Genomic DNA, 72,089 nt, shown 5'->3' on the forward strand with positions numbered 1-72,089 from the left:
TTTAATTTGCCTCATATATTGAATATTTATACCCCTTCTCTAGAAACCCTTCTCCCTAAACTTTCCTATTTTAATTTTCCTAATCCCTTCCCTAATAAAACTTTACTAAAATAAACTTTACTTAAATTAAACACCGACTTAATTAAATTAATTAATTAAATAAACTTTCCTTTTATAAATATTTTCAAACTTATTTAAAACAAATAATTAAAATACTTTAAATAAAAAAATTCAATTAATTAAATACTTGTCAAAATACTTAATTTAATTAAAATATGTATAAAAATACGAGGTATTACACCCTAGGGGATATATCTTAGGGTCATATAATTTCGTTTGGAAGTTGTGAACGGGTAAATTGACCGTTTTAAGGCAAATTGGATGGTTTTACCCACCTAATTGGACTTCCGGAGGGGTATTAGGGACCATGGTATACACTCGGAAATTCTTAATTTTGGGCGAAAAAAAGTCAAAAAAATCAAAAATTGAAGGCTATTATCCACGCTTTTGAGGAATTTCGGAGGTTATGGGGCCCGGTGGCGAAAAGTCTTGAGGCTCTACGGTATACATCTCAGTATCATATAATTCCGTTTGGAACCATATATGACCAATATATGTTGTCATAAATGTACGTGGTAGGCTCGCGTTCACGAAATCCATGCAAGTTGTGAACTGGTAAATTGACCATTTTAAGGAAAATTGGATGGTTCCACCCACCTAATTGGACACTCGGAGGGTATTTGGGAACATTCTAAAGATCTGGGAAATTTTTATTTCTGGTCAAAAAAGGGTCCAAAAATTCCAAAATTAAAGGCTATTATCCACGCTTTTTGAGGAATTTCGGAGGTCACGCGGCCCGGTGGCGAAAAGTCTTGAGTCCCTAAGGGATATATCTTAGGGTCATATAATGCCATTTGAAACCATATATGACCATTAAATGTTGTCGTAAATGTCCATGGTAGGTTTGAGTTCACGAAATCGGTGCAAGTTGTGAATTAGTAAATTGACCGATTTAAGTCAAATTGGATGATTTTTCCCACCTAATTGGACTTTTGGAGGGTATTTGGGACCATGCTAAACATCTCGGTAATTTTAATGTTCGGGCAGAAAAAGGTTAGAAAATTCCAAAATAAAAGGCAAAATCCACGCTTTTTGAGGAATTTCGAAGGTCACGGGGCCTGGTGGCGAAAAGTCTTGAATCCCTAGGGGATACATTTCGGGGTGATATAATGTCGTTTGGAACTATATATGACCATTATATGTTTTCATAAATGTCAGTGGTAGGCTTGAGTTCACGAAATCGGTAATAATTGTGAACGGGTAAATTGACCGTTTTAAGGCAAATTGGATGATTCCACTCACCTAATTGTACTCCCAAAGGATATTAATGACCATGGTAAACTTCTCGGCAAATTTTATTTTCGGGCGAAAAAAGGTGAAAAAATTCCAAAATTGAACGCTATTATCCTTGTTTTTTGAGGAATTTCAGAGGTTACAAGGCCCTGTGGAAAAAATTCTTGAGTCCCTATGGGATACATCTTAGGGTCATATAATGCCGTTTGGAACCATACATGACCAATATATGTTGTCATAAATGTCTGTGGTAGGCTTGAGTTCACGAAATCGGTGCAAGTTGTGAACAGGTAAATTAATCGTTTTAAGGCAAATTAGATGGTTTAACCCACCTAATTGGACTCCCGGGGGTATTAGGGATCATGGTAAACATCTCGACAATTTTTTTTTCAGGGGAAAAAAAGGTCTAAAAATTCCAATATCGGAGGTCACGAGGTCACGAGGCCTAGTGGAGAAAATTCTTGAGGCTCTAGGGGATACATCCCAGGGTCATTTAATGTCGTTTGGAACCATAGATGACCATTAAATGTTGTCGTAAATGTCCGTGGTAGGTTTGAGTTCACGAAACCGGGGCAAGTTGTGAACGGTTAAATTGACCGTTTTAAGGCAAATTGGATTGTACCACCCACCTCATTGTACTCCCGGAGGGTATTAGGGACTATGGTAAACTTCTCAGCAATTTTTATTTTCAAGCGAAAAAAAGTCAAAAAAAATCAAAAATTGAAGGTTAGTATCCACGCTATTTGAGGAATTTCGGAGGTTACAAGGCCTAGTGGCGAAAAAACTTGAGGCCCTAAGGGATACATCTCATGGTCATATAATTCTGTTTCGAACCATATATGACCAATATATGTTGTCATAAATGTATGTAGTTTTTATTATTATTATTATTGCTTCCTTGTTGGTTATTATTATTGTTTTTATTATGCTTAATATAATTGTTTTATATAATTGCTTATAGCTTTTAACCATGCTTAATTTTATTGCTTTGTTTAGTTTAAATTTAATTATGTGCGAGTAGTTTAATTCTAGGGTTTTTGGGGATCCATAAATAATATGAAAGGATGATTTATTATTGTTGATTGTCAATGCTTGATTGATTTCCTATTGATTGATTTAATGCTATGCAATTATATTTAGCCAGGTTTAATTGTATCAAGCCTATAAATGTCCAACATTGCCCCTAAAACATGTTCAAATTCTTGTAAATGAACCTTTTTTTGGCAATTACATGAAGAATTTTTTTTGTTGAACCAGAGGGGCAAGCCCCAAAAATGAAACAAGAGAAGTACGTACAAACTAAAAGAGAAAAGCACAATAGGTGATAGGATTACAGAAAGCAAAGAACAAAAAATAAACCCCGCCACCACACCCTAAACCCTGACATACTATACGATGTCACTTTGGAACAATAGCATGAGGAATAAGAAAGAAAAAAAGAAAAAACAAAAGGTTGTTAAATGTTCCATTAGCTTGCAGTTAATCACAAGTCACAACAAATGCCGCCAAATATTCATGCAACATTACCTAGAGATTTAAGGGAGGGGGATACTACACTTCACCAGTATATCTTTTTTTGACACAATAAGATTTTGGAAAGCAAACGAATACATACTTGGCAACTTTATAAACTTGATTGCTTGCTGAGCACGCTCACAACAATGGAATGATGAGAAACTACACAGCATTCCGGTGTAATTCATCTTAATCAGTTCCACACTTCTTGACTTTGAAGAAGATAATAGCTAAATAATAGCGAGAGGAACAGAGTAAGGATGCAAGATACAATAAAAGAATTGCTGCCACAGAACCAATTGCATATCAAATCCACATAACCAAAGTTGAATTGTAGCTAAAGTTCCCAAGGCAAAGATTCCCAGCAGAAATCTGACTTGACCAAAGCACCCCCAACCAAAAACATTGTCATAAGCATGTCAGGACAATAAGCCTGTTTAAGTTTGACTGATAGGCAAATCAAATACAAACAATTACATCTCTTGCCATGACATTAACCCATGCCTGTGCTAGTCCCTGTTACAGGTCGCAACATTTGATGACTCAAAGACTGGCCACTCCCTTGAGCACCAAACATGACACTTGACGGCATCCCTGAGGAAGAAGGTTGTATGGCTGAAAGCGGCAAGCGGGGCCCAAAAGAGAACATTTGCTGACGTGGTACAAAAGACATCTGTGGATGGTTCATTTGGCTATTGGCATAGCCAGAAACCCCAGGCTGTGACGGTGATGCTACTGGTGGTTTACTGTTGATATTATTATTAACTTGACCAGACAAATTTATTGGTGAAGGAACTCCACTGGTTCCAAATCTAGTAGTACAAGCACGAGCCCTTTCACCAGCCAGCCTTTGCCTCGTTTTCTCAACTTGTTCACATTCCTTCATTAATAAGGTCTCCACTTCGGCAAATTGCTTCAGCTTCAATTCCAATCTCTTCAACTGCTTCACCACAAAATGTTGCTTATATTTTCACAGGAATTGTAAAAGGAAACTAACAACATAAGATACTCACACTCCACAAGATTAAATCCCTAATTTATTAGCTGATAATTAAAAGTGTATTTGCAAGGCTAATCTGGCCTTCGCCTTTCACAATATGAAAATAATGTTCACCAACCAGAGTAAATCAACATATTATTTGAATACACAACAAAAAGCCTTGTTACATGCTACTTCAAATTTAATAACTTTCCAATTGACCAGGTTCCAAAGAAAGACTTTTGGAAAAAGGGTCATATAGAAGAATAAATTTAATTGACCAAGTTCCAAGGAAAGACTTTTGGAAAAAGGGTCATATAGAAGAATAAAATTTAGGCTCTAACACATCAAAGCAAGAGAACTAACAAGCTTGTTTTGGACAATTACATAGTCTTCTTTATGCCATCAAAATACTAAATTAAGCCATAATCACCAAATCCAGCTATCAGACTGTCTTATTTTGTTCATGAAATTAACATTGGCAAATTAGAATTGGAAACAAAAAGTTCAAGGACACTAATACCTGATGATTTATAATATTAGCAGACAGCCTCTGTATCTCCCGCTCTTCATGGTCTGCAAACAATTTTGCTTTCATTGTTGCAGCAGCAAGACCAGCTTTTGCAGCACATTTGACTTTCTCGGCAGATAATGAAGATGCTTCTGAATTTAATTTGTCTAGATCCCAAGAACTTTGTTTGGTCAAATTCAAATAGAATATCAAGAAAAAGAGTCCCTACTTACTAAACCGATATCAATAAAAACATTCATTCAACCAAAGGTTTTAGAAGAGTAGAAGAAAAGAAGATAAAGCAACACCTTACCTTTCAGCTGACTGAATTCTCTCTGCACAGGACCTTCATCTGAATCCATCCTTCAATATTATATAATGAACAAAAAAATTATTAAAAAATATAATACAATATAAATAAAAGGTAAGCCAACCCCCCAAATCGAAAAAAAAAAAATACTAACTCTGTATATTATTAGTTGCAACTTTGGGGTATTATTTGTGAGATATAAAATATTCCAAAGTTGCAACCAATAATACACAGAGGTAGTAGAAAATATATAAAAAGGTATTAAACTTTGGTAAGGGACAAAACAATAGAAACCATAAAAATATACAATCTCTGTGACAGCCAGTAATTCAGCAACCGTAATTGCTAAATGATTGGAAATTTAGGGTTTTTTTGTAATTGATTGAGGGTCTTTGCTCAAATTACATACTTCGTATTAAGATCATCTATAGCATTAATTTGATGAAATTTTATTTTTTTCTTTCAATCAATATCACGTCTGCCTTTCCACACGCATCCGAATGAAAGACGGCCCAGGCACATCGCCTAGCGCCTCGTCGAAGAAGAGGGAAAGCGTGCGCCTTAGCTCGCCTTCTAGACAGTGCCATACCTTTCATTTTTTAAGTGATTATATCTCTGCACCTTGACTCACCTTGCACCTAGGCACACTTTTTAAATCTAAGCGTCAGATTCGAATTTCTACCTTCAACCTTCAATGAGAGCTTATGGACAGTCAATGACATCAAAAGTCACCGTGATGATTTAGCACCCACCCCACAATTTACAATTTTAGGATGCAATGAACCCACACCTACCACCAGTTACCTTTATGTAAGGCAGGAGAAAGAAACAGAAACAACAGGCGCAACAGAACAGCAGCAGCATACAACCACTATGAGCACAAGCAACATAGGCAACAACGGTTCTTTAAAGGGGAGGCATCTTTGGATTATTAGCTATTGTACTGTAGGTAATTTAGCAAGAAGACAAAGGATAGTAAAGGTAGCAATTAAGGCACTAGGCCACTTATGTATTACAATTGAGTAGTATAAATAGAACTAGCCTAAGAGAGAGAAGGCAGGAAGAAGATTATTGTAGAGAACCCTTGGAGAGTAATGACCTAAAGCCATTGACGTTGTACCCGAGCTTTACACTTTATCAATCAAAAATTAACCTTCCGACCATTCATTGTTATTGAACCACTTAGTTCGTTGCATAGGAGCAGAACAGAAAAATGAAACTAAGACACTTGAAGTATTCAAATGGAATCACCTTAGTAAATTTTAAACAATTTGCAGTCATCATTGTAGCTCTTTTCTAGGTTCAAACTTCAATGATAGCTAATGCCTATTGGACAGTCAATAACATCATTAAAATTCACCATGATGATTATGTACCCACCCCACACTTTGCAGTTTTATGAGCAGAACAGAAAATGGAGCTTAAAACACATTAAGTATTAAATCGATCAACAGACATTTCTTGCAATACATAGAGAAAATTCAACTTTCAAAAAACTTTTGGGGGGTATTTATTTTAAGGTCTACATGAAAGGGTAAGAGAATCAAGTAGGTTGATTCCCTTATGTCTTTTTTTTAGGCAAATCTATCATTCCGTTCCCCCCCCCCCCTTTTAAAAAAGGTTTCACTTACCCTTCACACAAGACCCACAAAACTACCCCCTTAATAGCCCCCCAACTACCCACTACCCACCCTAACACCCACCAACCACCACGAATTTAGTAAGAAGGAAGAGAAGCTGCCAGTGCCAAGAAAGAAAGAGGGAACACGGTGGTGATCAGTGAGAGAAAGAAGAGAGGATGATATTATAGTGCTAGCCTAAACAACAAAAGATATCAAAGAATTTTTCTATCTTTCTTCTTCATCCCTTTCTTGTGCCATTTCCTTTCCCCTTTGCGAATCGAACTCCCCGTAAATGCCTAAATCATGTGCCCCTATATCCTAAAGCAACAAACACACACACTCTTCCAATTCATCCTTTCCTTTTCCCAGACTAACAAGAATCTTCAACATGTTCTTACACGTAATAGATCCTTTTTTATGGAAACACTTGTATCTTGTTCAAGTAAACTTGCCCTTTCACAATTCCAATCATCAAAACATATGAATTTTCACCATTCACAACAATCACAAGGGTAAAAGAAAGTTGTTCTATGATATGACATAAGACATAACAAGAAAACTTGCATAATTTCTTCATTCATTTAAAAATTCATTAAGCCTCGTCATACCCATAGTTTTCTTTTCTTTTTTTTCTTCTTTTTTTTTTGGAAAGGGGATCATACCCTTAGTTTTAGAAAGCACGAGAGTTAAAACTCAATTAGGACCATTATTCATCCAAAGGTCGAATAATTATGAATTTTATTGGGGGATAACCAATAAAGAAATATTCCTTTTAAAAAAACATGGGGTATGAGAGGGGGGGAGAAGTGGAATCGATCAATCATCAATAATATATACTAAAAGACACAACAGCAATGACACATGTCATTTTCTAATGCGTCCTTATTTTTTTTATTTCCACATAAAATATAAATTGTATACATAAAAAAAAATTTAAATAAAAAAAAATATTGATATGCCTTACATATATATACAACCAACAAAAAACTAAGGATTCGTTTGGCATCGCTGTGGTTTTCTGTTTTTTGGTTTTTTATTTTTTAAAAGTATATCATATATGTCACATGATGAATCAAAAATTATTTAGACTTGTTAAAATCATGATAATTTTGAAAACTGCCAACTGAAAAGTGGAAACACCTTTTTCTTGTTTCTTGTTTTGGATTTTTGGTTTTCAAAAAAAAAAGAAACCTGAAAACAAAAAATTATGTCAAACAAGCCCAAAAGTGTGAAACAAATTTCTTATTAATATAAAGAAATTTTTAAGGAAAAAATGGAAATTAAAAATCCAACCTTTGCCCGTTCTTCACTTAAAAATCCAACCTTCATTTAATCTTACAAAAATCCAACCTTTATACCCCACCTTCTCCACCAGATCCATTTTAACCTTTGTTTAATCTTACAAAAATCCAACCTTTATACCCCCCTTCTCCACCAAATCCATTTTATTGGACCTGATAAACAAGTTAAATTTTTTTTTTACCTCATACTTTCCCTTCTCACTCCTCTTTCTCTCTCATCTCTCCTCAAAAGCTGAAACCACACTCCTATTTCAACATGCACCGCCGCCACCTCTGCCACCACCGCTTACCCTACCCAACCCATACCCAATACCTAAACCACCAACCCCACCTAGGCTCGAAATTCACAAAACAAAGATTATTATGGTTGAATCAGGCAACTAAATCGAAGATTGAATCGAAAAACCCTCAAAATGAAGATGATGAAGTGCAACTTGCGATTGACGGCAAACGAAGATGACGATTTGAGTTCGCTTGCACTGCAATTTCAGGTGCCGCGATTTTGGGGACTGAGCATGTTGCCGCTGCAATTGTGCCAATTATTGTTGGTGGTGGGTGATAGGCTAGACGGGCTAGGCGAATTGAGGTTTCGTTTTTTGTGGTTGTTGTGAGGCAGCAGTGTTCGCAGGAAGTTGGTGGAGGTGATGCGTGTGGGTTTTGCGGGGGGGAAGAGATGGGTTTGCTGGGTTCCGATGCGCGGTGGCCGGTGGGGATGGGGTGGTTAGGGAAGGAGGGTGGGGCTGGTTTCTGATTTTTTTTTTTATTTTAAATTTTTTTACTTGTTTTTTTTTAATTATTAAAACTATATGGCATATAATTTACAAAAACCGGTCATTAAAAGGTAATGGATCTTTAGATGAAGTTGGGGTATAAAGGTTGGATTTTTTAGAGAGGACAGCGCAAAGGTTGGATATTTAATTTCCATTTTTTCCAATTTATAATGTGTCCTTCCACTTTTTTTTATTTTTATTTCCTCATAAAATGTAAATTGTATACATAAATAAATAAAAATTGATATGCCTTACATATGTTTAGTAAATCATAATATCTCTATTCTTCTTTGGTTGCATATGTACTTTGAAATTTGAATACAAGCTTACTTTTGCTAAATATTGAAGAGACTTATGAAATTATGGGAAACACTTCATCTTAAAGTATGAAAACATAAGTGAGAATAAACAGACAAATATGAAGACACACCCACCTATTACCATGCAATGATCCATCATCCTCTGCAAGGGCTGCCAAAGAAGCATGAGCACAAGCAGCAGCAACTCTAGGACCTACAGCAGAAGCCAAAAAAGCAACCTGGAAAATGTACACTACCGATCAGAAGTTCAGAACCTATGAAGCCAAAGAAACAAAATCACTAGTATGTTTACTCCAAACAAATTAAAACATTAAATAACGAAAAAAAAATTAGGGTATAGGAAAAAATAAAAAAGAAGAATAAAGAGGAATATGATGTCTGTCATTGTCAATATTTCAAGATGGTAAACCAACTTCTAAATTAAGGGGGGGGGGGGGGGGAATAACAAAGAAAAATCAAAGTTTTTAAAAAATCAAACTAGACCTGTTAAAAAGAACAGGGCCCCAACTAAGGCCCCTACCCCACAGGCCACCACCATCTTGTAAAAGGGTAAAGCTTTTAACGGGGCGGCCTTATCAGGGTTGAAAAGCTCCAAAGGGAAAAATAAAATTGATGACACATGTGTCAATTTCACACATTGTGGCCTTGTATGGGTTGGTAATGGATCGGAGCAGGCTCTTAAAGGGTCACTCCTTATTTATGTTTCATAACCCTTGAACCTATCCTCGGTTACTTTTCACCCACCAAAAATCAAAATATCAATTCAAAATAATTATAAAAAATTTAAAAAAAAAATTAAAAAAAAAAAAAAGGGAAAGAGAGAGAAACTTTAAACTTACATAGCTACACAATTACTCTGTCAGTTTCATCAATACATCATTTTTTTTTTAAATCTTTAAATGAATAGGTTTTACATGTGAAGTTTCAACTCACCGTAGCTCATATCAATTAACTATTCCTAAAACAGATCACGCTGATTTAATTTAAATGGGTTTTACTTGATATTTTATAGGTGCAAATATAACAATAATAATGAAAGGGAGCTACTTATTCAATGAGGCCAAAAGTAAGCACTTTTCATATTTCTAGAATTCTAGTAAATGGAAAAGGTAGCCAAGAAAATTTAAATGACAAAAACGACTGTTTTTGTCGTTTAAATTATTAGTCATTCACCCAGTCCCAAGTTCAAATTGTGCTTATTTTGATCTTTAATTTTGTCGTTTAAATTTTGTAGGTGCACACATACAAACGATATGTGATATATGGAGATATGTTGTTGACAAGGGTTAATGTTTTTTGGTACATATACGGATTTAACTAATTTCATCTAATTGCTCTCTCTTTGTTTATGACCCCATAACTCCCACTTTAAATGCCTTTGAAATTTTCAGATTTCGAATTTCTTAACTCCAAATATAATACATGAAACACTAAAACCGACGGAATATATTATGTGTTATTAATTTATTATACGTGAACTTTAGCCAATTTTGTTTCTGAAACCGTGCATCACACGGGTGGTAACCTAGTTTGGAATAAGAGTTGGAAAATTCTGAAAAATACTAGAGGAAGAGAGAAAAAAAGTAACAAGAGTATGTAGGAGAGAGAAAACATAACCAAAAAAAACCCTCGTCGTCGCCTCTTCAGCCATTGATGTGTTTCTAGCAGAGCTTCTCTCTCCTATTTGTGTGAGCGCTGAGCAACAAGTTTATCATGACTCAATGTTAAAAGTTCTAATTAAGGCCTATTTAAGTGTTGACAAGTTTTTTTTTATAACAATTTAAGAACCCTATTTAAGTTCAAACCAGGCCAGGGCAGATGACCCTAGACCCGCCCAGATCTATTTAAATGTTTATCAAGGCCCGCCCTGACCTGCCCCATTAAGATCTGACCGCGCCCCTGACATGCCCCATTAAATAGGTCTATTTCAAACCATTTAGTATTTTCGGGGGGGAGGGGGCCTTTTTCCCTAAAGCATATACATGCAAATCAATCTGTAAGAATGAAATATGCGCACAGAATAAAGTATGAAAAAGCCATTTGTATTTTGATTGTTATGCAAGTAAAACGAACAGTATGCACATACCAGGGCCATGACAGGATTTGCAGAATTTACGAATGGAAACCTATTTTCAGAAGAATCATGCTCCTGCGGTCCTGAATCAATGACATATGGGTGTGTATTAACATTAAGTTTGATGAAACAAAACAAAGGCAGACATTGCAAGAGAGCAATGATTACATGAGGAAATACACAAGGAGTATAAAAACCTGAAGAAACGCCATTTTCATTCAGACATGGTCTATCATGATTGTCCATAACCGACCCATTAGTTTGACCAGAGGAACATGGAACTTCAACTTTTTCTAGTAAGCCATCCTCTACGGGCAAACGAAGAAAGTGAAGAATGCATTGTGCCTTTGACTTAGTTCCAACATGCTCAGCTATTTCATTCCAGCTATCATTAAAAATTTCAAGTGCCTCGAGAAGTAGAAGTGTTTCCTGATCAGTCCAAGTATCTCCATCTTGATCACCATATTCTTTTGAAGGATCTATCTTAATGAAATCCATGCTTGAATGACCAATAATAAGCCTCCCTTCATGGTAGCAATCAGAACACAGCATTGTATCACCCTGTTGACGAAAGATTATTAGGTGAAGAAAATTGCATGAAACTAAGACAAACAACAAGGCCATGCCACCTCCAAAAAAAGGGCACAGGTATAAAAGGTCTTGGATTCATCAAGTGGAAATCAAAAAAGATAATATATCAGGCATATCTTTAAGTCAAACATGCCAATAAATAGAAACAGGCTCATCATGTTTTTTCCTCTTCTTTAACCCATTACCCACATAGAACCAGTAATTAGAAATGTAAAAGATACATGTACAAGGCCATCACTTGCTATGCAGGAAGCTTCTTTCAACTTAGTGACCTGCTAAGGACAAGGCTTATAGTGATAAATTATTACTCCTTTCCCTTTACATGGCATTTGGTAATACAAAACTCACCTTTGTTATCTTAAAACTTGAACCACAGATTATATAGGCCTCTTCCTTGACACAATTCACATTACAGTAGAGTTCAGCAATGAATCACAATCTATAGCCCAATTATCATGCTCCTAAGTCTTCTAGGACAAGTACCAAAAAGTATGTTGCAGTCATCAGTTTAGAAAGAGGACAGGTTACAAGCACTAAAGCTTGGATAACTCCATCTAGTCCATTTTTTCTCAATATGTCCCCGGCAGATCCAGGGTATAGCCAAAACAGATTGGGGCTTCAAAAAATATGTCTATGTTTTAGGGTCAGTTAAACCATTTACTAAGCTGAGCATGGTGCATAGCCCTATAGAAATAGTCTAAATTATGGGGTTTTTTTTTATTCACAGCAAAAGAGTCGATTTACAGAAAGTCAAGGGAGCATGACCCTAAAAAACAAAACTAGCAAGCAACCCAATGGCATGCACATGTATATGCACCACTTTGGTAATTTAAGATGTGAAGATGATGGGATTGGATAAATAAGCGAACTCTATCTTGAACATGGAATAGTTTGTGGAGTAAAATAAAGAGGTGAGAATTGAAACAGCTCATGTTAGCTTGGTTGGTGACACCAAGTCATGAGTAACCCGTGAGATCGAGATGGGTCAAACACTTAACCAAAGAAACTAAAACAAGTATCATTAACATCAATATGACTTCAAATACACAAAAAATGTCTTTTTTTTTTCTCCTTTAATGCAAGCCCTTCCTCCATCAATAAAATGTATTCAAGTATCCCTCCCACTTGGACTCTTAATCCACCATGGTCAGTGCTTGGATGTAGATGCTTATACTGATTTTTTTATTTTTTTTAATTAAGAACTTTATTTATCAAACAACTATACAAATATTTATTTCGTTGAAATTTGATGTCCAATGACCAATCTGGATCTTGTGAAAAAAAATTCCAGTAGCAAGGAAAATCTAAGTCTAAATGATCCAAGAAAAAAAGAGAGTGAGAGATAGAGAAAGAAAAACAAAGTTGGAGAAATAGTGACAATTCTAGGTAAAGTTTTGTTGATTGATTGTTTTGTGTTATGGATGTCCTTGAGTCTACCTTCCAGCCCCATCCCCCCCACCCCCCGGCAGGTAAAAAAATTGTTTGAAATTCGAATTCCCTACTTTGGGTAATCAAGAAACAACTAACCAACTCTAACCTTTTACCCACCACTAAAAACACCCCTCAGTGCCGCCACTGCTGCGTTTGATAACCACCATTCTACCAATATCACTTAGCCCCTAAAATTATTAAAAATCACATATCAGAACCATAATTTTTATCCCATGATCAATAGCCCCCTTCATCATCCAATGTAAAAACCATGGTCATCTTTCCTCCTGTCACATGAAGTCTGTGACTCTAGCATGAAGTCTTAAGTGTAAATGTAATAGTAAAGAGGAATGAATTAAAGGGAAGATGGCAAGGATAGCCGAGGACTGAGGCTTCTAGGGAATCATTGAAGTTGGTGTAAGTGAGATGAGGAGGAGACAGTACTAGGGGGGGGGGGGGGGGGGGCATTATTACACTAACCAAACAACAATAATTCCTATTTACTTAGAAATAGGATGCTCGGACTTGGGTACGGGTGTTGGACTCAAGTATGGGTCCAAGTGTCAAAAAATTATAAAATTAAGAATTTGTGGACACATTTTAAAAGAGTCCAAATTCAAATTTTGGACTCAAGGACATGGCAATAAAAAAATCAAAGTAAGAAAAGTTAACGTAGAAATAAAAAGTATTTTATTAGGAAAAAAATAAAAAGTATTTCATATTAACTATTCAGATGTAAAAAAAGATTTAAAAGAAAAAGAGAATAAAAATAAATAAAAAAATAAAAGAGAAAACATCAAGTAAAGGAGTCACGTGAGGTCCTCCACCTACCCCACCCACATAAATACTGAGTATATTCCCTACCAACCCCACCCCTTGTTTTTTTTAAAAAAAAAAAAAAAAAGAAAAGAAATTGCAGTTAAACATGTCAAAGAAGTTGAAGAACCAGCCTCCCATCGCCGAGAATGAAAACCGGTAATCTCTTAGTGTCGGCCTACTCGCCTTTCACTTACGAAAAAAAGCCCAAGGTTTAGACTCCTTATTTGTGATTCCTTTCTTCTAGTTTAGCTCTAGTCCATTTTTATACCAAGCGTCCGACTCAGATTCCGTGTCCGCAGCCAGGTCGCGTCATGTCGACACCGATACGGGGGGTGGTTGCCCGAGTCCAAGCTTCGCAGAATTAGAGTACCCAACATACAACATGTTTAATGGAAGGGTTTTTATCTGTTTCCATTTCTTGATTACATTCTTAAGGTAAAACCAGACATCCCCTTAAATCAGAGCATTAAACCTCTGGAATGTATCGTATCTTTTTATCATACATATCTCACATTCCTTCTCACTATTATCTTTCTAAAGTTGATTTGACATAAAATTTAGAATAAATTGTTCTAAATTCTGCTACAAATGTCAGCAAACAGACCAAAAAACATCAGATGACTCAAATTCAAGTGTAGCTCTTTTAATTACTATATTAAATGATTTAAAAAAGTCCATCCCTCATTATATTTTGACCAATTAACATAATAGGGCTATGATATAGATACTTTTTCAAAAGGAGTTCCTCCATTTCGATAACAGAAAATAAGAGTACGTATTGTACCTTTCATTTAACAAAAGGAGTAGCATAAAATGGCAAAGCTAAAGTGCATACGAATAAGATTGAAAGACTGTGCCTCATTATAGCATAAATGGTAACCAAGATTGCCAAAAATCAGAAATTAAATAAAATAAATTAAAATTAAAAAAAGAATGCAAGGTAACTATGATAGCCAAAGAAAATGAAAAAAATGCAATTTACCTCCTTAATTGACTGATAATATGCCGTTAACAGGGGCTGAGAGCAAAAATTACAGTTACTTTCTGATAACATCTCCCGTACTCTACTGTCCAAGTCAGCAATATCAGGGGAAGTTGAGGGTAATGACGAGGGCAAATCACAAGACTTCAACCTACATTTTGGAAGGTCAAACTTGATTAAACTATCAATGGACTTCAACATAACTGAAGGCACATGAACTTCGCCATTTGAATCCTCTCTCAAATACGACTCAAAACTCCAAGACTCCTGAGGAGGCGAAGGAGCACAATAGTTAATGATCCCCCAATGATCAAGGAAACGGAAGATTCGACTGAGATCTTCGTGATCAACACCAACAACCAATTCTTGGCAATCCCCAATTGATAACCTCTTCTCCAAGTTTTCCATGTATTTGGCAACAATTAGATTACGACAATCCAGATATTTATCAGCATTGTGTTCAGCAGACTTGCCAGAAAAAAAATGAGGCACCACTTGCCGTTCCAACCTGTGCACTGTTGTTGGTTGAAACCACTCTGTTGATGAAGAAGAAGACAAAGGTCAAGAACAAATGAGGTTGAATGGTAATAAACAATTAAATCAACTTCATAGAAAACCAAGCAATAACTTGGGTTAGCTAGAATAATATTGTTATAAAAAGTCCCAATTATCCAGTTAACTAGAATAATTAATTAGATGGGGATTGAGCTAACAAATAGTGATGAGTATCTATCAGCATATTACAACCTAATATTGATCAAAGAGGCAACGACCAAAACAAAAATAGTGTAATCACATCTGAACATAGATCATAGAGGCAACCCAAACAAAAGTAATGATTCTTCGTTGGAGAGAAGAAAGGCAATAGAGATACCTGCGTGAAAGGGGAGAACATGAAGCCTGTCCCAAAACATCTTAACCACACCCCTACCTTCCCTAATGGGAGGTGGGGTAATAACAACTGAACTCTCTTGGTCCCCTGAACCTGAACCCAAACCCAAACCCAACAGAGCAGGGTTATCTGCTGGCACAGCAGACAATGCCTGAAGCTGCCCGTACGATATATTCTCCAAAATGGCACCTCCACCCTGCCCCTGCCCCTGCCCCTTGATTTCTCTTTCTCTCTCAGCAGCAGCAATTTCTAGCACAAGCGAATGGGGCCTGTTCACATCATACTTCATGGCAGCAGGGAAGTCCGAGATTCGGATGCCACTTCCAGAGATCACTTCAGGTCCGGATATTGCCCTAATTCTGGGATTTTGGGCATTCTTAGGGTTAGGGTGGAGGTCCTCGTCTTCATCTACCTCTGCCGCAACCTCGTTCTCTTCTTCTTCATCTTCTTCTTCCTCATCACCACTACGGTGCCGTTTCATGGTCTTTGGCCCCCTTGCTTTACGCCTTTTGTGCCGAGCGTCTGCACAAATTAGTGGAAACAATAATATAAAAAATAGAGCGTTATCAGACAAAAGAGAAACGAAATGGAGTGAATTTACTTTACCTGATGGAGAAGTTGGCATTGTACCAGCAAATTAGGAGGAAGAAATAACTGTGGGGTCTGTGATGCGTATAGTTATTAGTGGAGTGACAAAAGGAGAAAAGGAGCGAGGGAAAAGGGCAGATATTCAAAATCCAGCAGCACCAATGCAACCAAATTTGACTCTATAATCATATTAGGCTCGAAATCACATAGAATTCTTCTCGCTTGACAATATCAACTTCAGTAATTATGGCCAATAGTTCAATAATCCATGCTAAAAGAACCCTAAATTGACTTTACTGACAACCAAATCAACAATATGTCTGAAACTAAACCCTAGGTTTGCCAAATTCATATTTGATGATTACAGACGAAAAAAAATTGTTTACCTCAGAATCTGGTTCAATGGAGGAGAGAAAGCTCAAAAGCCGCCTTAATGGAGGACTCAAAGTACGCTTCAATGGAGGAGAGAGAAGGGGTACAGCGTAAAAATGAAAAGCTCCAAAGAGAAAAATAAAATTGATGACACGTATGTCAATCGTACACATCAACAGTAAAATTCAGGCTATTCCGTTTTTTTTAGTGCGGTGTGCATAAACTATGTCGAACTGTAATTTAGACTTGAATCGGACCCGATCTGGTGATTGAGTCCGATCCACTCTTTAATCAAAGAAAATTTAATATTTTGGGTTTCTGGTCGATCAATGTAAGCCCAGATTATAATCTTGTTTCAGTGAAGTTTTGTACTCCGTAATTTGTTAAGCACTTATGGGGGGTATTTAAGGGGTGGTTAGGGATGTTTATAAAGAAAATTAGGGTTTGTGGGGGTGTTTGTCGTAGTGTGTCCTTTGGTTTATAGGTGGGTTTTTTTAGTGGTGTTGGGTGATTAGTGGGTTTTTTCAGGTGGGTCTTGGATGATTTTTGGTGGACAATGGGTTTTGTGGTGGTTTTGGTGGCGATTAGAAGTGGTGTTGTCGGGTGGGCGGTGATGAATTTCTAGGGTGTTACATTATAGTAGCTAAAAATTTGAAAACCTAAGCTGTAACATGTTACAATAGGTTATTAATTTAATACCTGAAATCGGAACCTCTTGTACATGTTATGGTTCAAGTTCCGGGACCTCTGGTTCCTAACAAAGTTTTGATTTCGGTCAAAGGTACTCTGATTGTTTGCTCATCCCTTATATTTATATCAATTAGGAATTGTATGGGTTCAAGTGGTAATAGTAGAAGATGTTATCATGGTTTAATGTGGAAATAGTCTTTTTTTTGACAAAATTCACTTTCCAAAGTCTCTTAGTGTACAAGTAAATTTAAAGGTCCCTGATAAACTATTTTTGTTATGACTGTTTTGCTAAATCAGCCTTTAAGCATCCACAATGGTTGTGCATAAGGACCTACTGACATTTTCTAAATAATTGTTAGCTACATGCTAGCTATTGTGGAGCTACAACCTCTTGTAGCTAAGTCAAACTACATACCCAATGCTATTATATTAATTTGTTTAATATAATTTATGTATTTGTTAGTATATTTATTTATTTTATGTCATCACGTGGGACATAATAAAATTACAAAAAAAAATAATGATGTAGCAACTTTTAGCTACATGTACATGTAGTTAGCCATTGTGGATGCTCATATAGTCCTTAAACTATTCTCTTTAATCAATAAATTTGGCAAGTCCATATACAATTGTATTAAATAATAATTAAATTTTACCACATACTTTTAAATGATCCCTAAATTACTGATGACTATACAAGGTCTGTAAATTATTGATCGAAAATAGTTTTCTTTTGTGGCCTAGGGACCTATTTCCTCTCACTTAATAGTTAAGAGACTAAAATGATATACGTAGTAAATACTACCTCCGATTCAATTTAGTCGCAACAAAATACAAGTTTTCGGAAACTAAGGCAAAAGATTGAAAACATGATTATGGAAAAATAAGGGTATATGTTTAACTATTAATCCATAAAAAAAAAAGAAGCAAATTCAACCTTAATTTAATTAAATAACCCACTAACACCACCAAGCATCACCCAAACCACACCACCCAGTACCAAACCCACACCGTCAACGCACCACCACCACCCTATGCACCCAGCAAACTGCCGACGCACCACCACCACCCCACACACTCAACAACCCGCCATTTCACCACCAGCAACCCACGAACCCAGCCACCCCACGAACCCATCAACCCGTCGACCCACCACCACCCCACGCACCCATCAACCCACAACCTCGAAACTCAGAACCACACGTTCGAGTTAATAACCATGAACCCAGCACCGCTGATCTGCAACCACAAACCCAGCACAGCCTATCTGCAACCACGAACCCAGCACTGCTGATCCATCAACCCACCAAACCAACGAAACCTACCCAGGAAACCCGACCCACGAATCAAACCCACGACGCCGCCGATCTGCAACCCCCGCCACTCTTTACACCACGAAGCTACCATGAAAATGAGGTTGGAGGAGGAGAGAGAAATTAAAGGAGACGAGGTATTGAGGGTTTAATTAATTAAGCTTGGAGTTTAATATAATAAAATCAGATTTGTAATTTAATAAGGTTATTTTTTTTTAAAAAGTAAGGGTATATTGCTTAATTACTACCCAAAAACATATTAAAGAGGAAAGAAACAAATTTGTTGCGAGTAAAGTAGTGAACCACCTAAAAAAGGAAATTGTTGCGAGTAAATTGAACCGGAGGTATTACGTTGGTTTCTTAACTTATTAGGGCCCGTTCTCTTCACCTTAATTTTGTTGAACTGAAATTTTTTTTATTGGACTGAAATTATTTTTGCTGAACTTAAATTATTTTTACTGAACTGAAATTATTTAATAAAACTGAATTTTGCTGACCTGAACTTAATTTTACTGGTTTAAAAAAGAAAACCTTATTTTTACTGAAATGAATTAATTTTTGCTGAACTAAACTTATTTTTACTGAAATGAAATTATTTTTACTTAATTTTTTTTTTTTAATAAGGTGAAGAGAACCTGACCTACGGAGTATAATTTTCTACGAAGCACAACGGAATGGGGGAGTAACCCACTATAGAGTATATGAGTATTCCGTAACTGTTCATAAAAAAATACGAGTACTTTTTTAGGCAGTGACTTCTACATTTTCTTTGTTTCCCAATTCCCAGGATTTACTGACTCAACCAGCAACCGAACTGCCGACCTACGTCTCCGGCTTGACCGCAACCATTGCCTGTCACAACCACGTATCCACCACCACAAGTCCACGAGTCGGTGGGAGCTCTCTGAGAGGCAACAATCTCCTTGCTCATCATCATTTGAAAAAGGTTAGGGTTTCTATTAATTAAAAAGGTCTTGTTCCTAAATTTTGTTTCCTGAAATTTTTATTGCATTTGCTTAATTGGTTGTTGATGCTAGTAATGTAGACAACTTTAGATAAAATTGTAATTTAGTTTCGGATTTTTTTGTAAATCAGTGAGCTGTTAAGTTTATATCTTATCGTTGAAGTTAGAATAAATGTGATTATCAGATCATGTGAATTGTAATTGGAATCAAAATTGAAAAGAGGATGGATTATATAATATAATTAAACTTATCTGGAGAGATTTGTTTTTGGATGTAAGCATAGATGCTATTGTAGATTGTACCAAAGTATGAAAGTTGAAATCAATTGTAATAATTTTTGTAAGTACTTTTAGGCCGTGATTTGAATATTTACGTGTTTTTGAATGAAACTGTATGATATGATTTTTTTTTTTTTTTGCTTTGCTTTCTTGTTTTGGCTGTTAATTGGCACAATGGCACGTGGTCAGCGGTGGTCTTCCATTCCTAAAATTTCAAATCTGTCAGTGGCTTCAATACAGATTGCCGTCATTGTATCCACTCCCTTATCAATTTTATCAATTAATTCCTTCTAAATTATTTTTATGTTGCCTTTATCTCGCAGGAGGCTGAATGGCACACTCTCACAGTCAAGTCAGTTTAGGACTCACTCAACCTACCAGTGTTGAACCTATTAAGGTTTATTTCTCATCATTATCAGCAAAATTTTGAAGCTTATTTGCATTTTGTGCTTTGCCTGCATTTTTAAAGTTTGTTCCTATCCACTTTCTTTTGTTTGTTTTATTTTTTTTTATATTACTTCTTTATCACTAATCGTGCTCTACTTTACTGGTTGGATCTCTTGTTTAGCAGACTTGAATATTAATTTGTTTAGCAGACTTGAATATTAATTAGTGTTTCCTTTTGAATATAAGTGTCACCTGTAGATTCTAAACTCTAACTGTTGAAATTTGATTGAAGGTATCATTTACGGTGAAAGATGTAGACGTGACAGAGTGGAAAGGAGACTTGCTTGCTGTGGGTGTTACAGAGAAAGACTTGAGCAAGGATGACAATATGAAATTTGAAAATTCTATCTTAAAGGGGTTAGATTCCCAATTAGGTGGTTTGTTAGCTGAAGCCTCTGTTGAGGAGGATTTTACAGGCAAGGCTGGCCAATCTGCTATTTTTAGGCTTCCCGGATTAGGATCCAAGAGGATAGGATTGATTGGACTTGGTTCTGAGCCTCCTTCTCTGGCAGCATACCGTGGTCTAGGTGAAGCTCTTGCCACAACTGCAAAGGCTGCTCAAGCTCGTGCTACTGCTGTGTTCCTTGCTTCTTCTGAGGGGCTTTCAGCAGAGTCAAAACTTAACACTGTTTCCGCCATCGTATCTGGTAAATGCCTCAACTTCATTCCTTGTTTGATGCTTGTCGTTTGCACTTTTCCAGTCCATGATACTTCATATTTATGTGGTGAAATGTCTGTGACAGGTACTATCCTTGGAGTGCATGAAGATAACAGGTTTAAATCAGAGTCGAAGAGACCACTTCTTCAATTTGTGGATATTGTTGGCCTTGGAACTGGGCTTGATTTAGAGAAAAAGCTTAAATTCGTTGAAGATACTTGTTCTGGAATTATATTTGGAAGAGAGCTGGTTAATGCACCTGCTAATGTACTTACTCCTGGTTAGTATGGCTCTTATATTTTGTTAGGTTCCAGTTGAGCTTTCTTTCTTTCCGTGTTCACCTGCCTAAGAGGTTGGTACAAGTTTATTGAATTTCCAAGGGCAAATGATACATTTTTTATCTAAATATTTTTTGAGTTGAGATGGATTCAGAGTAGGGGATAAGAAGAATAAACTACTAAGCTGTATTACTCCAGGACTAAATACAAGAGTTGTTGATATATTCCTCAGGAGTGCTTGCTGAAGAGGCTTCCAAGATTGCTTCAATGTACAGTGATGTTCTATCAGCAAAGATCCTTAATGTAGAGCAGTGCAAAGAACTGAAAATGGGATCTTACCTTGCTGTTGGTGCAGCTTCAGCAAATCCGCCACATTTCATTCATATGTGCTACAAACCTAGCGGACCAGTTAAAGCCAAATTAGGGCTTGTCGGGAAAGGACTGACATTTGACAGGTGAGTTTGTGGGGATGAATTGATATGATTAAATTTTGCTTCACCCTTTGGAACTGAGTTGTGTCTGATTGTGAAGTCAACTTTAGTTATCTATGGTTTTATCACGGGAGGGGATGATGAGATGCTACTTTAATAAGTTGATTTTATATCCTGTATTCAGCTCTAGATGTTTCTTATTATGAGTTCATGACATTAACCTTGGGAGGTGATGGTACCACCTATAGTATGTTAATTTCCTTCATTGCTCATGCCTTTACCCCTATTACATTTCTTTACCTATTAATCCACAATTTTGGGCTGTTCCAGTGTGTAGGTGCTTTTGATACTTTTCTTCTTCAGGATGATTAATGTTGTATTTCACTATTTCTTATGTTTTGATGTTGTTTGTTTACTAAGGTTATCTCTTTTTTTGATTGATTGTCAATAGTTGTCTCTATTTGTATATTCTTGTTGAAGTGCATTTGGATGCTGATATTAGCATGCTCTTAAGTGCTTCCCTTTGATTTTTTAGTGGGGGCTACAACATCAAAACTGGACCCGGTTGTTCAATTGAGCTAATGAAGTTTGATATGGGTGGCTCAGCAGCTGTTTTAGGTGCTGCAAAAGCGATTGGTCAAATCAAACCTCCTGGAGTTGAGGCAAGTCACAAAACTTATTCTCACATTATCACATATAAAGGAATAAGAAGAAAAAATAAGAAAAAAAAATGCTATTTAAATTTGTGTATCTAGTCGTCTAGAACCAGTTTAACTTATAGACAGATGTGAAATTACACTCTCTATTTGGGATACAGTTTATGTATGAAATATTGAAGATCTTGGGCATGTGCAGGTTCATTTTATTGTTGCCGCCTGTGAAAATATGATTAGTGGGACTGGTATGCGGCCTGGAGACATAGTCACTGCTTCTAATGGAAAGAGAATAGAGGTAATTTTGGAATGTAACAAGATTTTCTTTGTCTCAAAATATTAGTTTGGCCTATGTGACTATTGTTTTTTTTGCTATATCTGCTCTTTAGTGAAGATTATATGCCTTTAAAGCTCATCAATGGGATTTTAGGATAGTTTTTCAAACTAAGGATTTTAGAACAGCATTGACTTCTTGTCTAGACCTCTCAATTATGAGGTTTTAAGAATGGGAGTGTCAAATGTGTACATCCTTTTTCTAACTAAGCAGAGAGGGTGTTTGTGGATCTCCTACATTGAATGAATACTCCCTTCATACATATTATCTATCCACATCTGCAACTTTTTAATTTTTTTTAACTGTATATTGCCTGTCACTTGTATTACCAATGCTTTATTTTGTTATTGTTTAAAAATATTTATGCAATATTGTTTGTATATTTTGGAATTTGGATAATTAGGTAATAACTTCCTAATCAGAGGGAGTGAGGGACTCTTAACAATTGTTGGAACTGGAGGGAGTTTTTGTAAATTGAGAAGACAATTGAAACAAATTATTTTTTAAAAATTGTTGAATTGAAGGCTGACAGGATAAAGAAGACTGGGTTCATCTTGGATTTTCTAGTGAATCATTAAGTCGTCTCTTGGTTCTTATTTTCTTGTTTTGGTCTCTTCCATCTTGATGCATCCAGTGTGGAGAAGATTGTTGTCTTCCTCACAAACACCTCTAAAGTAAAAAAGACAGGGTGTCTTGGCAATTAGCTTGTATGATGCACTTCTGCGTTGGTGATATGCACTAAGAAGAGTTCATATGATTATCTAATGTCCTTATAAACAATTAGGTTGTATTGATATGTCACATTGATGTTTTTATTTATTTATTTAAATTTATTATTTATCTAACTTCAGCTTGTCAATCCTGAGATGCAGGTTAACAATACGGATGCAGAAGGTAGGCTTACTCTTGCAGATGCTTTGGTGTATGCTTGCAATCAAGGTGTAGAGAAGGTATAGTTAGGTGTTGAATATTTATGTATCATGAACATGATTAGTAAATGGATAAACAAGTGCACACACACACATATGTGAATGGAGAGTTGAAGTGGCTTGCTCCTGTATCTCTCACAGACTCAAATGTTACCATCACCATCCAGAATGGTTTTGTTTGTGATTTACTCCTGTTAACTTCCTGTATTGAGTAATCCTATAAGCTCCTTGCTCACTTGGCCCATCACGAATAAAAGACTTTGTATCACAACAAATAAAAAGACAATGAAACATATGAAAATAAATCTTTAGTAACCTCTTAATTTAAAAGAAAAAGTGCATGATTGATTATTCATGCAAACTTAATAAACTCTACTAATGGTAACTTGCCACTTCATAATATATGAAAACATCCAAACAAGACTCATTATTTTTTTTAAACGAGAATAAAAATTACAAGCTACAAAGCAAGTTCGAAGAACTACACAAAGAAACCCTATGAACATGCTGCATAAATCCCTTATTCCATTGAACTTGAGAATTGAACAAGAGAGCATAAAGAAATAAAGCTTTGGCTTATAAAAAAAAGAGCTGAATGTTAGGCAATAGAGGAAGGAAATTTAGACGACTTAGACATCACAACAAAGTCACCTTTACAAGTGACAAGGTACCCTTAACTGTGGAAGAGACTATTACCATACCAAATCCCCACTAGACACTTATGGAAGCCCCCATATTGGAGAGCAAGGTTAAGATAAAGGTAACAACACACACACACCAAGTTAAGACTAGCCCTAAAAACTAAAATAGATCATAGGAAAGGTCCATCGTCTATCCCCAAAACTATGTGAACTCAAATTCCAAAACACTACAAGAGGAGGCTAACACACCCTCCTAGCTCCCCTAAAAACTTTAAAAACCTAAAAAAAAGGAACAATCCCAATTAACACAACATTTGTAGCATCAAAGATCATCATCGAACTTTCGACTAAATGCCCCAAAAAATGCAAGGATACCACAACACATACCAGAACACAAACTTAACTCCGAAACTTACATATGAAAAAGTTCAAAAGTCAGACCATGAGTGAAAAAAGGGCAGAAAATAAAAAAGAACCCTTAACCGAGTCTTTACCTTTACCGATTGATTCGAAATCACAAGGTGGCGACGAAGTTAGCTTCGGAATGAAAGCCCAAAACCTTAGTTGACAAGTCATAAGGTAACAAATCCCATCCCAAACAAGAAATCCTTACCAAAACTTCACCATTTTTACCCTTTTTCAAACCACTTACTTTAAATAAAATATAGGAGAAACATTCACATGTTACTGCCATATGTTAAAACGTTAAGGCTTTATCAAAGTATCGCACTGGAAAAACCAAACTTAAGTCTTTAGAATAACAAAGTTTAGAAAACCAATAAGTCAAACCTTACAAACTGAAACCATAAAAGCCCATATTTAAAACTAAACTAATAATCAAAATCCAAATCATAAATGAAATAGTATAACATAAATAAGTTTAACACCAAAACGAATTCTCTCAATCACATCCCTTGATAAATAACGAATTCTCTCAATCACATCCCTTCACAAAACATTTGTCAAGGGATGTGATTGAGAGAATTCGTTTTGGTGTTAAACATTTGTCAAATCTTTAAACTTCAGATCATTAAGTCATTAAGCTAACCTGTACCCAATGATACAAGTGTAATAATTAGATCATCATAAGGTCATTAAAAGGCGAAGGCCATGACCAAAAGAAAACACACACAAAAGGACGCAATCAGCAAAGACGAGTACATACAAGCTACAACGCACCAACTGATCATGCTCAACTAATTAAAGTAAATAAACATACATCACGAATTCATTAATCAAGACTCCTCACTTAAATAGTTCAATCAACTCAACATACTTACTAATCAATTCCAATCACTTGACTTTTTATTTTTAATTTAATTTAATTTAGTCTAAGCAATAGACAAGGTTGTCCAATCCACCGAATCATTTTTGATCACATATAGCGCGATGCCGTACTCATATAGTTAGTCTAGGATCCCATCTACCGTTATTATAAAATAAAAATGTAAATACCAAAAGAAAAGAGGACATATTGATCAAACAAGCCTCGTAAAGCCATGGGCCACCACTGTGTACCCCAAGCCATAATTGTCAATACTTTAGAATTTCACCCTTTTCGGAGTTTATTGCTCATCCATGTTTAACTTTATATGATTAAAAGTTTAATTAATAGTAAACTCATCATTCAATTAAACATTACACAACCAACTATGGAGGTTCACTTTTAATCTTAATTAAGACAATGATGATTACATCTCAAATTGACTTTTAATTGCTTTAAGTTCCAAAATATCCAAAATTATTGAACATAGGCAACCTACATAGCCATTTCGGCTTAATTCACCTTTACTCAAAATACTAACAAGTCATGCTCGAGTAAATGAGTAATAAATAAAATAATATTAACCTCATGGAATAATTAATAAATTCATCCCATTTAATCCATTCAATCCCAATCCTTCGATAATCCAATTGTGATTAACAAACCAATCCAATAAAATATGCTTGTATGAACATTCTATACAAACAATTAATCCAATATAATATTCTTGCATACATAATTTCATACAAACTTGATCAATTTACCAAAACATGTCTCATAAATATAAGCACATGAATTAATTAAATGTATAACCAAACAATTTCCATCCAAGAGTTCTCTAATCATGAAAGTAAGTTCTTTCCTTTTGGTACCTAAACATGATACTACTTACAACGAAGTAGACATGTACATACCTCGTGTAAACAATCTTTTGTGCCACTTTTAATCACTTAAAAGTCTCATAGGGAATAACCAAACTAATTTCTAGCAATTGAACTTGATTTAAAACTCATTAAAACTTCCTTTAAAACATGTTTATATATTTAATTAATGATTAAAAATACAATGGGAACAAAAGCCCGATCATAAGAACCCTAAAATCCCAATTTAAATAAATTAACCCTAGGTTTATAATTCATAAAATCTGAAAATTAAAACAACATTATAATATGAAATTATAATCTTTATACAATTAAAATATAACTAGTTTTATGCCCCGTGCGATGTCCGTGTTGTTTATTGAATTTTAAGATAAATTTATAATTTATATGTAAAATTTTAAAATATATCATTGATACAAAATTAGTTAGGAATTGATGTGTTTTTTTTTTTTTTTACAATTTGCTATCTAGTAGACATGTAATGACTAATAACAATGTTGGTGAAAATGTTCGCTTTAATACATCAATAAAAGGATTTTTGTGAAAATAGCACCACAAATTTTACAAAAAATGGATTATAACACCACATAATCTCAAACTTTGATTATAACACAAAAAAAAAAAATCCAAAAATTGGATTTCACCACCTTCTAATTGAGTTTTGGATGAAATCCGTTAGTGGGACCCAAGATAGACACGTGGCAATAAGACATTGGTTTAAAAAATAAAGGTAAAATTTTTTTTTTAAAAAAAAAGAAAAACACCTTATAACCCTAACCCAACCACTAGCCCACCACCGGCGGCCACGACTCCACAGCCGAAGACTCCTACTGTCGCCGACAACCCTTCCTTCACCAGCGAAATCACCGCCCACCATCCCCACCCACCACAGGCCCCCTCCCCCTCGCAAATCCCACCGATCAATCCGTGCAAACCCTTACTGGGAGGAAGCGAAGTGGCTAGGAGGTTTCGGCTGGGTTGGGTTAGGTTTCGGCTGACGGTGGTTCGACGACGGTTTGGGCTGGGGTTTCGGCTAGTTTAGGTTAGGGTTTCGATGGTGTGGTGACGGTATCGGAGGTTTTGGGCAGGGTATGGTGACGACGGTGGTTCAGCGACGGTCTCGGAGCTTCGGGGGTTAGGTTTGGGTGACGGTGGTGGGAACCTACCGGCGGTGGTGGCTGGTTTAGCATTTTAGGATTTTTTTTTTTTCAAAAAAAAATTTAATTTTATTTAATCCAATAGATGAGAGACATGTGTCCAAAGTGAGCCTCACTAACGGATTCTTGGATGGAATCCGTTTGTAGGTGGTGAAATCAATTTTTTTGATTTTTATGTGGTGTTATAATACAAATTCGAGAAAAGGTAGTGTTATAATCCATTTTTTTTCAAAATATGTGGTGTTATTTTAAAAGAAATCCTTAATAAAAATTAGCAAAAAATAACCTAAATAAAATAAGTGTTGTAAGCGCGTTGGATTGCTAGTTTTGTGCCCGTGCGATGCCCAGGTTTTTTTTATTGAATTTAAAGATGTCTAATTTTAAAAATGATCATTGATACAAAATTAGTTAGTAATTGACGTGCTTTTGTGACGATTTTTTTATCTAGTAGGCATATAATGACTAATAATAATGTTGGTGGAAATATTCGATTTAATTACATTAAAAAATAAAAAAAATAGCAAAAATAAATTAAATTAAATAAATGTTTAAAACCCGTTGGGTTGACACGAATCCAAAACTTTGGGCAAGGGTTGAACATTTCTTCACTCGTAACTTGAAGTGACCCAATCTGAGATGACTCATGACCTGACCTAATGTATGTTCTTTGTCTACATAGTAATAAAATTCTATTAGATTATAGACTTTTACACTTTGAACTACTCCCTTAGCTCCAAAATATATTATGATATAAAAGATATATTTATATGATACTTTTGTAGAATTATAATCTAATAATATTTTTGAATAGAATTATAATTCAATTTCTACATTTGAAAGATTGGTATTTTATCGAAAATAAAATTCTAAACCAACAATTTTATCCTAAAGTTATATCCAAATAGATTTCTAAACTAATTTTTTTTTTTAATCTTGTGAAGTCTATTTAAATCTATCCAACGTGGCACGACACTTGGCGAAAAGTTAGAACGCCAATTGTCGCTACTTCGTGACCTGGCTAAAAGTTTAGCTTTATATATTAGTTATATGATATGATGTGATACTAAAAATATAATATTTATACTATAAAATCAAAACATAAACAAAATTAATAATTTTAAGCAAAATAAGAAAAACAAAGGGGAGAGAGAAAGAAGCTGACCGTGGCTTGGTGGTTCGCCGGCGGATTACAGGCGCCGGTTTCCAGCAGTGGCAGCAGGTGAGCAGTGGCTCACCTATGGAGGAAAGGGAAAGAAGAAAAAAAGAAAAACAAAAGAAAGGAAAAGAAAAAATAAAGGAAAAAAAAGAAAGAAAAATATAAGGGGAAAAGAAAACACTAACCTTTTTGTGTGGGAATTTTTTTGGGATTCATGGGGCATTTATAGGAGATAGAGTTGTAGGGTAAAATTGGGGCTCATGAAAATAAATCATGGGCCACTTAATTAATGGAATAATTTGGACTTTGTTTGTATAGACATTAATTGTAGAATGAAGGTTCATAAAATAATTTGTACTAACCCAATTTATTAATTTGAAACTTTTAAAATTAAATTTCGGAAAAATACAAATAAATATTATAAATAAATTAAAATTTCGTTTATAAATTATTAAAAAAATACAGGAGATTACATTTAATCCCATGAACCCCTTTGAAATGGAGGAAAGCGAAGAAAGACACCGAAGGTGGACACTCGTGTGGTGGCTAAAAATAAAGTCCGCTTGCAAAGGCATCGATTTTTTTTTTTTTTTTTTTTTTTTTTTTTTTTTGTAGTTTTCTCACTGAAGGTCCGGCCTCGGAACCTTTGTGAGTCCCTAGGATTTTGTTGGGGGAGATTTTTTTACCGGAGAGAGAAGTGAGTGGTTTGCCGCATAGTATACAAGATTCATCATTAGTGCAACAAAGCAAAGTAAAATATCCAAACCTATTTATAGCTTTTGGAGCATGTTACCAATGTTAATCCTCCCTAAACCCTAGTGTCAATGCGTTTATCAAAGCTTTCACCCGGAGATGCAGCCTCCTTCTTCAAATGAAGTTTGTGGATTGATTAAATAATTGAGAAAAGCAAGACCAAGTCCTTCTAGTTTAGAAAGGTAGTCTACCTTGATTCAAGGAAGATTTTCGTTTGAATGCCTCTATCAATTTTCATTCCTCTAGTTCAGAAGTGAGCTCATCTAACATAAAAAAAAAAAATTTAAAAAAAAAAAAAAAAAAAAAAAAACACACACACACACATTTGTATGGTGGGGAGATGACAATTGGTATAGATTGAGGAATTAGGGCATCGAAAGGTGGCTCTCCTCTTCTAACATTTTACATCGATGAATATGATGACTATATTCTACCTTATAAATCTTTCTAAACGAGTTACTATTTGAGAATTGAGTAGTATCAGATTTTGCATTAAAATTTTCAATTACTTCATACAATAAAATCTTCGTCATCCTTGGAATTTGCACTCATAACACCACACTTTTACTAGAATCTTAAAATTTGGGTGTATATTCATTTTGAAGAAGCGTAGGTCCTCATTGAACTAGAGATAAGTATAGAAGAATAGTAAAATGATTTTGAACATGCAAAGGAAAGTTTAACTCGATGTGCATTGTGTTGAGTTCATTGTAATGTCTTTAAGTGAATTTTCAAAATTGGAGAGGAAAATTAGATCTTTGATTATTGGAAATGCAAAAACAGGTCTTAAATGTGACTTTAGGCCACCACACCAAATGCCAAGCTTACAAATTTATGGATATCCCCCTTATCTACTCTTTTTTCCCTTATGTAACAAGTTCACCAATCTCTGAAGAACTTAAGTACTATTACTTGTCTGCTTCTGAAAATGACAAAACAGTTATTCAACCCACTACCAAGTGCTTGTTTGGCCTCCTGCCTGGCTGCTGTTTGGCTGGCTGTTGCTGGTGCTTGCCTTGCAGACTCCTGTTAGTGAGGGTCACAGACTCACAGGTGGTCTGTTGTAGTTTGTTACATTGATGTTCTTGGATAAAATAAACCTATCCAGCTGAGAAAACTTCCGATGGTAATTCCCAGTGCACCGAGCATTATTCAATGCAAGGTCACAAAGTAGAATATTGTCTTCAAAGTTTATTCTTTGTTGAAATTTTATGTATCTCATTCAAAATTAGATGAGCTTTAGCTCTAGGGGAGTGACTTTGATTCTTCGCTGCAAAAAAACAATCCAACTAAATCTTGACAGTTGATGTATGTATATGTCATGGAGCTATTAAGCTTCTTAAAGGCAAAGTTTATTATGCAGTATATGAAAATATGTTTTTGTGGATGGTCAGACAGTGTAATTATAATGAGAAAATGGACTCTTTTTATACAGTAATACTGAAAAACTTATCTTTGACAAACCTTTATCTTTGTGTAAAATTTACATCTAAGAGATGCACTAATAATCATGACGTACCTTCTTTGGCAGATAATTGACCTCGCAACATTAACTGGAGCCTGTGTTGTTGCTCTGGGACCTTCCATAGCAGGTTAAGTGCATATTTATGATCTTTCCCTGCCAGTAGCTAATTTCTCTATTGTGGTTGATGTTGTCATCATAGTGCATCAAGATTTTTATTGTTTAGCCTGACAATGTGAGGATATCAGTTAAATATGCTTTCATTAATCATTGTATCTTGAAAAAATAGGATTTTTTCTCCCATCCTACTGGCTTCTTTATTCATCCCCTGCTTGTTTTCCAGGTGTCTTTACACCCTATGATGCACTTGCCAAAGAGGTGTTTTCTGCATCAGAAGCTACTGGAGAGAAACTCTGGAGGATGCCTTTGGAAGAAAGTTACTGGGACTCAATGAAATCAGGAGTGGCTGATATGGTTAACACAGGGGGTCGTCAAGGTGGTTCCATCACAGCAGCTTTGTTTTTGAAGCAGGTAGAATCAATACTTTATCCCCCCCCCCCATGCGCCTCCCTCTTTTTTATTTTAATTTTTAAAAAAACCTTAAGTCACTGTTTGGCCATGTTGGTACTTTTCTATCACTTCAGTAAGTTCATCATGCCATTACTGTTGCAACTCCTTTTTATTTGACTCTTTTTGTTATCTTCATTTTACTAGAGCATCCTGCACCATTATTGGAACCAATTGAATACTACAATATCTTATGCTATCACAAATATTATGATTATTGTTTTTATTATTCCTCTAAGGGGGAAAGGTTGATCTTATTGGTTAGTGGTGTACAATATCATGTGGGTTTGTCTATTCATAATCATTGTTGGGTTGTTATTGATATTTCATTTGAGTTGAGAGATAAAGGTTGCCATTGAAGGACATACCCTATTTCCCCTAATTTAATCTTAGTGCAATGTTTGGGTTTAGATTAGTTCAAATGACTTGTACTTCCGTTTCGTATTAATCGTAACACTTTTCTTTTACATCAGTTTCATATTAATTGCAACACTTCTATATTTGGAAATGACCCACCATTATTTTATAATTTCTCTCTCCCACTAACCCCACTTTCACAAATATTTTATTATTTCTCTTTCTTACCAACCTCACACACTATTTTTTTAATATTATTTCTCTTTCTTACTAACAAAACTTTATATTATAAGTCTAGTCTATAATTTTCTTAAACTTTGAGCTAACCCTACCGTTGCGATTAATGCGAAACAGAGGGAGTAAAAAAGATATTTTCTTGTGAAGAGAAATGTAGGGCCTTGATTTAATTGTACTTTGTGCAAAACTTTGTTGTGCTGTTCATAAATGAAGCACTACTAAAGACTTAATATCCCTTCACTATGGACTTGATGACCCAAAATTGAAGGTTTCAAGGGATTTCAATTGTGGAAATTTTACGGATAATCTTATGCCTTGCTCAGTTCACCTTAAAAAAATAATTTTCAGTAAAAATAAGTTTAGTTTAGTGAAAATTAGTTGGAAAAATTACTTTAAATAATCTAACCTTTGTCTCATTCTCCCAAAATAATCCAACCTTTAGATTATTCTAGAATAATCCAACCTTTTACCCCCATCTTCCCATATCAACCCAACAGGTCACCAAATCGGTATAACAAGTTGCCTTGCCTACGTGTCATTTTCTTATTGGTTTTATTTTTTAATTTACAATTTTTTTTTTTTTGTAAAAAAACCCACCCTACTTCTTTCTCTCTCCATGACCACATCCTTAGACACCACGTACTCCCTTTAACCACCATCAACACCAATTCCTTTCTTTCTCCTCTCCTTCCATGGCTAACCTCCATTATTAACACCATCTTCCTCAATTACCATCTACCTCATCTCCCCTCCTTCTTACCAACCAATAAGAACACCATGAACCCAAAATCTCACCACCCCCACTCACCAAGAACCACTACCACCAGGTCCACCACAAACCTCGCCATCACCGAATTTAGCCACTCCCACGCGCCAAGAACCACCACAAATTAAAAACACTGAACCTCGAAAAACCCCAGTCCACTATTTTTGGGTGAGCCGATTATATGGATGTCGTACTTATTCGGTAGGTGAGGCTGATTTGTGTAAGTGAGGGGTTGTTTCGGGGGTGGGGTGGTGGGTATTGGGTAGGGGGCTGATTTTGTGTGGCGGGTGGTGGTTGCTTATTGAGGTGAGGGGTTGTTTGAGGACAATTTTTCTAGGTAAGGTGTAGTTTTGGTGTTTGTTGGGTGATTCGGCCAAGTGCAATTTAGATGTTGGTGTTGCTGGTGCGGTTTTAGTGTTAGTGGTGGTTGTTTTCGGTGCTTGTGGTGTGTGGTGTTAGTCATATAGGAAAGATGAAGGAGGTGGTTATCATGGGAGGTGGATCGGTGGAGCTTTTGGGGTGGTGGTAATGGAGGAAGATAGTGGGATGGAGGAGAAAGTAAGGGATGACCGATTGTATAGGTAACTGGTCATTTGGGTTCATTATGTGAAGAAGGGGTATAAAGTTTGGATTATTCTGGAATAATCCAAAGGTTAGTTTATTTTGGGAGAACGGAGCAAAAGTTAGATTATTTAAATTAAAATTTCCAAATTTGTTTAGTTTAGTAAAAGTAAGTTCAATTCATTCATTAATGTTAGATCAATAAAAATCAGTAACTATAAAGAAGTAATATAATATAAAATCATTAAAAATAATTTCAATTCAGCAAAACTAATTTCAATTCAGTAAAAATAATTTCAGTTTTCAGTTTTTAGTTTAGTGAAAATAATTTCAGTTTAGTATTAATAATTTAAGTTAAGCAAAATTAATTAAAAATAAGGTGAAGTGAACGGGGCTCTAGAAGGTAACGATTTCTAGGTTTTATGTTAGGTGTAGCGAGTGTATAACCCTAGTTACCACAACTCTTAGGAAGAATTATGTTCTCAGCATAGCATAACAATATTAAACAATGTTACGAAAGCTTTGTGGTTTCTTGGTAATCATTTTGTTAATTACAGGAGGAATACCATGGGAAAGAAGTCTTGATCTAGGATCTCATTCATCATCCGTATAGGATTTGAATTGACATAGAGAAAACATATCTTCATTCATATAAAAATGAACTTGGAGTAATCCTAATGATTAAGTGAACCTTAGAAAGCCGAGGTAAAAAATTTGTTCAAGATAAATGATGTGAGTTAAATTTATAGAATTTTTCCAAATTAATTTTTTTACTCTACAATTTCGAACAAAAGCCCTCATTTAATTGCGTAAAGTAACTTCTATCTTATCCCAAACTGAAAAGGAAAATTTGATTCTAATAATCCAACCTTTACGCGATCTTTTTTTAATAATCCGACCTTTTGATTATTCTATAATAATCCAAGCTTTAGAGGGTGTTCTATTCTATTAGGTTAAGTAGGTTACTTGACCTAAAATAGCAGGTTACATGCCATGTGTCATGAAATCATTTGTCTAAAAAAAATTTCATTTTTTTTTTTTGAAAAAACTTTTAAATTAAAAAAACCTTTTTTTTTTCCTTTCTTCTTCTTCTCCCCTTCCACCTCCATGAAAATGCAGCTCCATAACCATCTCCAAAATCCGACAACCGTAACCCCCAAAATTCGACAATCGTAACCCCCAAAATCCTACCACCTCCATATCCGACTTCAACAACCCCACCCCTCAGTCACCACCACACAGCTTACCGCTGCCACTTGAAAACCCCACCGCCACGTATCACTTGAAATCCCAGAGATATTATCATTGGGAAACCAATTTTAGATCACAAAAGGCAAAGTGCAGCTCTAACAGAAGCATATCAGCTTCAAAATTCCCAGAAAAAAATATGCAAGAAAAAAAAGAAATGTTCTTGAAATTATCCCCTCAAAAATTTCAACATTTTGCATCTAATTTTCTACAAAACATGAACAATGCCTGTAAATAGAATTAACCTTGCAAAAAAAACACAAATTCAAGATGAACCCATTTTCAAACCCTTAGAAATTAACATAAACATGAATAAAAAAAAATAATTAAAAAATCGAGGAAGAACCACCATCAAATTTGCTGAGAAATCCCCAGTTCACCACCCCTCCGCCTGAAATCCCAACCCCGTTGCCATTCCTCCACCTGAAACTCCACCCGAAACTCCACCCCACCGTACCTCTCTACCTAAAAACCCCACCCCACCCCACCCCACCGTCTTTCCTCCACCTTAAAACCCAAATCCAGAAAACCCAAACCCCTTTTTCTTCCCATACCCTACTTCTCAAACCCCACCCTCTAAACTGAATTCAAAGTATTTTCTTTCAATTTCTAAACTAAAGGATCCGAATTAAGGTTCTGGGTTTCTAAAGCTTTAATTTTACGAGGTGGGTTTCAGGGGGTGGTTGCAGGGAAGGAGGGGCGGCAAGAGGGTGGTCGATAATTGGAAAAGGGAGGAGGGGCAGCAACCAGCAGGTCCTGCGCTTCGTTGTGGGTGGCCATGGAAGGGGGGAAGCTGTTTGGCTGGGAATTTTTATTTATAACCTTATTTTTTCAAAATAAAATGAAAATAATAATAGTAGATAAATATTTACCTGAAGAAGAGGTAGTAGGTCACTTTGACTTAAAAGAATAGAATACCCCATAAAGCTTGGATTATTGTGGAATAAACGAAAGGTCGGATAATACTTCAATATGTGTTTCCCTATTGTGCACGTAGGGAGTTTCTCTAATGTAGGTGATCTTGTTTAGTTTAATATTCACAGGTTTAAGATCAAGGATTATTGTAAAATTATCAGACTGACTGTGTAAAGTGTTCATTTTTGTTTGTTTAACTATTGACTGTCAATTCTGACTTCAATTTATTTATTTTTATTTTTTTTTGACAAAGCTTACTTACAAAACAAGCAAAACAAAACCCTAATTACATGTTACTTTTGCAGTTTGTGGACGAGAAAGTTCAGTGGATGCATATAGATATGGCTGGTCCAGTCTGGAATGAGAAGAAACGTTCAGCTACAGGATTTGGCGTATCAACATTAGTTGAGTGGGTTTTGAAAAACTCAACCTCATAATTGGTGACCAGTTGGAACTGATTGTATTGCATGCCAAGTTGATGCTCAAAATAATTTTATAATTCCAGTAAGAGTTAAAACATCTCATTCCTTTTTTTTTTTTTTTTTTTTTTTTTTTTTTTTTTTTTTTTTGTGATGTACAACTTGCGACTTTGCGTGATATGACAGTTTTTTTTTTTTTTTGAAAATTTAACAAGAATAATTTATCTTTTGATTTTTCTAGAATAATCCAACCTTTGCTGCCTATTCTCTTCTAGCAATCCTAACAAGTCACCCTACCCATCAAATCGGTTACTAAGGGCATGTTCTCTTACGTTGAAATTCATTTCAGCTCAGCTCCTAATTTCCTTCTTTTATAAAATATTTAATTCGATTCAATTCAGTTCAGCTCAGTTCAGTTAAGTTCAGTTCAGCTGAGTTCAGTCAATGAGAACAGACCCTAAGTTGTGTCACTTTCTTATTTGTTACATTTTTATTTTAAATTTAGGAGTAAATTTAATTTTTAAATTATGATAATTAATTTATATGAAAATTAAAAATATCCCTCCCCTTCTCTCCCTTCTCCATTACTAGTCACCACCTTCCTTCATTACCACCTCAAATCGCCTCCACTAGTTGTAAGCAGTCACGCACATCATGCAATGACTAGCTCGTCAGGATGGAGAATTTGGGTTGTTTGATTAATTTATTTGATTTTATGGGTTGTTTTAGGTAGGCTTTTGTTGGATTTTCTGGGTAGTAATGATTTTCTGAGGGTTTTAGGGGCCTGCGAATAGGGGACATGGGTTGTTCCTAGAAGGAGGGGCGTTTATGCTGTGGATTGGGAAGGGGGAAATGGGAAGAGGGCGGCTCGTCAGGATGGGGAATTTGGGGAGTATAGTTTGTTCGTGGGAAGAAAGGTAAAGGGGTAAGGTGGAATTTGCCGGTGGGGGAAGGGTTTTTTGCGTCGGTGAGCTCCGCTAGCCGGGGGATGGGTCAGGTGTTGGCAGCCGTGATTGGAGTCAGTCGTTGGTGGCTGCGATGGCTGGGCCGCTGGTGGAGTTGTTTTTTTTAAAAAAAAAAAAATTCTTTTAAAGTTTTTTCATTTTTTTTTCTACTTTTTAGTTACAATAATATTTTTAATAATTAATTTATTTATTTTTTGATCAATCACGTCATGACACATATTAGGCGACTTGTTGTAATAAGTCTTATGACCATTTGGGGTCGTTAGAAGCAAATTCATATTAAAGTTCTAATTATTAAAAAGGAAATTTTGCAAAAAATCACTTTTTTAATCCTTTTTTTTTTTGCATATAATCACCTTTTACAAAAAAAAAAAATGTTGCAAAAGACCACCAGGCCAATTTTAAAATTTTTGTTGCAAACTACCACCATTCCAATGTAAAATGATTGATAAAAGTGGTAATTTGCAACAAAATTTTTTAAATTGGTGGTCTTTTGTAAATTTTTTTTTAAAAGGTGGTTATATACAAAAAAACAAGATTAAAAAGGTAGTTTTTTTTTGCAAAATTTCCTATTAAAAAAAAAAAAAATCAAAAGTTGGGATTATTTTGAGCGTATCAAACAAAGTTGAGATTATTCTTGTCAAATTTTCCTTTTTTTGAATTAAGGCTTTATTCGATTAAAATTAACCATGAAAACTCTAGACAGTTAAGTTTAACTATTAAAACCTCACACTTGAGAGCTTTATGATGGTGATGAAATAAAACAAAAAAGGATGAAAGGCAGCGACGGTGCGAGGTGAAGGCAGGGAAGGGGTGGCGGCGTGGGGGTGAGGTGGTGGTTGTAATCTAGGTGGAGCTGAGGATGATCGAGAAGAGAGTGAGAAAGGTAGGGATGAAAATAATGTTAAAATTAAAAATATATGTTTAAAATAAAGGAAATTCTCAATGGTAGCCTTATGTTTTTGTTTTTTCTCAAAGGTGGCCATATTTTTTATTATCATTAGTAGCCTTTAGTTTTTAAAAATTTGCAACTGTAACCTTATTAATTAAAAAACGTTAAGTAACTATTAAATGTAACTAGGGTTAGAGCATTTAACTATGTTTTCTTAAAATAAATAAATAATAATAAAAATAAACATTTAACCATGTTCAATTTTTCTCCCTTATTTCCTACATGGCTATCATGATCTTTTCCCCCAAATACCCACCAATCACCATCCTAGCCACCCTTTCAGCCTTTCCCTCTCCTCCTTCTCACTCTATCTCCTTTGAGAGCATGGCCATGGCAGCCACATGCCACAACCAGACAAACCTCTTCCTCCAAACCCCTAAAAATTCACCAACAAACCCATTGTTAGAGGACCAAATCAACCAAAAGCTTAAACTTATGGTTGAGGCCTAGGAATATGTTCTATACTCTATCACTCATCCTCACATGAAAGGCCCTTTGGGCTTGGAATGTGGATGCAAGTATGCAACACAGGCACACCTATACATGTTGTGAATTAATTCCACTTTTAAGGAGGGGCGGATGAGATTCGAACCCGTGACCTTTGTGTCACGCTGGCTCCGATAACTATAAGATTTGTAAAGATATCAAAGACAATCTTATACAAAATATATCCTAAACCTAGGATGAGATTATTCTACGGATATTCTCTATCACCCATTTCCACCCCTTCAACTTAGAGATCAGATTCGCAACCCCATTTCCAAGGTCAGCTATACACCGTCGCCATCTTGCCACATAATCTCCACTAAACAACTGATCAACAAACCCATTTCTCTCTCCTTCCCTTCATGTATGGTCGCCATCCTTCATTTCCCCAACTACAAGCCTCGACCCCCTTCCCCTTCTCCCACCACAAGTCGCACCCTCATTTATTTGGAAATCTTAATACTAATTTCGAAATTGAAATTGGATTGTGAATTCAAATTTGGATGAGGAGGAAAATCTTGCTCAATTTCTCGAATTTAAGGCTCTCTCCAAAGTTTTCGATCAAGTTTGGGGGGAATGGAGGAGGCGGTTCAAGTTTCGACGTGAAATCGTAAAGGGTGGGGGAAACGGTGGATATCGAACTATCGATATGGGGAAAAGGGTGGAAGGGATGGGTGGGGTCTCGGGGTGGTAGTTGTTGTAGTGTCGGGGTAGAATTTCTAGTGGGGGTTGGCCAGCGCTAAAGGGCAAGGGTTGGCCAGGCGCCGACAGACGACAGTGGAGGTGGAGACAGTGGCTGGAGGAGGGGTGGTTTTTATTTATTTATTTATATTATATTTATTATTTTTTCAAAAGTTAACCTTGGTTGTAATAAGGTTAGATTTAACAGAAATTTAACGAAGAAACATAATTTAGGTTACGATTTTTAAATAGTTGGAGGCTAACTTGAAAATCTAAAAATAAAAAAGCTATCACTGAAAATCAAAAGTAAAATTGGCTACTATTGAGAAAAAAGCAAAAACATGAGACTAATAATGAGAATTTCCCTTAAAATAAATTAAAAAGGAAAAGAAAAATAAAGTAACCGATTGTTTAGACAATACCCCTAAATGTTGAATTATTCAAGAATAATCAGACGGTAAGATTATTATGAAGAACCGGCTAAAAGTTAGATTATTCTTATTAGATTTTTCCTTTTTTTTTCTTCCAATGTACAATTTGCCATGATATGACAATTGTAGAGATTTGCTGGATTAGCGGTTAGAGATAATTAATGTAACTTAGTTAAACATCATCTTTTCTTATACTTTTGCCATTTCCTGTAGAATGATTACTGATTAGTATCCCCTGAATAGTTTAGACAATACAGATGTCTAACCAGGTGGCTGAGGTGGGCTCTTGGAGACTTGGGAGTAAAAAAGGGTTTCTGAACGTCATTATTATGATTTTTTCCCACTGTTGAGCCTTCGCGCACCTCAGTGCATAAAATTATAAGGAATAAAAAAAAATTGAAATTTACCTACCATAGAAGTATATAAAGCATAAAAATAAAAATAAAATCAAGTACATGTGAAAGAACTAGTACAAAATATATAGCGTGGGTCAAGTTATGGGATAAAAGATTGTTGCTTTTAAAAGACCACAATTAACTACTTATTTTATTTGGAATTCTGTGGAGCACGAAAAAATAAGCATTTTTTGTGAAAAAAACGTTCCATAAAATATCAGTACAAATGAATTACAGTATATTGAAAGAAACGGAAAAATAGGGTGTGGAAGGGGCTGCATTCCAAGTTTCCAACGAACTTGTAATATTGAGGGATGGTCATGCTGAAAGCAAAATAACTCTCTTTGAACTGTGAGTTACTCCAAATCTTTCTAGTAAAATACCGCTATGAGGTTGAGTTTTTCAGAACCCACTCCACCAATGTAGATACGCCAAATCCTGTTGCTGAACGTTTCTTTTCATTCCAAACTGGGCCAGCCATATCTATATGCATCCACTGAACTTTCTCATCCACAAACTGAAAAGCACTTGTAAAGTCAGGATTGAAAATCAATAGCGATAAACAAAAATAACATATTATACAATCAGGTATGATGATTTTGCAATAAATCTTAATTATTGAACCGGGATCTTTGTCAAACAAAAAAGAACAGCTAAAAATTAGAGCAACTTTCTATGTACATATAGTGAAACACAGTCTTAAGGAATGTTATGATGAGCAGAACATTTTAAACTAAAAAGATCATCTATACATTAGAGCAACTTCCTATGTATATATAAGGAAACACATCTTGAAGCACGTTATGACGAGCAGGAAAGTAACATTGTTCCACCAGCAGGCACCTGCTACCTCAACTAAGGATCTATTTTGTTCCATATTCCTAAACCACCCCAGATATGAAATTGGCAACGTTTATAGAATATAGAGTAGGAAAAAATATTGACTTGGGCACAGCCACATGACATCGCAAGAAAGTGGGTGCTGCAGACATTGCAAACAAAGGGAAAATTGTCTGCGATGTTTTGGGTATGTAAGGCGGAGACTCCAGGGTGCACTGGTACAAAGAGTAGAAGAGTGTGATCATGGAGAGCTTAAACGAACTAGAGGGGGACCGAAAATGACTTGATTGGAAGGAGTTAGGAAGGATTTGCATTAGAATGAGGAATTTGATCATAAGGGATAGAGGAAGATCTTTGTGGATGACTATACGGAATAATCACTTTTGGTTTATGTAGCCGACCCCCCTTATTGGATTAAGGCTTTGATGGATTGATTGATTGACACAACCACATGACACCTAGAAACGTATCACGTGCTAGACTAGTAAATGACCAGAAATATGTGTCTTTAGGCTATGTTATGGACTTATGGTCACCTTATTTTAAACTTCCTTCATATCACTTAATCTTGTTAGAATTAGACCAGATAATCAGAAGTGAAGAGAAGACACTTCTGGCATTATGTGCAGTAAGACAGGAATTAAATTATTGAATTTGTGGCTTAAAACATTGTTGTTGTATAGTGGTTGTGAAATCACCTTAAGCGGTAATTTGACATGACCCATTAAGGCAAGCACAAGAGTTCACTAGTTTTGCGTTCCAGCAATCAGCATCAAAGGATGCCATGGTGTACCATGGATTGGTTATGGGTTGCGACTTCAAAGAGTGGCAATTGAAAACAGTTTAGGACTGAAAGTCTTTTGGTAGTGATTAAGAATCCTTGAGCCTTATTAACATAAGCTCTTTGGGAGTTCAAAAACCTATCTAAATCAACTTCATTTTCATCCAAAGAAGCACATAATTAATCCTGGGGATCATCTCCTCACATGTAGATCACATAAGAAAGTATCATGTCCTTGGCATTCTTTCTTTACATGGGAGGAGGACTGAGCATATAACTTATATCATGACCTTTGATGTCTTGCGCTTTATGAATTCCAATTCAAAGGAAAATAAAGGATTCTTTACCCTATTATTGATTTGCAGAAAGCCCATGAAGGTTAAACCTGGACTTTATCACAGCACGTTTGCCACAATTCTCTAATGAAACCTCAATAAAGCTTATTATGAGCTGCATCTCCTATATTCTTTTTAATTCTCATGAAATGGCTACACGCTTGAACTCTTTCTAGACTTCAGGTATCAGGTAAGGAAACTCCATATGTCCACTACTCTTTATTTGCATGGGCACTATTTCCCACCAAATTCTAAAGGCTTGTAGGCATGCACTACAAGGCAGAAAACCCCTTTCAAGTCACTACATCTCATGGCAACATATTCTACATCCCATTTGGATCTCACTCTCTTTGAAGTAGGAACGAGTCCACCCTTTTAGTTGAAGCGTCGAGACTCCTAATAACCATCTTTATAACTTTATTTAGGAACTCTTGGTTTTACCTTACTCTTGAAGTAGGGGTCTTACAAGTGGGATTTTAATTTGTCTTTATTATCAATGGATTTCATTTTTAGGTGTTTTGGGCTTATAGTATAGGTAGGTTTTAAGTTGTAAGGGTTAGTTATTAGGTCATATAGGTCATTAATACATTCTTTGGGTGTTCTTGAGACTTGAGAGGATACTAAATTTCCATTTGTTGCGTGCGAGCTTCAATAACATCAATCCCTAAATAATCACAAAAAAAATATCATATAGGTCATATAGTTCATATTTTTATTCCGTCAAGATACGTACTCCTCGATAATTTTATTTATCAAATCTTGGCTAAGAATATACACAAGAAGAGCATAATTGTGTTCTCTCCCAATTACTCTCCTCAAACCGAATCTCTTTTAAAAATATCTTGAATGTAAAGGCAATGGACGGCATCGGATCCTATTTATGATTTCCCCTCTTAAGAAGAGATTTAACTCCTCTAACCTCCTTGTAATGGGAAATGGCAACAGTAAAAAAAAAATAAAAAAAAGGTCAGTTTGAATGAAAGTCTATGTTCTAAGGAAGGTGCTGGTTAATAAGGCCTCATTTAATACTGCATACACAAGATTAAGAAAAACCTTGAACAAATGGATAACATATGTGCCAATTTGTAACTGGATGAAGATAAAAGAATTATACAGAAAAAAAAAATCATTTTTTTATCTCGAAAGAAAGAAGATGGTTGGGATGTAGAAGATCAAAGCTCAAGTCCTCACGAACGCTGTTTTCTTGGCGAAGCTTGTTGAAACATCAACTCTTTTAACAGTCTACAAGCCAGTGTTTACAGGCCATGATTTGAGGTCAGACCTTGACAAACCTTACTCTAACAAGTCTTTATGGAGCAGAGTGGGAAAAAGGTTGAAGGAAGTAAATGAAAAATGAAGGGAAGGGAAGTGTTTTGTTTTTGGAAGGAGATGTTGGATCAAAAGAAGGTTGGGTGTTTGACTCTAGAAGTTCTTGTGCGACAAAAAGTGTGAAGAGAAGATTTGGTAACTTCACCATATGGTAACAGGGTAAAATTGAGTAGTATTGTTGAGGCTGCAGTGAAACTTTGCAAAAGTCATGTTAGCTGAAGTGAGGTACATACTAAAGATAAGATTGAATATAGGGGTGAAAGTAAATTGGATAAAAACCGAAAACCAAACCAAACCAAACCGAATAAGCAATTCGGTTTGGTTTTTTCGGTTTTCAGTTTGGATCGGTTTGAAAAAATTGAAACCGAAATATTTCGGTTTGGATTCGGTCTTGGGATTCCAAAAACCGAAAACCGAAATCCAAACCGAAATTTATTAAGCCCACTAATTCCAGCCCATTATCCTCGTATATATACCCAAAACCCTAGATTTCTACCCTCTTTTCCCATTTCCCTTTCACTTTCCCTCGGCACTCCTCACCAAAACCCTAGATTTCCCCTCTTTTCTCCTTCGTCACCACCTCACTGCGTCCGTCCAGTCGTCCACCACCACCAGTCCGGTACTCCGGTATCTCAAGTCACCCTCCTCACTTGTGTTCTCAACGTATCTCTCTTGTGTAAACTCAACTGCTCCATTCCGGTGTTCGTTCTCCCTCAAATCACCACCACTTCACCGCTGCTCACCACCACGTTCCCTCCCCAACACCGAAGCAGAAGATCCAATTAGTAAAGAGGTACTAGTTGGAGATGGATCTGAAGTTTTGAGCCAAAAGTTTATGAAGGAAGCACCGAGGCTAAAGATCTGATTTTTTTTTAATCTTTGTCTTTTAATGTCAGATTATTGTGGGCAAATTATAATAGTAGATTATATAAAATTATCTATCAATTTAGTTTGTATTGGTTTGTGTTTATAATTATACAAATTTCTTAGTTTTCTTATGCTCCGTACTTCAGTTCGTATCTGGTAAAAAATTCGTGTGTATGGATCGGTTTCGGTTTGCTTATCAGAAATTCAGTTCGGTTTGGTTTGGACCGAATTAATATTCGGTTTGGATTCGGATTGAAAAATGTAAAACCGAATTAATTCGGTTTGGGCCATAATCCAAACCGAACACCGAACTTTCACCCCTAATTGAATATTTGAATCTGAATCCATCGAGTAGATTACATATGTTTAATTAATTCACTATGGTGCACATTGGAGGTTCCCAAACAACATACAATATTAATCGTGGTTGAAGAGCACATTTGAGGTTCAGAAATTATACACTTCCTTAATTTCCACAAACATTGCACCTTTTATCTTTTTGTGAAGTTTCTTATTTATTACACCATTTCCCTTTTAGGAAGCTTTTACCTTGTACATTTACCCAATTACCCTTACTAAAACCCATGTGAAGCGTCTCCCACCCCATTTGCATGTACTTATTAGTTGAGACAAGGGCATTTTTGCCATTTTATCGCTCTCTCCTCCTACCATATTTCTTATCCATCCATCCATGATGCAATATTTGTAGGACGAAGGAAATACCAAATGATTTTGATTAAAAATACAAGTCATAATTTGTGTGCTTGGTCAATATTATATTGTCTTACACTATATGAACTTATAGGATTTGAACTTTGCTTTATTTTCCTAAAAAATATTTGAAGGTGAAATGAACAGAGTTCCAGCCTCGTATCATAATATAGAGGAAGTAATCCAATTTTTCTTTAGCCTACTCTTTCATGTATGTTGAAGCATCTCTAGATAGGGTAGGTTGCGATCATTATATTGTTCTCCTAGTCAATGTTCTTTAGTTCTTTTTCTTAAATCTCTTTTTATTGTAATTTCATGTTATATTACTTTGAAATTTTGAATTGCAAGTGTGTTATTTCATTATGAAAGGGATTTTATTTAGTAGATTAAGACAAGATAAACTCCTCTGTGTATCAAAGCGCCATACCTTAGCTTAAACCCTATGGATTCCAACCTTTTCCATTGCTCCAATTTGGTATTAACTCCATCTTTAGTTTCATCCACGAAAATGATATCATATGCAAATAACATACACAATGGAACCTAATCTTGAATTGGCTTGGTTACTTCATCTAAAACCATTACAAAAAGAAAAGGGCTTCATGTAGACCCTTGATGCAATCCAATTGTAATAGGAAAATCTTTTGAAACCTTGTACATGTCCTCATATTAGTTGACACATCCAAATACATATCATTAACCAGTGGAATACCTTTCTTCAACATTGCCACCAAAGTATCTTTCTTCGCACCTTGTCATATGCCTTCTCTAAATCAATAAAAACCATATGGAGATCTTTTTTCTTTATTCTATATAACTCCATTATTTGTCTTATCATATAGATAGCTTCCATAGGCGGACATAAAACCAAATTGGTTATCTGAAATGCTTGTGCATGCAGTCAATCTATGTTCAATCACGCTTTCCCATAACATCATAGCGTGGCTCATAAGCTTGATCACATGATAGTTAGAACAATTTTACGCTTCTCCTTTGTTTTTATAGTGCGGGACCAAGGTGCAGCCCTCCATATCTTGTTAAAAAGGTATGTTAACCAATCAATACCAATCTTAGCTCAACACATCTATCGATATACCATTTGGGCCAACCGCCATTTTAGCCTTTATCTAAAGTATAATTGTTTAAACACTATACATAAAAGTAATCCTAAACTTTTTAAAAGGTATAGATAGTATTTAATTAAAGGGGTGGCTTCATCTGTTTTAGTTTTTAAATTTTTAAAACCAATTAACACGACACGTGGTGTGGAGGTGCTAGGAATGGAGAAGGGGTGGCCACCACCAATACATACTATCCATAAGAATTATGCCCAATGCCGATGGCCACCTCTTCCCCATTCCTAGCTCAAACCACTCCCTCCCTTAGCTTCCACCACCCGAATTCTGACCCCCCCTCCCTTCCCCCAACCCAAGAAACCTACCTTAACCCCGAAAACCGCTTATGCAGTGCGTTAAAAGGGAAGGGAGAACCGATTTTAAGGTGGCCGAGGGGAATGTTAGAGGATCGATGGTTGAGGCTCGGGAATATGTTTTATACTCTATCACACCCCCTCACACGAGAGCCCATTTGGCTTGAAGTATGGATACAACATGGGCCCTCCTAATACCCAACGCTTAATATTCCATTTGAAAGTGGGGGGTAGATGAGATTCAAACCCGTGACTTTTGTCATGCTGACTGCAATATATGTTAGAGGACCAACTATGATGGTTGAGGACCAAAAATATGTTTTATACTCTTTTGGTACCACTAGAAGATCAATTCAACCAAAAGCTTAGGAATATGTTTTATACTCTATCATGCCCCTTCATGCGATTGAAGTGTGGATGTAGCATGCTCCTGTCCTTATACCTGACGCTTAATACTCCACTTGAAAGTGAAGGGTGAATGAGATTTAAACCCGTGACCTTTGTGTCACGGTAGCTTTAATACCATGTTAAAGGACCAACTCAACTCAGGGAAGAAAAGAGGGCAATTTTTAGGGTGGAGAAAGGGGAGTTGATTTTAGAGGTGTGGGAAGGGAGGGGTCCGTTTTAAAAGGTTTGTGTTCAAGAGAGGATAGTTTCGAGGGTTATGCTGTAAGGAAAGTGGCGGTTTATGGGGTGGGGCCGAATTTCAACGTGGGGGTAAGGGAAGGGGTCGGAAGGGGGTAGTTCGAGGTGGGAGGCGTGGTTTAAGGTGGATTAGGAGGGGTGGCCACCGCTGGTGGTGGTTGTGGGCTGGTGCTTGGATTTAGTTTTTTTATTAAATTTTTTAAAAAAGAAAATATTTTTTGGACCAACCTCATATTGACATATGTTTGATATAATAGGTTGATAACCAGATAGGATTGATAAAAGAAAACACATATAAAACTTGGGATTATTGCAGAATAATCGAAAGTTGGGATTATTCAAAGTAAATTGGATAAAGCTGGAATAATAAAATGAATTTTTCTTCCATTTTTTTATTGGTTATGTGGGGTGTCAAATACTCCCAAAAAATGCCTCATTAATTTATTAGATTAGTGAAATAAAAAAACCAATTGTTAAGTTTTGCTTGAAAAGAATTCTTGCTAAAATCTTAACGGTATAATAAGCTTTTAAGGACACTACTCTAAAGATCAAACTTATAAATTGTTACCAACCAAGACTTCTGCCAAGTTTCCATCATTAACACTACTTGAAACCTTCGATATATTAAAGGGTCAAAAATCTCAAGAACCATATAGATCTTATCATTAAGTGCTTCATCAATAAACATCATAAGTGACTAAAGTGAGGTTTTGTACAATTATACCAAGGCCTATTTTAATTGCAAGCAAATATTTTAGTTACACGACATTTGAACTAATCTAAAGCCTCTAAAACTAAGTTATAACACTAATATTTGGGAAATAGGGCACACCCATTGATGTGTATATTTATATACGGTTTTATTCCCCGACCCATAGTCATCTTAATGCTTATTTGAGATCGATGGATTTATTTTTATTGCTAATATATGTTTTTTTTTTTTTTTTTTTTTTAGTATTTTGTAGAAATGATATGAATTTTGTAGGAATGGATTTTCGGTGATTTCCGATCATTTGGACCATTACGAAATACTTGCTAATTAAGGGCTCAGTTTTAGGAGAACAAGGGCACGAGAATTCAAGTCACGATTTAATGTGAAGAAGGCCCTAAATGGCAAGGCACAACTCAAAGATCCTAAAAAAGGCCGGCCAAATCGAGTTTGTTGTCAAGCATATCACCATAAATTAATGAGAGAAAAGACGGGCCTGATTGGGCAACCATTTGCCGGATTGGGCACGTGTGTCTTCCTACAAAGCCTGATTAAGGATCGTTATAAAAACGAAGACAACCATTTTCTTAAGTAAGCTTTTCATTAATTAATAGAGATTCTTAGTTTAGAGCACTTTTTAATCTTATTGTTGAATTCAAGCTTTTCATAATTACAAGTTCATATTTCCTTTCGTTTGGTAATATTTCTTAACCCTTTTACTGCTTCCAATATTTTTATAGTAATTGTTATGATTAGTTTAGATTTAAATGTGTAAGTAGTTTAATTCTAGGGTTTTGGGGATCCATAATTAATATAAAGGGATAATATGTAATTGTTGATGTTGCATATTGATTTCCTATTGATTGTTTTAATTCTATACAATTAGATTCGAGCAGGTTTGATTGCAATAGTATCACAATCGAGAGATGTAATTTTGATATAAAGGTTAGTTTCAATAAGTAGAATTAGATTCAATAAATACGAAATCTTGTTATTTCTAAATTGAATGACTAATAAATGCAAGAGCTTGTTAATGTGATTAATTGCAATATTGATTGTTGATTGTCATGTTTTATCCCGGAGCATTATTCATTGGTGAACCTATACCTTAAGCCTTTTATAACTAATTATTTTCTTTAGTTTAACTTTATACAAACCATACTCGTTCCCAAATAATTTAGATTACACCAATCAATTAAGAATAGAAGAACACTGCCTTTTTTAGTGGACTCTATGATTAAATTTTAAATAGGTGATACGATTTTAGCCCACCAAGTTAAGCCAATAGTAAACTTCCTCCACTGAAATTTCTCAGTTGAAGGTGCAACAAACCAACAAGGCAACAAACCAACAAGGATACATAACTACATAAGGTAATGATGGATGCTTGACATATCCCAGTAACCAATAAGGTAAACCTTCCCTCTAAGAGGAATTAAAAAAAAAACAAAAAAAAAAAAAAAAAAAAAAAAAAAAAAAAAAAAAAAAAACCTAAAATATTGGTCTTGTATGGACCCGGTCTACAATAAATTATTATAGACCCAAAGTTTGACAACTTCAATTAATATAATCACATTCGGGATGATATAATCACATTTTTAGATGATATAATTATTTTTTTTGTGAGTCATTTTAAATTATATAATCTCGTAGTAAATCATTTAATGAAATTATATAATTATCTTTAGGATGATAAAATTTAAAAATCATCTTTTGACTGAGGGTCTACAATAAGTTATTGTAGACCGGGTCTATTCTAGTCTTTACCTTAAATAGGTGCCAATAATTAAGCAAAATGCTACTAAAATGAATATAACAAGAAGAGCCAAATAACATTTAAGTTAAAATAAAAAAATAATAATAAAAAATAAAAAAGCAAGATAAATATTGAGCCTACCTGTTTCAAAAACAGAGCTGCGGTGATGGAACCACCTTGACGCCCCCCAGTGTTAACCATATCAGCCACTCCTGATTTCATCGAGTCCCAGTAACTTTCTTCCAAAGGCATCCTCCAGAATTTCTCTCCAGCAGCTTCTGATGCAGCAAACACCTCTTTCGCAAGAGCGTCATTGGGTGTAAAGACACCTGGACAACAAACAGGGATAAGTGAGTGCTAGCTGAATTATATCAACAATCAAAGACAACAAGAGAGAAAAAATCACAGATTGTGCTCGGCATTACATCCTTGCCTTATGGGACTAATTAGGCCCTATTCTTTTCACCTTATTCAAATGCTTTCAGTAAAAATAAGTTCTCTTAGGTAAAAATAAGTTCAGTTAAACATAACAAGTTTTAATCGGTAAATTTCCGTAAGTTCAAGGAACAAATGTAATAGAGATGAATAAAAATAAGTTTTAATCAGTAAAAATAATTTAAGGTTAGAAAAAATAAGGTGAATAGAACAGAGCCTCTAAATAATAACAACATTGATTAACTTTGAAGACCGCGTTTGGCAAATTAGTTGATGGCAAAGAAAGATCTTAAGTATGCACTTTACCTGCTATGGAAGGTCCCAAAGCAACCACACAGGCTCCAGTTAATGTTGCGAGATCAATTATCTGCCAAAGGTACAGGAAAGTAATAAGCGAATCTCTTGGATGCCAATTTCACACACAAAGAAAAGGATTGATCAAAGATAGGTTTTTCTGTTAAAAAAAAATCATAACACCTAGCTCACAATCTCGTTAGAAATATACCATGCATACAAATAAAATGTAGTAAGCTTGCCTTCTAAGAAGTTCAACACATTGTTACATAGAACGTGGGGCAATACAATTTGCAATACAAGTACAAGGAAGCGAAAACCGCAATTACTAAATTAACACAACAATAAAGATACAAAGTTCATAACATTAAACAGTAGTTAGGACAGCTAATTATGTGATGTCTTGTTGTCTTCTGTATTACACTATTAAAATAAGCGAGTATTTTTACAAGAATAAAGGAAATGGGGAAACATAAAGAGGCCACGTAGACAAGGACCACATGCTTTTGTCTCCTCTATAATAGTTATTGTTTCCTTTAAAAGTAGAACTAACGTTTCACAGTTGTCTTTAGTAGCTAAAAGCGGTTATTAATTTTATGAGTAAATACTTTTTAACTATACTCCTAATAGTTGGGACAAACAACATTGTCAAGTCCATAATGCAACCCTTCCAAGCCCGCTCAATTATGATTAAATATAATTAATGAAAATTTGTGTTGTTATCTTTCAAAAATGAGAGATAAGACTTGCTAGGAATTTGTTACTAATTTTGGATTAACTCAATTAAATATATAAAATAGAAGTTAGGACATAACAGTTTTAGAGGATTTGGCAAGAGTAATGAAAAGTTGTTATGGTGCAATCCTTTCATGACAAGTTGAGGCAGGTGTTAATCTTTCTGTGTGATTTATCTGATTTGGTGTTTGTGATAGGTTATAAGGTGAAACGCCTATCTAGGATTAATAAATTGAAGTGTAAATTTTTAAGGGCTTAGAGGAAAGCTTGTCCTCTTTTGTTTGTGCTCTTTTTTTTTAGTTATTAACATAATCCCTATTCTTAACAAGACTAAACAATACTCCCTCCGTCCCCTAATACAAAGCCTCATTTCCTTTTTGGGTAAACCAAAATATAATGCCTCTTTTTATTTAAACGTTGTATTTTTTGACATTATTACCCTCTTTTTGATGACTTGTCATCTTTTCCCTTTACTTTTTTGTACTTTTAACATCAATTTCCAACACTTTCTCTCTCTATCTCTTTAATTATTCCCAACTACTTTTTCTTTCTCTCTATCTCTCTTAAAACCCACATGCACATATGTATTTTTAATCATTAGTTTTAAAGAATTTATAACTTTCTTAATTCCCACGCAAAAAGCAAAACCCAAAAGAGGCTTTGTATTAGGGGACGGAGGGAGTATTTAACATTGTTCATTTTGAAAATGTCATCTAAATCGATAGCATAGACTGTTTATGGTAAGACATAAATTTCTAATGAACTAATTAAAAATATAAAATTTGAATTCTATTGTTCTACTACCTATGTTTCTTGGAGGTGCTCGTCACTTATAATGTAGACTACAACCCTGATGACAAAGTGGTATGGGTTTGGAATCAGCAATGAAACTAAAGTGGTATGTGGTTGGAACTTGATTCTTACTACTCATATGAGCCATACTCACCTCTTGGGTTTTTAAACCCCATACCTTGTAGGTTTGAGGTATAGGTTTAAAAACTGGATTTTATATAAAAAAAAATTAGGTATTAGTTTTACTCATTCCAACCCAATACCTCATAAGGGTATGCAAAAAGAGACTTGAATTCGAATTGGGATAGGTTTGATCTCCGGTAGCATGAAATTAGATGATTTTGGGTCTAGGTTTTTTGTTTGGACACACCCACTCCGTCCCTCTCGGTTCATATACACAGTTTTTTTTTTTAAACCTACACACCTACTCCCTCCCTCTCAAAACAAAAAATCTACCCATCATCCCTTTCTCACTAACCCTAACTCCCTTTTTCAAAACAAAGAGAAGAAACACTAAAGAGCCACCACTGTACACATTGTTGGTCACTAGCGAGGATACACCGGCGGCCACCAATCCACCACTTTGGTCTCTGCAACCGACAGCGACAACATATATAATCGTTTTTTATTTTTTCCTTTATAGGAATTCATTTTGTTTTTTAAAACTTTGTTGTTCAGATCAATGAAGGTAGGAACCACAAAAGAATGTTACTTAATTTTTAGTGCTTTTAGATTTATTTTTTTATGTTTTTATTATTTTTTTAATATTGGTTCATTGAATTGCTTAAGCTTTATTCATTTTTAGAATTTAAGTACTATGTATAATACAAAAATGTATATTCCCCTTTTTCCAAACTTTTTGGTTTTAATTCAATAATTTTAAATTAATCTTTCTAAATTCTATACTTTTAAATGTCATAATCGTTGCAAGGTGTGGGATTATTAAAAGCACTAAAATCAATGACTCGACTTAAAAGATAGGGATGAAGTGGGTGATTAGCAATGGGCGGATTCTAAATTTATTGAAGGATTTATAGAGAATGTGAAGAACCCTACAGTTCCTCAAGAGGACTTATCGAGATGCATGGCTTATTTTGCTTATTTTGTTGATGAAAATGGGCGTTGGAAGTAGCATAAATGTCGGCATCTCTTACTGGTGGTATCGTGTCTTAAAATAGCGGGCATTAAGCCGCCTTCTATTTTATTCTTCAAAAGGCTAGTTAACAAACCAAACCCTATTGACAGCGAATATGCAACATCCCGTATAGTTGGGATGAGCTGCGAGTCTCCATATTCATCACTTCAAGCTCGCACAATGGTGTGTAGCTTGCCACCGAGAAGAGTAAGGGCATAATATATTCTTTCCTTACCTAATATTCAACAAAAGGTTTGTTTACTTTCAGCAACAACTAAGAATGCATTAAACGTAGGTAGGAGCCACAGTAGATTGCCAAATTGTGTAGTGCATATTTATTCTTCCTCTGTTTCATATTAAATGGAACATTCCATTTAGGTACATTTGTCAATATATGCTTTCTAATGTAAATATATGCTTTCTAATGCAAATATCCTTGACTACATATTAGCAATAATAATAAAAATTTGATATCTAAAAGATAGATGTTGAGACAAATCTAACAAAATCCCACATGACTACGTTTTTTTACAAAATAAAATCACAAAGCGAAGTCAAAGCAAGTTATGTTAATAGTGCACAAAGTCAAATTGTGTCATCTAATTTGGAACGAAGGAAGTATGTTCTACATACTCTAGATTATACATATATATTAAAGTTGTTTTTATAAATATTTAGATCTAACCATTATAATTTAGAACATGTGAAGGATATATTGAGAATAGGCCCATATGTGAGAATTCATACTTATATCAGAACTATCTAAAATTTAGAACATGTGAGTAAAAATTTAGAACATCAAATTTAAAATTTAGAACATACGAGTAAAAATATAAAACAAAAAAGTGTTCTCACATAAGAAAGTGATCTCACATAAAGGAGGGGTTCTCACAAGAACCTTACTCTAGAGATCCGGTGAGAATATGTCCATATATGAGAACATATACTTATATCAAAACTGATCTCAAAGTTAGAGCATGTGAGTATTTGGAACATATAAGTAAAAATTTAGAACATGTAACTCAAATTAAAATTTAGAACATATGAGTAATAATTTTGAACATCTGTGTGAGTAATAAATTATAACATGAGTAAAAATTTCGAAAATCCGGTTGAAGAAATTTGGAACATTTAATTTAAGATTTAGAGCATGTGAATAAAAATTTAGAACACCAAGTATTAAATATATAATGTGTAAGTAAAAATTTAGAACATATGAGTAAAAATTAGAACATATGCTTTAAAATCTTGAATAAATGATTTAAAATCTTATAACACATGTTTTAAAATTTAGAACATATAAGTTAAAATTTTGGAACATATTATTTAAAATTTATAACATCTAACTTAACTTATTTATTTCCTACAAAAAAATAAAAAATAAAAAATAAAATTAACTTATTTATGGTTTAGAACATGTGAGTACTAATTTAGAGCATCTGACTAAATTTTAAACACTTCAGTAAATATTTGGAAATTTTGACATTTGCTACCATGTAAAACACCTCGCTTCACATTTACTACCAGTTTAAATTTTTTTTTTTTTTTTACTTTGTTACCATCTAAATCAGAGTTTGTTAAAAATCACTATCACTTGTCTTACACCGTTAGTATTTTCATTACCACCACCCAACCACCGTCCAGCCACCACTCCTTCTCACCCACGAGCTGCCGAATTCACCGCCACTATTCAACATCAAACCCACCGTAACCACCACCCAACCACCGTCCAGCCACCGCTCCTTCCCCACCATCAATTACCAACCCTTTTGCTTCCCCTTTCCCCTGTTCCCTCGCATCACCACCAATCGGCACCAACACCCAATCCCAGCCGCCGCACACAGCAATCGAACTCAAGTTCGCAACCCCAGCCCGTTCGAACCCCAGCAATTGGCGCATTGCAATCGAACCCAAAATCGCAACCCCAGCCCCGTTTGAACTCCAGCAATAGAACCCAAATTCGCAACCCCCAACGACAATCGACACCGGTGTCACGATCCCAGCCCCCTCCCTTCGAAAACCCGCCTCGATCCCAGCTAAAAACCCCAAATTCAATTACGCTTGTGGGTAACGAGAGTGGAGAATGTGGGTGAAGGAGGAGGAAGAGCGGTTTTTGTGGAGTTTTTCGGCAACGAGGTGGAGGATCATGGGGAAGTGGCGTCGGCGGCAGGAGGGGGGGAGTGGCTAAGGTGTTTTGGTTGGCTGGTTTTTGTTTTTGTTTTATTTTTTTTATTTTTTAATAAACTTAACGGATTCCGTTATGTGGTAGTGATTTTTAACAAACTCTGATTTAGGTAGTAGCAAAGTTAAAAAAAAAAATTAAACCGGTAGTAAATGTGAAGCGAGGTGTTTTCCCATGTAGCAAATGTCAAAATTTCCTAAATATTTAGCACATTAGATTTAAAATTTAGAACATACGAATAAAAATTTAAAACATTCAGAGTGTTCCCACATAAGAAATGGTTCTCACAGTTCTCACATAAAGGGAGAGTTCTCACGAGAGTCTTCCTCTATATATACATCTATATACGAACTCAATCTTATACAAGAACAAATCTCAACCGTTTATTAGTAACCATCTAACATGATCATTTAGTAATGGCATTTCAGTAATATTGAAACTTGTTTGCAATTTTTTTTTTATATTAAACCTACTTAGGATTCGAACATAAGCAAAAAAATTTAAAACATAAGATTAATTTAGAACATAGGAAAAAAAATCTAACATAGGCTGAAAATCAAATTTAAAACATAGGAAAAATTTATAATATAACTTGAAAAAATTTAGCACATAGGAAAAAATTTAAAACATAAGGTGAAAATTAAATTTAGAACATAGAAAAAATTTAGAACTAGGCTAAAAAAAATTAGAATATAAGAAATAATTTAAATCATAAGTAGAAAAAATTTGGAATATAAGAAAAAGCTTTCAAATATATGAAAAACTTTAGAACATAAGCATAATAAAGTTTAGAACATACTTTTTTTATATAAGGAGGGGTCCTTACCGGATCCCTCCCTTATATATATATATATATATATATATATATATATATATATAGGTCCAAAATCGAAATCAGGCTACTTTTTAGGTATGGACCAGTTATTCCGATACTAGAAGAATCTACATTCCGATCCCGGTCCGGTTTTGGACCGGTGCACACCCAATCACCCATACCTAAAACCTATGAGCCAAACACCTCCTTAGTTTTCTTTAGACATAATTGAAAAGTGGCCCAAAAGCAATGAAATTGAAAACAAATATCAAGCAAAAGTATATCACACAAACATCCACACAAAAACACTTACGGGGTTGGGGGTAATAAGAATTGAACACTCGTGAGGGGTAGAGGAGCAAGCCACTTCAATTCTCCATCCTATGTTTGTGTGCAGGCGCATGCATGGACATCCATTTAATCATCATTTTGCAACGATATATACCACTTATAAATATACCTTCTCTACACCTTGATTGCAAGTGTACACCAAAGCATCTGCAAGAGTAAGCCTGCCTTCTGCATCGGTATTGTTTACCTGATAATGATTGGAAGGCAGATGTTAGATATTGAAACACATACAAGTGAAACACGCAGACAATATTTTCTATATAAAAATAAAATACAGTTATTAAATGTAAATTAATCACATGACTCTCTTTATTGCTTATCATCAACTCTGATGGACCATACTAGCTAATTGCCCCGTTTTTTCTTCACTTTCAAGGATTTCATCAAAAGGATCTGCAAACTTTCCACACTAGATGCATCAAGATGGAAGAAATATTTTTATACCAAATTACAATAATAATAACAATAATTGATTAATTAATTATTAAAAAAAACAACCTAATGGTTTGCTAAGGAATCTAAGATGACCTAGTGTTCTCGAATTTGCCAACCTTCATTGGATTCGAAATTTCAAGTTTTAACGGTGCTTTGGTTGACGCCAGAATATTTGAGTGGTGTAATATAAATAATCTTCCGTATCAAGAATCTACTAAAACCCTTTTATCAGCGTGGAAGACTACCTCATCTACTTATCATCACTACCTACTTAATTTACAAATTCTCCCTCCAGTCCCTACATTTGTTAATAAGTGTCTTAACATTATGCAAAACAAAATATAAACAATACTCCCTCCATCTAATATTACAAAACCTGTATTCCTTTTTGGGTAAACCAAATAAAACCCTATTTCTATTTAATGGTTGTACTTTTTTCGTAAAAAAAGAAAAAAAAAATTGTAATTTTTGACAATATTAGCCTCTTTTTTATGAGTGGTTAATTTTTTTTCTTTTTCTTTTTTGTATTGATGATGTCTTTTGGCATTGATTCTCAACACTTTCTCTCTCTCTCTCTCTTCAATAATTCTCAACTACTTTTCTTTCTTTCTATCTCTATCTAACTTCACATGCACATATGTACTCCCAATCATTAATTTACCAAATCTACAACCTCCTTAATTCTTGTGAAAAAACCCAAATAGGCTTTGTAATATGAGACATAATGAGTATTGCATAAATCTCTCTTAATGATACAAATATCACATTGATATTATAATTATTCTTCAACCCACCCTTAATTTTAAAAAAAAAAATAATGAAGAGGATAGTCGATAGATAATACGAAAGGGGGCATTCTTCTTTCTATGCAGAAATTTCACAAAACACCTTCTGTGGTTTGTTAAGATAAGGAAGGCACATTTGACATTCCCATTCAGACTACACAGTTCAGGGAGAACGCCAATCTTGTTGTAAAATACTTGGCTTTTAACTAATCCAAAGCCCGTGCAATAGGAATTTCAATTCAAAGCATATAGTTTTCACCATAGAACAGATATTGTTAAAGCCCGTGCAATAGGAATTTCAATTCAAAGCATATAGTTTTCACCATAGAACAGATATTGTTAAAGCCCGTGCAATAGGAATTTCAATTCAAAGCATATAGTTTTCACCATAGAACAGATATTGTTATTGTTATTGTTATTGTTATTGTTATTGTTATTGTTATTGTTATTGTTATTGTTATTGTTATTGTTATTGTTATTGTTATTGTTATTGTTATTGTTATTGTTATTGTTATTGTTATTGTTATTGTTATTGTTATTGTTATTGTTATTATTATTATTATTATTATTATTATTATTATTATTATTATTATTATTATTATTATTATTATTGTTATTATTATTATTATTATTATTGTTATTATTATTATTATTATTATTATCATTATTATTATTATTTTGAAAGAATATACCCAAATTAATTTAGTCACATATGCCAAATGCATATATTGTAATAATAAATGCTCATTGCTTTCAATAAACTACCTCTATTGTCTTTCCGTTAGAAGCAGTGACTATATCTCCTGGTCGCATACCAGTCCCACTAATCATATTTTCACAGGCAGCAACAATAAAATGAACCTGCACATGTCCAAGATCCTCAATGATTCATATACAAATTGTATTCGAAAATATAAACGAAGAATACAAATTCACAGCTTTAAACGTTAAACTAGTTCTAGGATTCTTTTTTTTAAAACCAACTAGTTCTAGGATTCTAGCTTTACACAATTTGGAGAAGGTTTTTTTTTTTTTTTTTCTGTTTCCACTTATTCCTATGTAATTAGTGAGAGAATATTTTTTATGACTTACCTCAACTCCAGCAGGCTTGATTTGACCAATCGCTTTTGCTGCACCTAAAACTGCTGCTGAACCGCCCATATCAAACTTCATTAGCTCAATTGAACAGCCAGGTCCAGTTTTAATGTTGTATCCCCCACTACAAAATCAAAGTGATACTCAGAAATATTCCATATTCAGAATACAAATGTACTTCTAACAGGAAAATACAGATAGAGACCACTCTTGACATTTGATGTATGGGAAAGAAAAAGAACCTTACAAAACACACATCGAAATGTAAGAACAAAGTCAATAATTCAGGAGAAGATTATCAGAGGTAACTATGCAATTAAAAAACCCCATCAATTGTCAGCTTCTAGACAAAGAAATGCTTTGTTGAAAGGTGGGAGGGCAGACAAATAGGGACTGTGGTCACAGAGAAATGTTATGGGGCTAATAGCATGAGCAACAAAGACCATTTACATACTGAGAAGTATCACCCCCTCCCAGGGCATGATGCCATGATAAGAGAAATTTAAAGTCGAATCCACAGTCACGTACAAACTGAACAGCTCATTTTTTTTATTGTTTCAGTAAGTAGCATCTCATCACCCCCTCCCACGGTATTCTCATAGATGACTAAAGTAAATTAAAAAATCAGGCACCACTCTGTTTTCAATGGGTAAAACATCATTTTATAATAATAAAAAACCATCCCAACACAAACCCACCTGTCAAATGTTAGTCCTTTTCCAACAATCCCTAATCTAGTTTTTACTGGCCCACTAGGTTTGTAGCATAGATGAATGAAGTGAGGTGGATTTGCAGAAGCCGTAGCAACCGCAAGGTAAGATCCCATTTTCAGTTCTTTGCACTGCTCTACATTAAGAATCTTTGCCGACAAAACATCACTGTACATTGAGGCAATCTTAGAAGCCTCTTCAGCAAGTACACCTGAGGAATAAATTGAACACATGTAGTTAGTCATAAAGGTGTAAAGCTTAGAAGTTTATTCTTCCCTTATCCCCTCCTTCATACCCAACTCAAGCAAAAAAAAAATAAAAAAAAAAAATAAGATAAGGCGTGAATTTGATAATCGTGCACTGCCCTCTTAGGTAGTTGAACATAGAAAGGTAAGATATTCAGCTGGAACCGAATAAGATATAACAGGCATCTAACCAGGAGTGAGTACGTTAGGAGGTGCATTAACCAGCTCTCTTCCAAATATAATTCCAGAACAAACATCTTGAACAGATTTGAGCTTATTTTCTAAATCAAGGCCAGTTCCAAGACCAATAATATCCAAAGATTTAAGGAGCGGTTTCTTTGAGTCTGATTTAAACCTGTTATCTTCATGCATTCCAAGAATAGTACCTGAGACAGACGATAAATATATATATATACATCTGAAGTATCAGGAATAGGACAAGCATTTAAAAAAAAAAGAGAGAGAGAGAGAAGTAGAGGCATTTAGCAATTACCAGAAGTGATGGCAGAGACAGTGTTTAGGTTGGAAAGGGGGTCAGAAGAAGCAAGGAAGACAGCAATATTACGAGCTCGAGCAGTCTTAGCAGCAGAGGCAAGAGCTTCACCAAGAGCACGGTATGCTGGGATAGAAGGAGGGTTGGAACCAAGTCCGATCAAACCAATCCTCTTGGATCCAAAACCGTGAAGCCTAAGAAAAGTGGACTGACCAGTCTTGCCCGTGAAATCTTCCTCAACAGAAGCTTCAGTTAGTAAACCACCGAGTAGGGAATCCAACCTCTTTAAAATAGAATTTTGAAAAATCATATTGTCATCCTTGCTCATGTCATTCTCTGTAACACCCACAGCAAGCAGATCTCCTTTCCATTCTGCCACATCAATATCTTTAACCGCAAATGATATCTACCTTGCAAGCAATTAATTAATTTGATTATTGTGGATGCACAACTAAGCCGAATTTGAAATAGTTTCATGTTGAGAGCACAATCTGGTATTGTTCTGTTAATCTAATTGTTGGTTGTTGGTGATTCTAGACTCATATATCAAATTTTCTCTGGTCGGGGTATCAAATTGTGATTAAAGCAAAAGCCAATAGATAGAGAGAGAGAGAGAAAGAGATAAACCTGAAGAGGTTCGAGAGTAGCAGGTTGAGTGAATCCTAATGTAGGGCTGCTGCTGCTGAGAGAGTGCACCATCATCATCCTCCTTCCGCGGGATTGGAATCCTAACGGTGCAGTACAAGTAGATATACAAGTAGAGGCAGTAAATAGTCTCAGAATTTGTATAGGTTGCAACTTCGAAATTACGGTGCCCGACGCAACCACTGAAGCAGCAGATACTACGGTGGCCGCCATTATCCCTATTCGCACTGCTCACCAGTCACCACCCTCCAATTCCCAACTCAAGTACGACCTATCTCCGAAATCTTTTTTTTTTTTTTTTAAGGAAAATTTGTAAATTACCACCCAAAAAAAGTATTAATTTCTAAATAACCACCCGTTAAAAATTTTATTTTCAATTACTACCTACTAAATTAATTTTTTACGCAGATTACCGCCTTTTTAAAAAATCTAGTGGAATTCAGATGTGTGGGGCCTTCCTAATGGCTAATAACGGCCCGTTCTTGCTTCCCAAATGAAGTCCCCCCGATTTTTTCCTATATAACATATTTCCTACCCTAATTTGCGATTAATACTGCAAATTCTCCCCAAAATCCACAAAATTCACCCTAAGCATATCATCTTGTAATTGTAGAAGCGTCCTCAAGAAACTTCATAGGTGAATTCACATCAGGTAAAGTCTTTCATTCTTTAAATTTAGGGTTCTTATTGTACTTAAATTGGGGAAAACTGGTTGATTAGTTGATTAGGGTTGATTTTCTTCGCAAAGAAGGGTTCTTATTGTAATTTATGGGGGAAATTGAATGTTTAGATAATTAGGGTTCATGTACAATACTCAATTTTGGTATTATGTCATTGAATTGCTGCTAATTCTGGGAAAATTGTGATTGCAATTACTTTCAGTTCGCAATCAAGCTTCAAGCAAATCCCAATTAGACAGGAGTACCTTTATTTGTGAACAAAAAATAATTTAGGGTTTTAATAAGCAATTTAGGATCCTAATTTGAAGAGTGGGTGAGAAATTATGGAGATAGGTTGATTTGCAGAGAGAATTGAATGAGAGAGTTGAGAGAGGAGTAGTCTTCAATAGCTTACAATAGTGAAATCGACAAAAAATTAAAAAAAATTAGGAGGGAAATAACAACTGTGGGCCCCACACATCTGAATTCCACCGGAATTTTAAAAAAGGTGGTAATATGCGCAAAAAATTAATTTTGTGGGTGGTAATTTAAAATAAAAATTTTAACGGGTGGTTATTTAGAAATTGATACTTTTTTTAGGTGGTAATTTACAAAATTGCTATGGAATTATAACTTCTTGCTATGGGATTATAACTTCTTATGGAGATTATAGGTTGCTTATCGATTGGTTGATGGATGAAAAAAATTCCTATGCGAAATAATCCAAAATACTAATCACAACACATAATCTACTTTTAAAATTACTTCTTATATCTTTAGAGCGTCTTCGTAAAGTAAAACAAGAGCCACAAGTACAATCCCTCCATTGACAATTCATCCACACGATCAAACCCACCTTAAGTATATTAGTTTAGAATACCGGACAAACTCTAAAGATTTCTAATACATGAGAAATTACTAAGATTTACAAAAATAAATCCCTAAGATTTACACAAATATGTTTGGTTGTATTTGTCAATCATAGGAATTGTGATTGGACAAGGGTGGGTGAGTATAAATTCTTTGTGGGAAATTGTAATTTCATGAATTTTGACTTTTCCCTTTTATTTTTAAGGTCAACTGAACAAGATGGCCAAAAGAAAATTCATGGAAATTTAAACTGTCTATATGAAAATAAAAGACAACTATGGTTAAGTGTAACTTAGCCGTTATTGGATTTTGGAATGTCGATACTCTAATTTTCGGAGTTCATTTAGAGACTCAATTTTGAAGGCATTAATTAATTTGCTACATCATTTGCAACCTACTTTGGTCTAGCAATGCATGTGACATATACGTGTCATTACAAGAATACAATTTTCGTGCATTTATCTACATAAATTTTATAGTTCAGTAATTCTGCAGGAAATTTTGTTTGTTAAGGCTTTGCCACCAGTTAAAGTCGATAAGAACAACCATGTCATCGTTGTGATAAACTGGTCTGCTTTTTCATGACTACATACGGAGTAATTATTACATTTTCACTATAAGGCAATTTAATCATGCAGGCAAAATACAGATGAATATACAGCAACCTACACCACAAAGACTAGAAATTTTATTAATCTTCAACGAATAAATTTACAATATTAGTCTTTCATACTTTCATGATAGCATCCAGTAATAAATGAATGAAATAACCACAAATGATTTAGTTTCCAGAAGCATCAGGACAACAGCATAGGCATCACATTTCCGAGTTAAGAACTGCAACATCCAGCCTTTTTTGGTTGTTCCACGGTGGTATTTTCGTCTCCTTGCAGAACGACTGTCCGGCCATTACTCAAGGACGATAAATCATTCTTCTTTAACTCGTGGGATTGCATAACTTTACGACTTAAGATATTATAAATCTCTATAACAACGGTCTGGAAAGCAGCAGCCACATTGGACGAATCTAAGGCAGAAGTCTCAATGAAGAACAGGCCTTGTGCCTCTGCCAAAGCCTTCCCTTCAGCAGTTGACACCTCTCTTGCATCTTTGAGATCCGATTTGTTCCCTACGAGTATTGTAACCACATTCATATCGGAATGCGCTGCAAAACAATTATCATAATATATCAATTCAACGAGAGAATATTTAATTGGAAGGGAACCTAATACAGTCTTAGCACTCATCACATAACCTGTTGATACCCAAGAAGGGCACTTTTTGGTTTTAATCAACAGCTCAAATTGATTAGATAGATCTTTATGGACAAGCTTCAGTTTAAAACTTTTACAGTACTACCGTCATTTTCAATTTCCTTTCTTCACATATTATTGTACAGAGGAAGTGGCAAGAGAGAAAAACAGAGAGAGAGAGAGAGAGAGAGAGAGAGAGAGAGAGAGAGAGAGAGAGAGAGAGAGAGAGAGAGAGAGAGCATGAAAAGAGAGGAGGGGGAGAGGGGGGAGGAAAGCCAGAGCTGTAAGATGACAATCTTAGCAATGTAGTTTTAAACAAAATGTCACAATTAGCAAAAGCATATAATCAACTCACAATTAAATGCTTCTAAGTACAGATGCTATCTACCTTCAAACATATTGAGAATTGAGATAATATAATTGAACAGAAGTAGGCATTGATGTCATGGATTGGTGCTTTATGATATAATTACCAAACACAACCAATAATCAGGTAAATCCATATATATGCTTACTGTGAAGTTCATTGAGCCATCTGCTAATGTTATTGAATGTTTGGCGTCTACTGATATCATACACCAAAAGAGCCCCAACTGCACCTCTGTAATATGCTGATGTAACAGCTCTGAACCGCTCCTGACCAGCAGTGTCCCAAATTTGAGCTTTGATTTCCTTTCCATTTATCTCCATCTTCTGCGTTTGAAACTCTACGCCTATAGTAGACTTTGAATTTGGGTAAAACTCATCTCTAGCAAATCTTGCAAGCAAATTAGACTTCCCAACAGCAGAATCACCCACTAATACTATCTTAAAGAGATAATCCTCAGTAGTTTGTTCCTCTGAATAAAATGCCATCTTAAACACCTGATGATAAAATCAGCTTAGACATTCAAACAAAGGGTCTTCTAGTCTTCAAAAAATAAAAATACATATCAAGAGTTTAGTAACAGTACCAGAATATAGATGCTTCTTCCCTAGTGAAGTGACATGAAATATAGAGAGCAAGTGAAGACTATGCAAAACCCTTGAAAGGAAGCCAAGAAAATCATCAATAGTAAGGTACTCACTGATTCCTCTAAGCAAACTCGCAAAGTTCCCACCAAAACAGCAAGCAGGGTAGCAATAGCTAACCTGTAACAGGGGAAAAAACGTACAAATTATGGGCACGTCTATTTAATGTTCACAGCTAGATGGAAAAACAAATATATAAAGGAATCATATAACACAGAAAACTCATTTTTACATCAACTTAAACCACATTACGCAATAACCAACACCTCATACAGTCTACTCATGGGTTAATCATGGTTGGATGATATGAAATTGCTACACTTATTCTGCATTTACCAACATCCAAGGTAGGATTTTGGATCATTAAATGACCTTCAAAAATATCCTATATGATTACCATTTACCAATCATTTCATGGTCAAGTTTGAAAATATTGTCAACAGAGAAATTGTTTATATGTATTCAACCGATCTTATGTTTATCAAGTTTCATGATGTAAAGTGTACAAGGATTTCAAAAGGCAAATCGATCCTCATAGGCTTTCAATGATACCTTTCTACAATAAAGTAAAACTTGAAATGTCATGAATAAGAAGATTTGATTGTTAGTTGAGCTAGTTGAAGCATACTAAGTTTATACATTCAAGAAGAGCTGAACAAGATTCAGCAGGGAGAGAGCAAAAGTAACTGCAACTCCCACTATCTCGGCATTCTATATCCTATTCTTATCAGATATCACCCTTGGGACAATGACTTCTGGAAATATACTTTTTGCCTACTATGCAATAATTCAATATGACGTAAAGAAAAGGCTTTTCTGATGAGATTATTGGTGAGCCTTATGTACAGCACTACTACAGCCTTCATCTCCTAGATGAGTGAAAATCCATACAAATTTTGGCATTCATGATATTCCATGGATGTTTGCTTTAGCTCTAAATTATGTGGAAGATTAATCGATACAACCACTTAATCAAGATCTCCGATGACCTTCTCTTTTCCTACTTTAGAGCACTACATCAGTGACCCAATTTTGAGCAAGGAGGATTGTCATACAAAGGGACTTCAACCACTTAAGCTCATTAAATTCCCTTAAAATTGACCTCTTTCCTCAATACAAAGGGACTTCAACTACTTAAGCTCATTAAATTCCCTTACAATTTGACAATATTTGGGGAAAAGAGAGCCATCGAGTTTCTTAGTGACACTGGAAGCAATTGGTTGATCTCATTCCATGAGCCTTGATGTAACTGGTATTTGTATTCTATTACACTAATTTTCACCAACAACAACACATCCTCAATCCCAATAGGATGGGGTCTAATGCATGAATAAGATTGGCCATTGACAAATATTATCTTCCTATATTCACTACTGATCCCAACTGCTTCATGTCATTTTGCACCTCCCTCCCCATTCAAGTCATCTTTGCCCTCCCTTGGCTTCATCTAGAATCCAATTTCTCTCATATCAATGCTTCTATTGGTTGACGTTTCACATGCTCAAAACCGAAGTTATTTGTTCTACCTTATCCTATCCTCAATACTGTACTTGCATTTTTAACCTTCCTTCAAATACCATCAATTTGAATTTTATCTCTAACGCTGTTTTCACACATCCATCTCTAACCGATGCATCTTTGCAGATCCAATACAAGGTCAATTCATGTATTTCACTGATCTTTGCTATAGTTCTGTTTTAAAAAACTCCATAGTAGAGAAATTAAAAAAAAAATGAGGTTGAGCTCTTATTCAACTAACTATAATCGAGAGGAATAAAATCTTCAGGTAAATTAGTCTAAATTCATACCACATACAGCATTGAGCAGGTTAGAAATGCACCTTGATTCTATCAAGGACTGATCATCATTCAACCAACAGCGTCACAATTAAGGTAACTATTGGAGGTAGCATTGCACCAGCTTTGAAAGTTTTACCAATGCCATGATTTTTAGTATAATTAGGTGAGTTTCAGCCAAAGAAATCAGTACAGATGTATAGAATCTATGACCAGCTAGATAGACCTTAGTGGATAATCAATAAGTATTAGAAGTCAAACACCCAAACATAACATAAATCAGCGAAGTGATCACCAAAGAATTTGGATTCAGATCACGGGTTAATCACCAGTACGTTTTGCACAATTTTAATTTCAAAGCAATTAAATAATTCAGACGCAAAAGCTAAAATGATGTTCTAGGCAACAAGAGAGAGACGAACCTGAGTACCGTAAGTACGCAGGCCCGTCCCTGAACTAGGGCAGGAAGAGAGGCCGCCCTGAGCCCAGGGAGAAAAAATCCATTTTCAAAGCTCCATCCTAACATCAAGGGTTTTGCAACACATTAGCAATCAAATCTGACTCAATTATCAATTTAAATTCTTCTCGCTTAAAAGTTTGAATAGCAAATTCCAGCATTCCAGTAATTAAATGTAACCAATAGTTCCATAATCAATCCACCCTAGAAGAACCCTAAATTCAATTAAATCAACCATTAACACTAGATTTTGAAACTGATATTCGATGATTAACAAAAACATCTTACCTAGGCTTCAATGGAGGAGAGAAAGCTCACACGCCGCTTCAACGGAGAATTCAGAGTAGCCGCTTCAATGGAGGAAAGAGACAGGGAGGGGTGCACGTGAAAAACTCCAATATCCTTTTGGAAAGGTTTTTTTTTTTTTTGGATACTGAACTCGTATTACACTTCGTTGTTTTTATTGGTTCTACGGTTATACCAGGTTAGAAAATGTGCAATGCACGGTTTATATAAAGTCTATTTCTAATTTGTATATTTTAAAAATAAATCGTTATTATACATAAATATAAATAAGAATTACGTATATTTTGTAATTTTACATTTTTTTTAATTTTAATTCATAGAATAGAGGAGGTCATTTATTAGTGTGCTATTTAAAATAAATTCAATCATATAATCATATAACTAATATATAAAGCTAAACTTTTAGCCAAGCAATGAGACAGCGACACTTGGCGTTTCAACTTTTCGCCAAGTGTCGTGCCACGTAGGATAGAGTTATATAGAATTAAATTTGTAGGATAAAAAAGGTAGTTTAGAATTTTATTATTAATTAAATTTGGATAGAAATTTAGGATAAAATTATTAATTTAGAGTTTTATTTTTGATAAAGTACCAATATTTCATATGTACAAATTGAATTATAATTTTATTCAAAAAATAATTAGATTATAACTCTCATAAAGTATCATATAAATTTATATTTTGTATCATATATTTTTTTGGAGCGAAGGAATTAGTTCAAAACGTACCACATCCATGGTTTATAATATATTTTAATCAATTAAAATAATATATTTCACAATACAATATAATTTTATTACTGGGTGTAGACCTGTCAATCAGGTCGGGTCACGAGTCATTTCAGACAGGGTCAAAAAAATATTTTTCACCAATATTATTATTATTAGTCATTACATGTCTACAAGTTTAAATCGTCACAAAAACACGTCAATTCCTAACTAATTTTGTATCAATGATATGTTTTAAAATTTGACATATATATTAAAATATATCTTTAAATTTAATAAACAATCCGGGCATCGCACATGCACAAAACTAGTTAATATATAAAGCTAAATTTTTAGCCAGGCGACGAGACAACGACACTTGGCATTTCAACTTTTCGCCAAGTGTCAAGCCACATAAGATAGAGTTATATAGAATTCATTTTGTAGGATAAAAAAGTCAATTTATTAGAATTTTATTTTCAATCAAATTTAGATAGAATGTTAGGATAAAATTGTTAATTTAGAGTTTTATTTTTTATAAAGTACTAATATTTCATAGGTACAAATTGAATTATAATTTTATTCAAAAAATAATTAGATTTTAACTCTCATACATTATCATATAAATTTATTTTTTGTATCATAATATTTTTTTGGAGCAAAGGAATCAGTTCAAAATGTATCACATCCATTAGTTATTCCCGTCAATCAGGTCGGGTCACGAGTCATTTCACACAGGATCATTATTTCAAGTTACGGGTCAAGAAATATTTTTCACCACTATTATTATTGTTAGTCATTACATGCCTACTACATTGATTAAATCGTCACAAAAACACATCAAATCTTAACTAATTTTGTATCAATGATATGTTTTAAAATTTGACATATATATTAAAAAATTATTTTAAAATTCAATAAACATCTCGGGCATCGCACGGGTACAAAACTAGTTTCCTAGTATAAATTGATAGATTTTAGTTGTAATGTAGAAGCTTTCAATATTTAAATTTCAAAAATGTTAAATATAATAGCTTTAAAAAAATGGCATCATCATTGCATTTAGGCGGAAATTTTTTTATTGAGAAAGCGACACGTGGACAATGGTAATGTCAGCAACTTTTGTTTTAGTAATAGTTAATAGATAGGTTACTGTGACACGTGTCGTCATTTTATTGTAGTATAATACTTCCTTCTTTTTTTTTAAATGCATTGACAATTGCACTATTTAATGGTTGACTTTACTTTTTCACCTATAAAAGATAAATACTACGTAAATGTTACTCCATCCGTCCCCCATTGATAGTCACTTTTGATAGAAAATCACGGGAATTAATAAACATAAATAAAAATTAGCAAAAGTACATTGAAAAATTAAATTTACATTAGGTATGGAAAAAAGTAGAGAGAGAAAGTAATTAAAGTACATTGGGAAAGTAAAATTTACATGAAAAAGTTAAATTTGCACAAATACTTTTGCAAATGGGAGAAAATTTTGGTAGAAAAAAACAAATGTAACTAACATTTTGGGGTCACCAAAAATGGCAAAAGTGACTATCAATGGGGAACGGGGGGAATATTATATTAGTTCCGTTAACTTTTAGTTGCAACTTGGGTATTATCTATGAAATATAAAATATTTGAAAGTTGGAACTAAAAGTTAACGGAGATGGTATATTATTAGATTTGTCATAATATTTAGTTTCATAATATAATTTTGTACAATTTACACTAATACATAATTAAATATATTAATGATCAAAGTAGCGTCTCGGCAAATATAATTGTCAAACAAAAAACCAGAAGTATTAATTTGTGTGAAAAGTTAAAATATAAGAAAAATGACTAGAATAATATTAACTTTGCTTTATTCGTCCAAAATGATTTCAATCTCTCTCTCTCTCTACACACACACACACACATATACATACACACACACACATAAAGGGGAGTTTTTTCCAGAGTTTTTAGAGAGCCACGTATGATAATAAAATTTAGTGGTAGCCAATTAAATACGAGATTATTAATTTCTTTTAGAATTAAATAATTTAAATGACACGTAACCAAAATTGGCAAATGAGATTATCCAGTTTAAATTAATTAAATATAAAATATTATCTTTTGATACCAAGAGTTTTATCTTAATATATAACAAATTTTAGCACATACACACACACATATATATAAATAAATTATTTTAAAAAATTCAAACAAACTGTGCATCGCACGGGAGGATAATAAATTTTAGTAGTAGCCAATTAAATACGAGATTATTAATTTCTTTTAGAATAAATAATTTGAATGACACGTAAGCAAAATTGGCAAATGAGATTTTCCAATTTAAATTAATTAAATATAAAATTTTATCCTTTAATATCAGCAATTTTATCTAATTATATAACAAATTTTAACACACACACATACAATTATATATATATATATAGTGGTAGCCAATTAAATACGATTTTCGTTATTATTTTTTTTTTTTAAAAAAAAAAAATTTGAACGTGAGTTATCATGTTTTTAAGAATGATTTTATCACCTTAGTTTGTTAATAATTATTTAACTTAACCTCTAATTCTCTATCTCATTTTGTTCTTATCTTCCTTCTCCCAACCATATGTGCATCCATTTAATTTTTCTTATCTTTTAACCAACCTACTAATATAGACCAAATGTTACTCAAATTCATTCAACAAACTTAAACTTATCATCATGTTCTTATTCTAATCTCATTCCACCTTAAGCTCTATCCTTTATACACCCTCAACACTATAAATAGACCCTTAATTCTTCCCACTTAGCTTATTCACACCAATTCTCTACTTTTCTTCTCCTCTTTTTACACAAATCACCCCGTTTATCTTTGAAGTCAATTTTCGGACATTTTTTTTTAGAAACCTATATATATACACAAATCGTGCATCGCCGGGCTTCATCTAGTTTTTTATTATTTTTAAATAACCTCTATTTTATATTTCACTAAACAGTCCTAATGACTTGAAACCGGTTAAACAAGTTAACATTTATGACTTGGAATTATTTGTACACATGGCACCACGTGATTGGTACAAAAGTTAACAAAAAAAAATAAAATCAAAAATTTTTCGACTATTTTACCAAATGTCATTGAGTACTTTAAAAAATTCATCAAATGTCATCGGGTTTTTCAAAATTTACCAAATGTCACTGACAAACATGACATAATGAGGAGTTGAGATGGTGACGTGACATAATGAGGAGTTGAGTTAGATGACATGACGTAATGATAGGGTCTACATTACGCATAAAAGTTCTTAGAACGCTTTTAACATCGGAAAAGAGGAAATAAATAATCCCACTTTTACTCAAGCTATCTTCCAAAAACAATTCCACATTCAATTTATTTCAAAATAATATCACCTTTAACCCCCATTTTCTTTTAACGGTCCTTGTGACCTACAACTTATTTTACAAGTAATTTTTTTTGTTTTTTTGTTGCAATTTCCTTACATCTCTCTCCTCTCCTCAACTACCACCTAAGTACTACCGACAAATCCACTGCTGTAATACCCATATAATTTGTGATTTTATAAGTTATATTTTGTAAAACTTACCGTTTATTTCTTATTTTATTAAATTATAAAACCTATTTTAAGTCTAGTAGGATACTTATTATTCTTATTTAAAAAGCCTCAGCCTCCTAAACCCTAAATATATGAGGCAAAACTTGCACCTTTTATTAAATTTTCTTGACTTTCTTTTCTTTTCTTTGTTCCTTTTCTCTATTCCTACGTATTTTTCCTCACCATCAAATCCAATTCATCACTTGATATTTTGCTAGCCATATTATGCATGTTATCAGTACTCTTATCATATGATGTAATTTATATTAATTTGATCATCATATATCCACAATGTTCGTCGTCAGTGCTTGCCCCTCGAATTTTGGAGTTGTAGGTTCTTTTTTAGGTTATTAGTATGTCCCAATGTGTGGGTACCCATAAGAAAGGTAATCACACAATCTTAATTCTTGGAGTTGTTTGATTATATATTATTGTTTTTATTGATGGTACTTCGTATTATTGTATGTAATTTTATGATTTGTTTATATAGATTTATATATATGTGATTAGTTATGTAATAATTGTTTGTGTTATAATTTCTGTAACACCCCCAAATCTCCCTCTACGGAAATACCAGTATAATACGTATAATTATATTGTAGAGATAGACTTGGGTGTATTACCGCCGCGTGATTACGCAAGGCTAATCAAAATACTTAACTCAACAACAAATTTTGCAGCGAAAACTCAACTTTATTTTATTAATACTTATAAAAATAGTAGCATTGTTATGAGTGCTAAAAATAAAGACAAAACCAACATTCCTAAATTAGGTGAAGCAAATGGTAAACAGGGCGAGCCAAAACAAATAAGAAATACAGATTAGCAAAATATGCTAAGTACGATAATTGCAAGATAGTGTAAACTCAATTTATTTGCAAACATGCTTTTAAAACTAATTCCAATAATTAATCCAATAAATTCAAAACTCATTATTCCAAAATCGATTCCAATGATTCAATATTCAAAATAATAGTTAATAAACCAATTCAAACCATTCAAAACATGATTTAAAAATCAATCATTCAAATAAATACCTTCAAACATAATTTATTTCAAAATCAATTTAATTCAATCACCAATCAAATCATGTAAAACATGGTAATCAAAGCAATTACTTTCAAAGGTATCTAGCCACCTAAACATACCTTGATCCTTGCTAGAAAACCACACAAAA

At 34.6% G+C, this 72,089-nt stretch overlaps 4 protein-coding genes across 7 annotated transcripts; 1 reads left to right on the forward strand and 3 right to left on the reverse strand.

Moving 5' to 3' along the window:
• Nucleotides 1-2,794: 2,794 nt before the first annotated feature.
• On the reverse strand, nt 2,795-16,746 carry LOC110720806 (SWI/SNF complex subunit SWI3C-like). 3 transcript variants are annotated; one of them, XM_021899843.1, is made up of 10 exons: nt 16,445-16,745; nt 16,077-16,133; nt 15,453-15,992; nt 14,579-15,114; nt 10,953-11,316; nt 10,768-10,838; nt 8,796-8,899; nt 4,672-4,721; nt 4,371-4,525; nt 2,795-3,808 (listed from the first exon to the last, which is right to left on the reverse strand). In XM_021899843.1, exons 2-10 carry the CDS (start codon nt 16,093-16,095, stop codon nt 3,362-3,364), a joined length of 2,286 nt encoding a protein of 761 aa, XP_021755535.1. In that variant the 5' UTR covers nt 16,096-16,133; nt 16,445-16,745; the 3' UTR covers nt 2,795-3,361. The 3 variants fall into 3 exon arrangements, with proteins under 3 accessions (XP_021755535.1, XP_021755537.1, XP_021755536.1); XM_021899845.1 differs by lacking the exon at nt 16,077-16,133 and having other exon boundaries at nt 16,445-16,746; XM_021899844.1 differs by lacking the exon at nt 16,445-16,745 and having other exon boundaries at nt 16,077-16,438.
• A 2,367-nt stretch (nt 16,747-19,113) lies between these two features.
• Nucleotides 19,114-35,890, forward strand: LOC110720807 (leucine aminopeptidase 1-like). Its single transcript, XM_021899846.1, has 11 exons — nt 19,114-19,379; nt 20,000-20,073; nt 20,356-20,770; nt 20,867-21,061; nt 21,292-21,514; nt 22,026-22,152; nt 22,346-22,441; nt 23,350-23,427; nt 30,790-30,850; nt 31,064-31,251; nt 35,677-35,890. Exons 2-11 carry the CDS (start codon nt 20,008-20,010, stop codon nt 35,806-35,808), a joined length of 1,581 nt encoding a protein of 526 aa, XP_021755538.1. The 5' UTR covers nt 19,114-19,379; nt 20,000-20,007; the 3' UTR covers nt 35,809-35,890.
• A 3,871-nt stretch (nt 35,891-39,761) lies between these two features.
• Nucleotides 39,762-60,539, reverse strand: LOC110720808 (leucine aminopeptidase 1-like). Its single transcript, XM_021899848.1, has 10 exons — nt 60,231-60,539; nt 59,604-60,009; nt 59,302-59,496; nt 58,854-59,076; nt 58,153-58,279; nt 57,826-57,921; nt 55,950-56,027; nt 49,844-49,904; nt 49,244-49,431; nt 39,762-40,217 (listed from the first exon to the last, which is right to left on the reverse strand). Exons 1-10 carry the CDS (start codon nt 60,459-60,461, stop codon nt 40,086-40,088), a joined length of 1,737 nt encoding a protein of 578 aa, XP_021755540.1. The 5' UTR covers nt 60,462-60,539; the 3' UTR covers nt 39,762-40,085.
• Nucleotides 60,540-62,433: 1,894 nt separating this feature from the next.
• On the reverse strand, nt 62,434-66,852 carry LOC110720809 (ras-related protein RABA5a-like). Of its 2 annotated transcripts, XM_021899849.1 has the most exons (5): nt 66,583-66,852; nt 66,260-66,356; nt 63,984-64,161; nt 63,546-63,894; nt 62,434-62,942 (listed from the first exon to the last, which is right to left on the reverse strand). In XM_021899849.1, the coding sequence occupies exons 4-5, from the start codon at nt 63,883-63,885 to the stop codon at nt 62,608-62,610; spliced, it is 675 nt and encodes a 224-aa protein (XP_021755541.1). In that variant the 5' UTR covers nt 63,886-63,894; nt 63,984-64,161; nt 66,260-66,356; nt 66,583-66,852; the 3' UTR covers nt 62,434-62,607. The 2 variants fall into 2 exon arrangements, with proteins under 2 accessions (XP_021755541.1, XP_021755542.1); XM_021899850.1 differs by lacking the exon at nt 66,260-66,356.
• Between the last annotated feature and the right edge of the window lie 5,237 nt (nt 66,853-72,089).

The sequence above is a fragment of the Chenopodium quinoa genome, unplaced genomic scaffold (genome assembly GCF_001683475.1).
Source record: "Chenopodium quinoa cultivar QQ74 unplaced genomic scaffold, ASM168347v1, whole genome shotgun sequence".
Classification (NCBI taxonomy): Eukaryota; Viridiplantae; Streptophyta; class Magnoliopsida; order Caryophyllales; family Amaranthaceae; genus Chenopodium; species Chenopodium quinoa.

What these genes read in the sequence shown, in the direction of transcription:
- LOC110720806 (XM_021899843.1), bottom strand. An exon ending in ATTATCAGTCAATTAAGGAG is followed by an intron (nt 11,317 to 14,578) that starts GTAAATTGCATT and finishes TTTCGTCAACAG; the next exon opens with GGTGATACAATGCTGTGTTC. An exon ending in AGAATTCAGTCAGCTGAAAG is followed by an intron (nt 4,526 to 4,671) that starts GTAAGGTGTTGC and finishes CTTGGGATCTAG; the next exon opens with ACAAATTAAATTCAGAAGCA.
- LOC110720807 (XM_021899846.1), top strand. Translation starts at nt 20,008, where the DNA reads ATGGCACACTCTCACAGTCAAGTCAGTTTAGGACTCACTCAACCTACC. An exon ending in TGTTTCCGCCATCGTATCTG is followed by an intron (nt 20,771 to 20,866) that starts GTAAATGCCTCA and finishes TGTCTGTGACAG; the next exon opens with GTACTATCCTTGGAGTGCAT. An exon ending in CAGCTTTGTTTTTGAAGCAG is followed by an intron (nt 31,252 to 35,676) that starts GTAGAATCAATA and finishes TTACTTTTGCAG; the next exon opens with TTTGTGGACGAGAAAGTTCA.
- LOC110720808 (XM_021899848.1), bottom strand. Translation starts at nt 60,461, where the DNA reads ATGGCGGCCACCGTAGTATCTGCTGCTTCAGTGGTTGCGTCGGGCACC. An exon ending in TCCTAACGTACTCACTCCTG is followed by an intron (nt 59,077 to 59,301) that starts GTTAGATGCCTG and finishes TTTATTCCTCAG; the next exon opens with GTGTACTTGCTGAAGAGGCT. An exon ending in CAGCTCTGTTTTTGAAACAG is followed by an intron (nt 40,218 to 49,243) that starts GTAGGCTCAATA and finishes AGTGCTTTTCAG; the next exon opens with TTTGTGGATGAGAAAGTTCA.
- LOC110720809 (XM_021899850.1), bottom strand. Translation starts at nt 63,885, where the DNA reads ATGGCATTTTATTCAGAGGAACAAACTACTGAGGATTATCTCTTTAAG. An exon ending in ATGGCTCAATGAACTTCACA is followed by an intron (nt 62,943 to 63,545) that starts GTAAGCATATAT and finishes ATTGTTTTGCAG; the next exon opens with CGCATTCCGATATGAATGTG.